Genomic DNA, 72,089 nt, shown 5'->3' with positions numbered 1-72,089 from the left:
GATGAAATTTCAACATTTAATCTTTTGACTCTAAATGACTGTTGGATGTGAACTATGAATTTGTCAACTAAAATAAGTGTGTTTAAAGTCATTTCTGTGCCTGAAACGGGTCAAAATTGAAGCTTTTGAATAAGCAAAACTCTCTAAAAATGGCAATTTTGGTCACTGTGAGGGTTTAAAAAGTGGTTATTCAACATGAGGCACGATCCAATTGACATTTTGAATCATTTTTGGTACAGTCCAAAAAATCAATTTTCGGATGAAAAACGATGACTCCGGACCTGTCGAACGATCCCAAAATGGTCTATAATGATGACATGTTAACATTTAATCTTTTGACTCTAAATGACTGTTGGATGTGAATTATGACTTTGTCAACTAGAATAAGTGTGTTTAAAGTCATTTCTGTGCCTGAAACGGGTCAAAATGGAAGCTTTTGAGTAAGCAAAACTCTGTAAAAATGGCAATTTTGGTCACTGTGAGGGTTTAAACAGTGGTTATTCAACATGAGGCATGATCCAATTGACATTTTGAATCATTTTTGGTACAGTCCAAAAAATCAATTTTCGGATGAAAAACGATGACTCCGGACCTGTTGAACGATCTCAAAATGGTCAATATGGATGAAATTTCAACATTTATTCTTTTGACTCTAAATGACTGTTGGATGTGAATTATGACTTTGTCAACTAAAATAAGTGTGTTTAAAGTAATTTCTGTGCCTGAAACGGGTCAAAATTGAAGCTTTTGAGTAAGCAAAACTCTGTAAAAATGGCAATTTTGGTAACTGTGAGGGTTTAGAAAGTGGTTATTCAACATGATGCACGATCCAATTGACATTTTGAATCATTTTTGGTACAGTCCAAAAAATCAATTTTCGGATGAAAAACGATGACTCCGGACCTGTCGAACGATCCCAAAATGGTCAATATGGATGAAATTTCAACATTTAATCTTTTGACTCTAAATGACTGTTGGATGTGAATTATGACTTTGTCAACTAAAATAAGTGTGTTTAAAGTCATTTCTGTGCCTGAAACGGGTCAAAATTGAAGCTTTTGAGTAAGCAAAACTCTGTAAAAATGGCAATTTTGGTCACTGTGAGGGTTTAAAAAGTGGTTATTCAACATGAGGCATGATCCAATTGACATTTTGAATCATTTTTGGTACAGTCCAAAAAATCAATTTTCGGATGAAAAACGATGACTCCGGACCTGTCGAACGATCCCAAAATGGTCTATAATGATGAAATTTTAACATTTAATCTTTTGACTCTAAATTACTGTTGGATGTGAATTATGACTTTGTCAACTAAAATAAGTGTGTTTAAAGTCATTTCTGTGCCCAAAACGTGTCAAAATTGAAGCTTTTGAGTAAGCAAAACTCTGTAAAAATGGCAATTTTGGTCACTGTGAGGGTTTAAAAAGTGGTTATTCAACATGATGCAAGATCCAATTGACATTTTGAATCATTTTTGGTACAGTCCAAAAAATCAATTTTCGGATGAAAAACGATGACTCCGGACCTGTCGAACGATCCCAAAATGGTCAATATGGATGAAATTTCAACATTTAATCTTTTGACTCTAAATGACTGTTGGATGTGAATTATGACTTTGTCAACTAAAATAAGTGTGTTTAAAGTCATTTCTGTGCCTGAAACGGGTCAAAATTGAAGCTTTTGAGTAAGCAAAACTCTGTAAAAATGGCAATTTTGGTCACTGTGAGGGTTTAAAAAGTGGTTATTCAACATGAGGCATGATCCAATTGACATTTTAAATCATTTTTGGTACAGTCCAAAAAATCAATTTTCGGATGAAAAACGATGACTCCGGACCTGTCGAACGATCCCAAAACGGTCTATAATGATGAAATTTTAACATTTAATCTTTTGACTCTAAATTACTGTTGGATGTGAATTATGACTTTGTCAACTAAAATAAGTGTGTTTAAAGTCATTTCTGTGCCCGAAACGTGTCAAAATTGAAGCTTTTGAGTAAGCAAAACTCTGTAAAAATGGCAATTTTGGTCACTGTGAGGGTTTAAAAAGTGGTTATTCAACATGAGGCACGATCCAATTGACATTTTGAATCATTTTTGGTACAGTCCAAAAAATCAATTTTCGGATGAAAAACGATGACTCCGGACCTGTCGAACGATCCCAAAATGGTCTATAATGATGAAATTTTAACATTTAATCTTTTGACTCTAAATGACTGTTGGATGTGAATTATGACTTTGTCAACTAAAATAAGTGTGTTTAAAGTCATTTCTGTGCCTGAAAAGGGTCAAAATTGAAGCTTTTGAGTAAGCAAAACTCTGTAAAAATGGCAATTTTGGTCACTGTGAGGGTTTAAAAAGTGGTTATTCAACATGATGCACGATCCAATTGACATTTTGAATCATTTTTGGTACAGTCCAAAAAATCAATTTTCGGATGAAAAACGATGACTCCGGACCTGTCGAACGACCCCAAAATGGTCTATAATGATGAAATTTTAACATTTAATCTTTTGACTCTAAATGACTGTTGGATGTGAATTATGACTTTGTCAACTAAAATAAGTGTGTTTAAAGTCATTTCTGTGCCTGAAAAGGGTCAAAATTGAAGCTTTTGAGTAAGCAAAACTCTGTAAAAATGGCAATTTTGGTCACTGTGAGGGTTTAAAAAGTGTTTATTCAACATGAGGCATGATCCAATTGACATTTTGAATCATTTTTGGTACAATCCAAAAAATCAATTTTCGGATGAAAAACGATGACTCCGGACCTGTCGAGCGATCCCAAAATGGTCAATATGGATGAAATTTCAACATTTAATCTTTTGACTCTAAATGACTGTTGGATGTGAATTATGACTTTGTCAACTAAAATAAGTGTGTTTAAAGTCATTTCTGTGCCTGAAATTGGTCAAAATAGAAGCTTTTGAGTAAGCAAAACTCTGTAAAAATGGCAATTTTGGTCACTGTGAGGGTTAAAAAAGTGGTTATTCAACATGAGGCATGATCCAATTGACATTTTGAATCATTTTTGGTACAGTCCAAAAAATCAATTTTCGGATTAAAAACGATGACTCCGGACCTGTCGAACGATCCCAAAATGGTCTATAATGATGACATTTTAACATTTAATCTTTTGACTCTAAATGACTGTTGGATGTGAATTATGACTTTGTCAACTAAAATGAGTGTGTTTAAAGTCATTTCTGTGCCTGAAACTGGTCAAAATTGAAGCTTTTGAGTAAGCAAAACTCTGTAAAAATGGCAATTTTGGTCACTGTGAGGGTTTAAAAAGTGGTTATTCAACATGAGGCACGATCCAATTGACATTTTGAATCATTTTTGGTACAGTCCAAAAAATCAATTTTCGGATGAAAAACGATGACTCCGGACCTGTCGAACGATCCCAAAATGGTCTATAATGATGAAATTTTAACATTTAATCTTTTGACTCTAAATGACTGTTGGATGTGAATTATGACTTTGTCAACTAAAATAAGTGTGTTTAAAGTCATTTCTGTGCCTGAAAAGGGTCAAAATTGAAGCTTTTGAGTAAGCAAAACTCTGTAAAAATGGCAATTTTGGTCACTGTGAGGGTTTAAAAAGTGGTTATTCAACATGATGCACGATCCAATTGACATTTTGAATCATTTTTGGTACAGTCCAAAAAATCAATTTTCGGATGAAAAACGATGACTCCGGACCTGTCGAACGACCCCAAAATGGTCTATAATGATGAAATTTTAACATTTAATCTTTTGACTCTAAATGACTGTTGGATGTGAATTATGACTTTGTCAACTAAAATAAGTGTGTTTAAAGTCATTTCTGTGCCTGAAACGGGTCAAAATTGAAGCTTATGAGTAAGCAAAACTCTGTAAAAATGGCAATTTTGGTCACTGTGAGGGTTTAAACAGTGGTTATTCAACATGAGGCATGATCCAATTGACATTTTGAATCATTATTGGTACAGTCCAAAAAATCAATTTTCGGATGAAAAACGATGACTCCGGACCAGTCGAACGATCCCCAAATGGTCTATAATGATGAAATTTTAACATTTAATCTTTTGACTCTAAATGACTGTTGGATGTGAATTATGACTTTGTCAACTAAAATAAGTGTGTTTAAAGTCATTTCTGTGCCTGAAACGGGTCAAAATTGAAGCTTTTGAGTAAGCAAAACTCTGTAAAAATGGCAATTTTGGTCACTGTGAGGGTTTAAAAAGTGGTTATTCAACATGAGGCCCGTTCCAATTGACATTTTGAATCATTTTTGGTACAGTCCAAAAAATCAATTTTCGGATGAAAAACGATGACTCCGGACCTGTCGACTGATCTCAAAATGGTCAATATGGATGAAATTTCAACATTTATTCTTTTGACTCTAAATGACTGTTGGATGTGAATTATGACTTTGTCAACTAAAATAAGTGTGTTTAAAGTCATTTCTGTGCCTGAAACGGGTCAAAATTGAAGCTTTTGAGTAAGCAAAACTCTGTAAAAATGGCGATTTTGGTCACTGTGAGGGTTTAAAAAGTGGTTATTCAACATGATGCCCGATCCAATTGACATTTTGAATCATTTTTGGTACAGTCCACAAAATCAATTTTCGGATGAAAAACGATGACTCATGGACCTGTCGAACGATCCCAAAATGGTCTATAATGATGAAATTTTAACATTTAATCTTTTGACTCTAAATGACTGTTGGATGTGAATTATGACTTTGTCAACTAAAATAAGTGTGTTTAAAGTCATTTCTGTGCCTGAAACGGGTCAAAATTGAAGCTTTTGAGTAAGCAAAACTCTGTAAAAATGGCAATTTTGGTCACTGTGAGGGTTTAAACAGTGGTTATTCAACATGAGGCATGATCCAATTGACATTTTGAATCATTTTTGGTACAGTCCAAATAATCAATTTTCGGATGAAAAACGATGACTCCGGACCTGTCGAACGATCCCAAAATGGTCTATAATGATGAAATTTTAACATTTAATCTTTTGACTCTAAATGACTGTTGGATGTGAATTATGACTTTGTCAACTAAAATAAGTATGTTTAAAGTCATTTCTGTGCCTGAAACAGGTCAAAATTGAAGCTTTTGAGTAAGCAAAACTCTGTAAAAATGGCAATTTTGGTAACTGTGAGGGTTTAAAAAGTGGTTATTCAACATGATGCACGATCCAATTGACATTCTGAATCATTTTTGGTACAGTCCAAAAAATCAATTTTCGGATGAAAAACGATGACTCCGGACCTGTCGAACGATCTCAAAATGGTCAATATGGATGAAATTTCAACATTTATTCTTTTGACTCTAAATGACTGTTGGATGTGAATTATGACTTTGTCAACTAAAATAAGTGTGTTTAAAGTCATTTCTGTGCCTGAAACGGGTCAAAATTGAAGCTTTTGAGTAAGTAAAACTCTGTAAAAATGGCAATTTTGGTCACTGTGAGGGTTTAAAAAAGGGTTATTCAACATGAGGCACGATCCAATTGACATTTTGAATCATTTTTGGTACAGTCCAAAAAATCAGTTTTCGGATGAAAAACGATGACTCCGGACCTGTCGAACGATCCCAAAATGGTCTATAATGATGAAATTTCAACATTTAATCTTTTGACTCTAAATGACTGTTGGATGTGAATTATGACTTTGTAAACTAAAATAAATGTGTTTAAAGTCATTTCTGTGCCTGAAACGGGTCAAAATGGAAGCTTTTGAGTAAGCAAAACTCTGTAAAAATGGCAATTTTGGTCACTGTGAGGGTTTAAAAAGTTGTTATTCAACATGAGGCACAATCCAATTGACATTTTGAATCATTTTTGGTACAGTCCAAAAAATCAATTTTCGGATGAAAAACGATGACTCCGGACCTGTCGAACGATCCCAAATGGTCAATATGGATGAAATTTCAACATTTAATCTTTTGACTCTAAATGACTGTTGGATGTGAACTATGAATTTGTCAACTAAAATAAGTGTGTTTAAAGTCATTTCTGTGCCTGAAACGGGTCAAAATTGAAGCTTTTGAGTAAGCAAAACTCTTTAAAAATGGCAATTTTGGTCACTGTGAGGGTTTAAAAAGTGGTTCTTCAACATGAGGCATGATCCAATTGACATTTTGAATCATTTTTGGTACAGTCCAAAAAATCAATTTTCGGATGAAAAACGATGACTCCGGACCTGTTGAACGATCTCAAAATGGTCAATATGGATGAAATTTCAACATTTATTCTTTTGACTCTAAATGACTGTTGGATGTGAATTATGACATTGTCAACTAAAATAAGTGTGTTTAAAGTCATTTCTGTGCCTGAAACGGGTCAAAATTGAAGCTTTTGAATAAGCAAAACTCTGTAAAAATGGCAATTTTGGTAACTGTGAGTGTTTAAAAAGTGGTTATTCAACATGATGCACGATCCAATTGACATTTTGAATCATTTTTGGTACAGTCCAAAAAATCAATTTTCGGATGAAAAACGATGACTCCGGACCTGTCGAACGATCCCAAAATGGTCAATATGGATGAAATTTCAACATTTAATCTTTTGACTCTAAATGACTGTTGGATGTGAATTATGACTTTGTCAACTAAAATAAGTGTGTTTAAAGTCATTTCTGTGCCTGAAACGGGTCAAAATTGAAGCTTTTGAGTAAGCAAAACTCTGTAAAAATGTCAATTTTGGTCACTGTGAGGGTTTAAAAAGTGGTTATTCAACATGAGGCATGATCCAATTGACATTTTGAATCATTTTTGGTACAGTCCAAAAAATCAATTTTCGGATGAAAAACGATGACTCCGGACCTGTCGAACGATCCCAAAATGGTCTATAATGATGAAATTTTAACATTTAATCTTTTGACTCTAAATTACTGTTGGGTGTGAATTATAACTTTGTCAACTAAAATAAGTGTGTTTAAAGTCATTTCTGTGCCCGAAACGTGTCAAAATTGAAGCTTTTGAGTAAGCAAAACTCTGTAAAAATGGCAATTTTGGTCACTGTGAGGGTTTAAAAAGTGGTTATTCAACATGATGCACGATCCAATTGACATTTTGAATCATTTTTGGTACAGTCCAAAAAATCAATTTTCGGATGAAAAACGATGACTCCGGACCTGTCGAACGACCCCCAAAATGGTCTATAATGATGAAATTTTAACATTTAATCTTTTGACTCTAAATGACTGTTGGATGTGTTATGACTTTGTCAACTAAAATAAGTGTGTTTAAAGTCATTTCTGTGCCTGAAATTGGTCAAAATGGAAGCTTTTGAGTAAGCAAAACTCTGTAAAAATGGCAATTTTGGTCACTGTGAGGGTTAAAAAAGTGGTTATTCAACATGAGGCATGATCCAATTGACATTTTGAATCATTTTTGGTACAGTCCAAAAAATCAATGTTCGGATTAAAAACGATGACTCCGGACCTGTCGAACGATCCCAAAATGGTCTATAATGATGACATTTTAACATTTAATCTTTTGACTCTAAATGACTGTTGGATGTGAATTATGACTTTGTCAACTAAAATGAGTGTGTTTAAAGTCATTTCTGTGCCTGAAACTGGTCAAAATTGAAGCTTTTGAGTAAGCAAAACTCTGTAAAAATGGCAATTTTGGTCACTGTGAGGGTTTAAAAAGTGGTTATTCAACATGAGGCACGATCCAATTGACATTTTGAATCATTTTTGGTACAGTCCAAAAAATCAATTTTCGGATGAAAAACGATGACTCCGGACCTGTCGAACGATCCCAAAATGGTCTATAATGATGAAATTTTAACATTTAATCTTTTGACTCTAAATGACTGTTGGATGTGAATTATGACTTTGTCAACTAAAATAAGTGTGTTTAAAGTCATTTCTGTGCCTGAAAAGTGTCAAAATTGAAGCTTTTGAGTAAGCAAAACTCTGTAAAAATGGCAATTTTGGTCACTGTGAGGGTTTAAAAAGTGGTTATTCAACATGATGCATGATCCAATTGACATTTTGAATCATTTTTGGTACAGTCCAAAAAATCAATTTTCGGATGAAAAACGATGACTCCGGACCTGTCGAACGACCCCAAAATGGTCTATAATGATGAAATTTTAACATTTAATCTTTTGACTCTAAATGACTGTTGGATGTGAATTATGACTTTGTCAACTAAAATAAGTGTGTTTAAAGTCATTTCTGTGCCTGAAACGGGTCAAAATTGAAGCTTTTGAGTAAGCAAAACTCTGTAAAAATGGCAATTTTGGTCACTGTGAGGGTTTAAACAGTGGTTATTCAACATGAGGCATGATCCAATTGACATTTTGAATCATTTTTGGTACAGTCCAAAAAATCAATTTTCGGATGAAAAACGATGACTCCGGACCAGTCGAACGATCCCCAAATGGTCTATAATGATGAAATTTTAACATTTATTCTTTTGACTCTAAATGATTGTTGGATGTGAATTATGACTTTGTCAACTAAAATAAGTGTGTTTAAAGTCATTTCTGTGCCTGAAACGGGTGAAAATTGAAGCTTTTGAGTAAGCAAAACTCTGTAAAAATGGCAATTTTGGTCACTGTGAGGGTTTAAAAAGTGGTTATTCAACATGAGGCCCGTTCCAATTGACATTTTGAATCATTTTTGGTACAGTCCAAAAAATCAATTTTCGGATGAAAAACGATGACTCCGGACCTGTCGACTGATCTCAAAATGGTCAATATGGATGAAATTTCAACATTTATTCTTTTGACTCTAAATGACTGTTGGATGTGAATTATGATTTTGTCAACTAAAATAAGTGTGTTTAAAGTCATTTCTGTGCCTGAAACGGGTCAAAATTGAAGCTTTTGAGTAAGCAAAACTCTGTAAAAATGGCAATTTTGGTAACTGTGAGGGTTTAAAAAGTGGTTATTCAACATGATGCACGGTCCAATTGACATTCTGAATCATTTTTGGTACAGTCCAAAAAATCAATTTTCGGATGAAAAACGATGACTCCGGACCTGTCGAACGATCCCAAAATGGTCTATAATGATGAAATTTTAACATTTAATCTTTTGACTCTAAATGACTGTTGGATGTGAATTATGACTTTGTCAACTAAAATAAGTGTGTTTAAAGTCATTTCTGTGCCTGAAACGGGTCAAAATTGAAGCTTTTGAGTAAGCAAAACTCTGTAAAAATGGCAATTTTGGTCACTGTGAGGGTTTAAACAGTGGTTATTCAACATGAGGCATGATCCAATTGACATTTTGAATCATTTTTGGTACAGTCCAAATAATCAATTTTCGGATGAAAAACGATGACTCCGGACCTGTCGAACGATCCCCAAATGGTCTATAATGATGAAATTTTAACATTTAATCTTTTGACTCTAAATGACTGTTGGATGTGAATTATGACTTTGTCAACTAAAATAAGTGTGTTTAAAGTCATTTCTGTGCCTGAAACGGGTTAAAATTGAAGCTTTTGAGTAAGCAAAACTCTGTAAAAATGGCAATCTTGGTCACTGTGAGGGTTTAAAAAGTGGTTATTCAACATGATGCACGATCCAATTGACATTTTGAATAATTTTTGGTTCAGTCCACAAAATCAATTTTCGGATGAAAAACGATGACTCCGGACCTGTCGAACGATCCCAAAATGGTCTATAATGATGAAATTTTAACATTTAATCTTTCGACTCTAAATGACTGTTGGATGTGAATTATGACTTTGTCAACTAAAATAAGTGTGTTTAAAGTCATTTCTGTGCCTGAAACGGGTCAAAATTGAAGCTTTTGAGTAAGCAAAACTCTGTAAAAATGGCGATTTTGGTCACTGTGAGGGTTTAAAAAGTGGTTATTCAACATGATGCACGATCCAATTGACATTTTGAATCATTTTTGGTACAGTCCACAAAATCAATTTTCGGATGAAAAACGATGACTCCGGACCTGTCGAACGATCCCAAAATGGTCTATAATGATGAAATTTTAACATTTAATCTTTTGACTCTAAATGACTGTTGGATGTGAATTATGACTTTGTCAACTAAAATAAGTGTGTTTAAAGTCATTTCTGTGCCTGAAACAGGTCAAAATTGAAGCTTTTGAGTAAGCAAAACTCTGTAAAAATGGCAATTTTGGTCACTGTGAGGGTTTAAACAGTGGTTATTCAACATGAGGCATGATCCAATTGACATTTTGAATCATTTTTGGTACAGTCCAAATAATCAATTTTCGGATGAAAAACGATGACTCCGGACCTGTCGAACGATCCCCAAATGGTCTATAATGATGAAATTTTAACATTTAATCTTTTGACTCTAAATGACTGTTGGATGTGAATTATGACTTTGTCAACTAAAATAAGTGTGTTTAAAGTCATTTCTGTGCCTGAAACGGGTCAAAATTGAAGCTTTTGAGTAAGCAAAACTCTGTAAAAATGGCAATTTTGGTCACTGTGAGGGTTTAAAAAGTGGTTATTCAACATGAGGCCCGTTCCCATTGACATTTTGAATCATTTTTGGTACAGTCCAAAAAATCAATTTTCGGATGAAAAACGATGACTCCGGACCTGTCGACTGATCTCAAAATGGTCAATATGGATGAAATTTCAACATTTATTCTTTTGACTCTAAATGACTGTTGGATGTGAATTATGACTTTGTCAACTAAAATAAGTGTGTTTAAAGTCATTTCTGTGCCTGTAACGGGTCAAAATTGAAGCTTTTGAGTAAGCAAAACTCTGTAAAAATGGCAATTTTGGTAACTGTGATGGTTTAAAAAGTGGTTATTCAACATGATGCACGATCCAATTGACATTCTGAATCATTTTTGGTACAGTCCAAAAAATCAATTTTCGGATGAAAAACGATGACTCCGGACCTGTTGAACGATCTCAAAATGGTCAATATGGATGAAATTTCAACATTTATTCTTTTGACTCTAAATGACTGTTGGATGTGAATTATGATTTTGTCAACTAAAATAAGTGTGTTTAAAGTCATTTCTGTGCCTGAAACGGGTCAAAATTGAAGCTTTTGAGTAAGCAAAACTCTGTAAAAATGGCGATTTTGGTCACTGTGAGGGTTTAAAAAGTGGTTATTCAACATGATGCACGATCCAATTGAAATTTTGAATCATTTTTGGTACAGTCCAAAAAATCAATTTTCGGATGAAAAACGATGACTCCGGACCTGTCGAACGATCCCAAAATAGTCTATAATGATGAAATTTTAACATTTATTCTTTTGACTCTAAATGACTGTTGGATGTGAATTATGACTTTGTCAACTAAAATAAGTGTGTTTAAAGTCATTTCTGTGCCTGAAACGGGTCAAAATTGAAGCTTTTGAGTAAGCAAAACTCTGAAAAAATGGCAATTTTGGTCACTGTGAGGGTTTAAACAGTGGTTATTCAACATGAGGCATGATCCAATTGACATTTTGAATCATTTTTGGTACAGTCCAAATAATCAATTTTCGGATGAAAAACGATGACTCCGGACCTGTCGAACGATCCCCAAATGGTCTATAATGATGAAATTTTAACATTTAATCTTTTGACTCTAAATGACTGTTGGATGTGAATTATGACTTTGTCAACTAAAATAAGTGTGTTTAAAGTCATTTCTGCCTGAAACGGGTCAAAATTGAAGCTTTTGAGTAAGCAAAACTCTGTAAAAATGGCAATTTTGGTCACTGTGAGGGTTTAAAAAGTGGTTATTCAACATGAGGCCCGTTCCAATTGACATTTTGAATCATTTTTGGTACAGTCCAAAAAATCAATTTTCGGATGAAAAACGATGACTCCGGACCTGTCGACTGATCTCAAAATGGTCAATATGGATGAAATTTCAACATTTATTCTTTTGACTCTAAATGACTGTTGGATGTGAATTATGACTTTGTCAACTAAAATAAGTGTGTTTAAAGTCATTTCTGTGCCTGAAACGGGTCAAAATTGAAGCTTTTGAGTAAGCAAAACTCTGTTAAAATGGCAATTTTGGTAACTGTGAGGGTTTAAAAAGTGGTTATTCAACATGATGCACGATCCAATTGACATTTTGAATCATTTTTGGTACAGTCCAAAAAAATCAATTTTCGGATGAAAAACAATGACTCCGGACCCGTCGAACGACCCCAAAATGGTCTATAATGATGAAATTTTAACATTTAATCTTTTGACTCTAAATGACTGTTGGATGTGAATTATGACTTTGTCAACTAAAACAAGTGTGTTTAAAGTCATTTCTGTGCCTGAAACGGGTCAAAATTGAAGCTTTTGAGTAAGCAAAACTCTGTAAAAATGGCAATTTTGGTCACTGTGAGGGTTTAAAAAGTGGTTATTCAACATGAGGCACGATCCAATTGACATTTTGAATCATTTTTGGTACAGTCCAAAAAATCAATTTTCGGATGAAAAACGATGACTCCGGACCTGTCGAACGATCCCAAAATGGTCTATAATGATGAAATTTTAACATTTAATCTTTTGACTCTAAATTACTGTTGGATGTGAATTATGACTTTGTCAACTAAAATAAGTGTGTTTAAAGTCATTTCTGTGCCCGAAACGGGTCAAAATTGAAGCTTTTGAGTAAGCAAAACTCTGTAAAAATGGCAATTTTGGTCACTGTGAGGGTTTAAAAAGTGGTTATTCAACATGAGGCGCGATCCAATTGACATATTGAATCATTTTTGGTACAGTCCAAAAAATCAATTTTCGGATGAAAAACGATGACTCCGGACCTGTCGAACGACCCCAAAATGGTCTATAATGATGAAATTTTAACATTTAATCTTTTGACTCTAAATGACTGTTGGATGTGAATTATGACTTTGTCAACTAAAACAAGCGTGTTTAAAGTCATTTCTGTGCCTGAAACGGGTCAAAATTGAAGCTTTTGAGTAAGCAAAACTCTGTAAAAATGGCAATTTTGGTCACTGTGAGGGTTTAAACAGTGGTTATTCAACATGAGGCATGATCCAATTGACATTTGGAATCATTTTTGGTACAGTCCAAATAATCAGTTTTTGGATGAAAAACGATGACTCCGGACCTGTCGAACGATCCCCAAATGGTCTATAATGATGAAATTTTAACATTTAATCTTTTGACTCTAAATGACTGTTGGATGTGAATTATGACTTTGTCAACTAAAATAAGTGTGTTTAAAGTCATTTCTGCCTGAAACGGGTCAAAATTGAAGCTTTTGAGTAAGCAAAACTCTGTAAAAATGGCAATTTTGGTCACTGTGAGGGTTTAAAAAGTGGTTATTCAACATGAGGCCCGTTCCAATTGACATTTTGAATCATTTTTGGTACAGTCCAAAAAATCAATTTTCGGATGAAAAACGATGACTCCGGACCTGTCGACTGATCTCAAAATGGTCAATATGGATGAAATTTCAACATTTATTCTTTTGACTCTAAATGACTGTTGGATGTGAATTATGACTTTGTCAACTAAAATAAGTGTGTTTAAAGTCATTTCTGTGCCTGAAACGGGTCAAAATTGAAGCTTTTGAGTAAGCAAAACTCTGTAAAAATGGCAATTTTGGTAACTGTGAGGGTTTAAAAAGTGGTTATTCAACATGATGCACGATCCAATTGACATTCTGAATCATTTTTGGTACAGTCCAAAAAATCAATTTTCGGATGAAAAACGATGACTCCGGACCTGTCGAACGATCTCAAAATGGTCAATATGGATGAAATTTCAACATTTATTCTTTTGACTCTAAATGACTGTTGGATGTGAATTATGACTTTGTCAACTAAAATAAGTGTGTTTAAAGTCATTTCTGTGCCTGAAACGGGTCAAAATTGAAGCTTTTGAGTAAGCAAAACTCTGTAAAAATGGCAATTTTGGTCACTGTGAGGGTTTAAAAAGTGGTTATTCAACATGAGGCATGATCCAATTGACATTTTGAATCATTTTTGGTACAGTCCAAAAAATCAATTTTCGGATGAAAAACGATGACTCCGGACCTGTCGAACGTTCCCAAAATGGTCCATAATGATGAAATTTCAACATTTAATCTTTTGACTCTAAATGACTGTTGGATGTAAATTATGACTTTGTCAACTAAAACAAGTGTGTTTAAAGTCATTTCTGTGCCTGAAACGGGTCAAAATTGAAGCTTTTGAGTAAGCAAAACTCTGTAAAAATGGCGATTTTGGTCACTGTGAGGGTTTAAAAAGTGGTTATTCAACATGATGCACGATCCAATTGAAATTTTGAATCATTTTTGGTACAGTCCAAAAAATCAATTTTCGGATGAAAAACGATGACTCCGGACCTGTCGAACGATCCCAAAATAGTCTATAATGATGAAATTTTAACATTTAATCTTTTGACTCTAAATGACTGTTGGATGTGAATTATGACTTTGTCAACTAAAATAAGTGTGTTTAAAGTCATTTCTGCCTGAAACGGGTCAAAATTGAAGCTTTTGAGTAAGCAAAACTCTGTAAAAGTGGCAATTTTGGTCACTGTGAGGGTTTAAAAAGTGGTTATTCAACATGAGGCCCGTTCCAATTGACATTTTGAATCATTTTTGGTACAGTCCAAAAAATCAATTTTCGGATGAAAAACGATGACTCCGGACCTGTCGACTGATCTCAAAATGGTCAATATGGATGAAATTTCAACATTTATTCTTTTGACTCTAAATGACTGTTGGATGTGAATTATGACTTTGTCAACTAAAATAAGTGTGTTTAAAGTCATTTCTGTGCCTGAAACGGGTCAAAATTGAAGCTTTTGAGTAAGCAAAACTCTGTAAAAATGGCAATTTTGGTCACTGTGAGGGTTTAAACAGTGGTTATTCAACATGAGGCATGATCCAATTGACATTTTGAATCATTTTTGGTACAGTCCAAAAAATCAATTTTCGGATGAAAAACGATGACTCCGGACCTGTCGAACGATCTCAAAATGGTCAATATGGATGAAATTTCAACATTTGTTCTTTTGACTCTAAATGACTGTTGGATGTGAATTATGACTTTGACAACTAAAATAAGTGTGTTTAAAGTCATTTCTGTGCCTGAAACGGGTCAAAATTGAAGCTTTTGAGTAAGCAAAACTCTGTAAAAATGGCAATTTTGGTAACTGTGAGGGTTTAAAAAGTGGTTATTCAACATGATGCATGATCCAATTGACATTTTGAATCATTTTTGGTACAGTCCAAAAAATCAATTTTCGGATGAAAAACGATGACTCCGGACCTGTCGAACGATCCCAAAATGGTCAATATGGATGAAATTTCAACATTTAATCTTTTGACTCTAAATGACTGTTGGATGTGAATTATGACTTTGTCAACTAAAATAAGTGTGTTTAAAGTCATTTCTGTGCCCGAAACGGGTCAAAATTGAAGCTTTTGAGTAAGCAAAACTCTGTAAAAATGGCAATTTTGGTCACTGTGAGGGTTTAAAAAGTGGTAATTCAACATGATGCACGATCCAATTGACATTTTGAATCATTTTTGGTACAGTCCAAAAAAATCAATTTTCGGATGAAAAACGATGACTCCGGACCCGTCGAACGACCCCAAAATGGTCTATAATGATGAAATTTTAACATTTAATCTTTTGACTCTAAATGACTGTTGGATGTGAATTATGACTTTGTCAACTAAAATAAGTGTGTTTAAAGTCATTTCTGTGCCTGAAACGGGTTAAAATTGAAGCTTTTGAGTAAGCAAAACTCTGATAGCAATTTTGGTCACTGTGAGGGTTTAAAAAGTGGTTATTCAACATGAGGCATGATCCAATTGACATATTGAATCATTTTTGGTACAGTCCAAAAAATCAATTTTCGGATGAAAAACGATGACTCCGGACCTGTCGAACGATCCCAAAATGGTCTATAATGATGACATTTTAACATTTAATCTTTTGACTCTAAATGACTGTTGGATGTGAATTATGACTTTGTCAACTAAAATAAGTGTGTTTAAAGTCATTTCTGTGCCTGAAACGGGTCAAAATTGAAGCTTTTGAGTAAGCAAAACTCTGTAAAAATGGCAATTTTGGTCACTGTGAGGGTTTAAAAAGTGGTTATTCAACATGAGGCACAATCCAATTGACATTTTGAATCATTTTTGGTACAGTCCAAAAAATCAATTTTCGGATGAAAAACGATAACTCCGGACCTGTCGAACGATCTCAAAATGGTCAATATGGATGTAATTTCAACATTTAATCTTTTGACTCTAAATGACTGTTGGATGTGAATTATGAATTTGTCAACTAAAATAAGTGTGTTTAAAATCATTTCTGTGCCTGAAACGGGTCAAAATTGAAGCTTTTGAGTAAGCAAAACTCTCTTAAAATGGCAATTTTGGTCATTGTGAGGGTTTAAAAAGTGGTTATTCAACATGAGGCACGATCCATTTGACATTTTGAATCATTTTTGGTACAGTCCAAAAAATCAATTTTTGGATGAAAAACGATGACTCCGGACCTGTCGAACGATCCCAAAATGGTCCATAATGATGAAATTTTAACATTTAATCTTTTGACTCTAAATGACTGTTGGATGTGAATTATGACTTTGTCAACTAAAATAAGTGTGTTTAAAGTCATTTCTGTGCCTGAAACGGGTCAAAATTGAAGCTTTTGAGTAAGCAAAACTCTGTAAAAATGGCAATTTTGGTCACTGTGAGGGTTTAAACAGTGGTTATTCAACATGAGGCATGATCCAATTGACATTTTGAATCATTTTTGGTACAGTCCAAAAAATCAATTTTCGGATGAAAAACGATGACTCCGGACCTGTCGACTGATCTCAAAATGGTCAATATGGATGAAATGTCAACATTTATTCTTTTGACTCTAAATGACTGTTGGATGTGAATTATGACTTTGTCAACTAAAATAAGTGTGTTTAAAGTCATTTCTGTGCCTGAAACGGGTCAAAATTGAAGCTTTTGAGTAAGCAAAACTCTGTAAAAATGGCAATTTTGGTCACTGTGAGGGTTTAAACAGTGGTTATTCAACATGAGGCATGATCCAATTGACATTTTGAATCATTTTTGGTACAGTCCAAAAAATCAATTTTCGGATGAAAAACGATGACTCCGGACCTGTCGAACGATCTCAAAATGGTCGATATGGATGAAATTTCAACATTTATTCTTTTGACTCTAAATGACTGTTGGATGTGAATTATGACTTTGTCAACTAAAATAAGTGTGTTTAAAGTCATTTCTGTGCCTGAAACGGGTCAAAATTGAAGCTTTTGAGTAAGCAAAACTTTGTAAAAATGGCAATTTTGGTAACTGTGAGGGTTTAAAAAGTGGTTATTCAACATGATGCATGATCCAATTGACATTTTGAATCATTTTTGGTACAGTCCAAAAAATCAATTTTCGGATGAAAAACGATGACTCCGGACCTGTCGAACGATCCCAAAATGGTCAATATGGATGAAATTTCAACATTTAATCTTTTGACTCTAAATGACTGTTGGATGTGAATTATGACTTTGTCAACTAAAATAAGTGTGTTTAAAGTCATTTCTGTGCCCGAAACGGGTCAAAATTGAAGCTTTTGAGTAAGCAAAACTCTGTAAAAATGGCAATTTTGGTCACTGTGAGGGTTTAAAAAGTGGTAATTCAACATGATGCACGATCCAATTGACATTTTGAATCATTTTTGGTACAGTCCAAAAAAATCAATTTTCGGATGAAAAACGATGACTCCGGACCCGTCGAACGACCCCAAAATGGTCTATAATGATGAAATTTTAACATTTAATCTTTTGACTCTAAATGACTGTTGGATGTGAATTATGACTTTGTCAACTAAAACAAGCGTGTTTAAAGTCATTTCTGTGCCTGAAACGGGTCAAAATTGAAGCTTTTGAGTAAGCAAAACTCTGTAAAAATGGCAATTTTGGTCACTGTGAGGGTTTAAAAAGTGGTTATTCAACATGATGCACGATCCAATTGACATTTTGAATCATTTTTGGTACAGTCCAAAAAATCAAATTTTGGATGAAAAACGATGACTCTGGACCTGTCGAACGACCCCAAAATGGTCTATAATGATGATATTTTAACATTTAATCTTTTGACTCTAAATGACTGTTGGATGTGAATTATGACTTTGTCAACTAAAACAAGTGTGTTTAAAGTCATTTCTGTGCCTGAAACGGGTCAAAATTGAAGCTTTTGAGTAAGCAAAACTCTGTAAAAATGGCAATTTTGGTCACTGTGAGGGTTTAAAACGTGGTTATTCAACATGAGGCACGATCCAATTGACATTTTGAATCATTTTTAGTACAGTCCAAAAAATCAATTTTCGGATGAAAAACGATGACTCCGGACCTGTCGAACGATCCCAAAATGGTCTATAATGATGAAATTTTAACATTTAATCTTTTGACTCTAAATGACTGTTGGATGTGAATTATGACTTTGTCAACTAAAATAAGTGTGTTTAAGGTCATTTCTGTGCCCCAAACGGGTCAAAATTGAAGCTTTTGAGTAAGCAAAACTCTGTAAAAATGGCTATTTTGGTCACTGTGAGGGTTTAAAAAGTGGTTATTCAACATGAGGCACGATCCAATTGACATTTTGAATCATTTTTGGTACAGTCCAAAAAATCAATTTTCGGATGAAAAACGATAACTCCGGACCTGTCGAACGATCTCAAAATGGTCAATATGGATGAAATTTCAACATTTAATCTTTTGACTCTAAATGACTGTTGGATGTGAATTATGACTTTGTCAACTAAAATAAGTGTGTTTAAAGTCATTTCTGTGCCTGAAACGGGTTAAAATTGAAGCTTTTGAGTAAGCAAAACTCTGATAGCAATTTTGGTCACTGTGAGGGTTTAAAAAGTGGTTATTCAACATGAGGCATGATCCAATTGACATATTGAATCATTTTTGGTACAGTCCAAAAAATCAATTTTCGGATGAAAAACGATGACTCCGGACCTGTCGAACGATCCCAAAATGGTCTATAATGATGACATTTTAACATTTAATCTTTTGACTCTAAATGACTGTTGGATGTGAATTATGACTTTGTCAACTAAAATAAGTGTGTTTAAAGTCATTTCTGTGCCTGAATCGGGTCAAAATTGAAGCTTTTGAGTAAGCAAAACTCTGTAAAAATGGCGATTTTGGTCACTGTGAGGGTTTAAAAAGTGGTTATTCAACATGATGCACGATCCAATTGAAATTTTGAATCATTTTTGGTACAGTCCAAAAAATCAATTTTCGGATGAAAAACGATGACTCCGGACCTGTCGAACGATCCCAACATGGTCAATATGGATGAAATTTCAACATTTAATCTTTTGACTCTAAATGACTGTTGGATGTGAATTATGACTTTGTCAACTAAAATAAGTGTGTTTAAAGTCATTTCTGTGCCCGAAACGGGTCAAAATTGAAGCTTTTGAGTAAGCAAAACTCTGTAAAAATGGCAATTTTGGTCACTGTGAGGGTTTAAAAAGTGGTTATTCAACATGATGCACGATCCAATTGACATTTTGAATCATTTTTGGTACAGTCCAAAAAATCAAATTTCGGATGAAAAACGATGACTCTGGAGCTGTCGAACGACCCCAAAATGGTCTATAATGATGAAATTTTAACATTTAATCTTTTGACTCTAAATGACTGTTGGATGTTAATTATGACTTTGTCAACTAAAACAAGTGTGTTTAAAGTCATTTCTGTGCCTGAAACGGGTCAAAATTGAAGCTTTTGAGTAAGCAAAACTCTGTAAAAATGGCAATTTTGGTCACTGTGAGGGTTTAAAAAGTGGTTATTCAACATGAGGCACGATCCAATTGACATTTTGAATCATTTTTGGTACAGTCCAAAAAATCAATTTTCGGATGAAAAACGATAACTCCGGACCTGTCGAACGATCTCAAAATGGTCAATATGGATGAAATTTCAACATTTAAGCTTTTGACTCTAAATGACTGTTGGATGTGAATTATGACTTTGTCAACTAAAATAAGTGTGTTTAAAGTCATTTCTGTGCCTGAAACGGGTTAAAATTGAAGCTTTTGAGTAAGCAAAACTCTGATAGCAATTTTGGTCACTGTGAGGGTTTAAAAAGTGGTTATTCAACATGAGGCATGATCCAATTGACATATTGAATCATTTTTGGTACAGTCCAAAAAATCAATTTTCGGATGAAAAACGATGACTCCGGACCTGTCGAACGATCCCAAAATGGTCTATAATGATGACATTTCAACATTTAATCTTTTGACTCTAAATGACTGTTGGATGTGAATTATGACTTTGTCAACTAAAATAAGTGTGTTTAAAGTCATTTCTGTGCCTGAATCGGGTCAAAATTGAAGCTTTTGAGTAAGCAAAACTCTGTAAAAATGGCGATTTTGGTCACTGTGAGGGTTTAAAAAGTGGTTATTCAACATGATGCACGATCCAATTGAAATTTTGAATCATTTTTGGTACAGTCCAAAAAATCAATTTTCGGATGAAAAACGATGACTCCGGAACTGTCGAACGATCCCAAAATAGTCTATAATGATGAAATTTTAACATTTAATCTTTTGACTCTAAATGACTGTTGGATGTGAATTATGACTTTGTCAACTAAAATAAGTGTGTTTAAAGTCATTTCTGTGCCTGAAACGGGTCAAAATTGAAGCTTTTGAGTAAGCAAAACTCTGTAAAAATGGCAATTTTGGTCACTGTGAGGGTTTAAAAAGTGGTTATTCAACATGAGGCCCGTTCCAATTGACATTTTGAATCATTTTTGGTACAGTCCAAAAAATCAATTTTCGGATGAAAAACGATGACTCCGGACCTGTCGACTGATCTCAAAATGGTCAATATGGATGAAATTTCAACATTTATTCTTTTGACTCTAAATGACTGTTGGATGTGAATTATGACTTTGTCAACTAAAATAAGTTTGTTTAAAGTCATTTCTGTGCCTGAAACAGGTCAAAATTGAAGCTTTTGAGTAAGCAAAACTCTGTAAAAATGGCAATTTTGGTAACTGTGAGGGTTTAAAAAGTGGTTATTCAACATGATGCACGATCCAATTGACATTCTGAATCATTTTTGGTACAGTCCAAAAAATCAATTTTCGGATGAAAAACAATGACTCCGGACCTGTCGAACGATCTCAAAATGGTCAATATGGATGAAATTTCAACATTTATTCTTTTGACTCTAAATGACTGTTGGATGTGAATTATGACTTTGTCAACTAAAATAAGTGTGTTTAAAGTCATTTCTGTGCCTGAAACGGGTCAAAATTGAAGCTTTTGAGTAAGCAAAACTCTGTAAAAATGGCAATTTTGGTCACTGTGAGGGTTTAAAAAGTGGTTATTCAACATGAGGCATGATCCAATTGACATTTTGAATCATTTTTGGTACGGTCCAAAAAATCAATTTTCGGATGAAAAACGATGACTCCGGACCTGTCGAACGTTCCCAAAATGGTCCATAATGATGAAATTTCAACATTTAATCTTTTGACTGTAAATGACTGTTGGATGTAAATTATGACTTTGTCAACTAAAACAAGTGTGTTTAAAGTCATTTCTGTGCCTGAAACGGGTCAAAATTGAAGCTTTTGAGTAAGCAAAACTCTGTAAAAATGGCGATTTTGGTCACTGTGAGGGTTTAAAAAGTGGTTATTCAACATGATGCACGATCCAATTGAAATTTTGAATCATTTTTGGTACAGTCCAAAAAATCAATTTTCGGATGAAAAACGATGACTCCGGACCTGTCGAACGATCCCAAAATAGTCTATAATGATGACATTTTAACATTTAATCTTTTGACTCTAAATGACTGTTGGATGTGAATTATGACTTTGTCAACTAAAATAAGTGTGTTTAAAGTCATTTCTGTGCCTGAAACGGGTCAAAATTGAAGCTTTTGAGTAAGCAAACTCTGAAAAAATGGCAATTTTGGTCACTGTGAGGGTTTAAACAGTGGTTATTCAACATGAGGCATGATCCAAATGACATTTTGAATCATTTTTGGTACAGTCCAAATAATCAATTTTCGGATGAAAAACGATGACTCCGGACCTGTCGAACGATCCCCAAATGGTCTATAATGATGAAATTTTAACATTTAATCTTTTGACTCTAAATGACTGTTGGATGTGAATTGTGACTTTGTCAACTAAAATAAGTGTGTTTAAAGTCATTTCTGCCTGAAACGGGTCAAAATTGAAGCTTTTGAGTAAGCAAAACTCTGTAAAAATGGCAATTTTGGTCACTGTGAGGGTTTAAAAAGTGGTTATTCAACATGAGGCCCGTTCCAATTGACATTTTGAATCATTTTTGGTACAGTCCAAAAAATCAATTTTCGGATGAAAAACGATGACTCCGGACCTGTCGACTGATCTCAAAATGGTCAATATGGATGAAATTTCAACATTTATTCTTTTGACTCTAAATGACTGTTGGATGTGAATTATGACTTTGTCAACTAAAATAAGTGTGTTTAAAGTCATTTCTGTGCCTGAAACGGGTCAAAATTGAAGCTTTTGAGTAAGCAAAACTCTGTAAAAATGGCAATTTTGGTCACTGTGAGGGTTTAAACAGTGGTTATTCAACATGAGGCATGATCCAATTGACATTTTGAATCATTTTTGGTACAGTCCAAAAAATCAATTTTCGGATGAAAAACGATGACTCCGGACCTGTCGAACGATCTCAAAATGGTCGATATGGATGAAATTTCAACATTTATTCTTTTGACTCTAAATGACTGTTGGATTTGAATTATGACTTTGTCAACTAAAATAAGTGTGTTTAAAGTCATTTCTGTGCCTGAAACGGGTCAAAATTGAAGCTTTTGAGTAAGCAAAACTTTGTAAAAATGGCAATTTTGGTAACTGTGAGGGTTTAAAAAGTGGTTATTCAACATGATGCATGATCCAATTGACATTTTGAATCATTTTTGGTACAGTCCAAAAAATCAATTTTTGGATGAAAAACGATGACTCCGGACCTGTTGAACGATCCCAAAATGGTCAATATGGATGAAATTTCAACATTTAATCTTTTGACTCTAAATGACTGTTGGATGTGAATTATGACTTTGTCAACTAAAATAAGTGTGTTTAAAGTCATTTCTGTGCCCGAAACGGGTCAAAATTGAAGCTTTTGAGTAAGCAAAACTCTGTAAAAATGGCAATTTTGGTCACTGTGAGGGTTTAAAAAGTGGTAATTCAACATGATGCACGATCCAATTGACATTTTGAATCATTTTTGGTACAGTCCAAAAAAATCAATTTTCGGATGAAAAACGATGACTCCGGACCCGTCGAACGACCCCAAAATGGTCTATAATGATGAAATTTTAACATTTAATCTTTTGACTCTAAATGACTGTTGGATGTGAATTATGACTTTGTCAACTAAAACAAGCGTGTTTAAAGTCATTTCTGTGCCTGAAACGGGTCAAAATTGAAGCTTTTGAGTAAGCAAAACTCTGTAAAAATGGCAATTTTGGTCACTGTGAGGGTTTAAAACGTGGTTATTCAACATGAGGCACGATCCAATTGACATTTTGAATCATTTTTAGTACAGTCCAAAAAATCAATTTTCGGATGAAAAACGATGACTCCGGACCTCTCGAACGATCCCAAAATGGTCTATAATGATGAAATTTTAACATTTAATCTTTTGACTCTAAATGACTGTTGGATGTGAATTATGACTTTGTCAACTAAAATAAGTGTGTTTAATGTCATTTCTGTGCCCGAAACGGGTCAAAATTGAAGCTTTTGAGTAAGCAAAACTCTGTAAAAATGGCAATTTTGGTCACTGTGAGGGTTTAAAAAGTGGTTATTCAACATGAGGCACGATCCAATTGACATTTTGAATCATTTTTGGTACAGTCCAAAAAATCAATTTTCGGATGAAAAACGATAACTCCGGACCTGTCGAACGATCCCAAAATGGTCTATAATTATGACATTTTAACATTTAATCTTTTGACTCTAAATGACTGTTGGATGTGAATTATTACTTTGTCAACTAAAATAAGTGTGTTTAAAGTCATTTCTGTGCCTGAAACGGGTCAAAATTGAAGCTTTTGAGTAAGCAAAACTCTGTAAAAATGGCAATTTTGGTCACTGTGAGGGTTTAAAAAGTGGTTATTCAACATGAGGCACAATCCAATTGACATTATGAATCATTTTTGGTACAGTCCAAAAAATCAATTTTCGGATGAAAAACGATGACTCCGGACCTGTCGAACGATCCCAAAATGGTCAATATGGATGAAATTTCAACATTTAATCTTTTGACTCTAAATGACTGTTGGATGTGAATTATGAATTTGTCAACTAAAATAAGTGTGTTTAAAGTCATTTCTGTGCCTGAAACGGGTCAAAATTGAAGCTTTTGAGTAAGCAAAACTCTCTAAAAATGGCAATTTTGGTCATTGTGAGGGTTTAAAAAGTGGTTATTCAACATGAGGCACGATCCATTTGACATTTTGAATCATTTTTGGTACAGTCCAAAAAATCAATTTTTCGATGAAAAACGATGACTCGGGACCTGTCGAACGATCCCAAAATGGTCCATAATGATGAAATTTTAACATTTAATCTTTTGACTCTAAATGACTGTTGGATGTGAATTATGACTTTGTCAACTAGAATAAATGTGTTTAAAGTCATTTCTGTGCCTGAAACGGGTCAAAATTGAAGCTTTTGAGTAAGCAAAACTCTCTAAAAATGGCAATTTTGGTCATTGTGAGGGTTTAAAAAGTGGTTATTCAACATGAGGCACGATCCATTTGACATTTTGAATCATTTTTGGTACAGTCCAAAAAATCAATTTTTCGATGAAAAACGATGACTCGGGACCTGTCGAACGATCCCAAAATGGTCCATAATGATGAAATTTTAACATTTAATCTTTTGACTCTAAATGACTGTTGGATGTGAATTATGAATTTGTCAACTAAAATAAGTGTGTTTAAAGTCATTTCTGTGCCTGAAACGGGTCAAAATTGAAGCTTTTGAGTAAGCAAAACTCTGTAAAAATGGCAATTTTGGTCACTGTGAGGGTTTAAAAAGTGGTAATTCAACATGATGCACGATCCAATTGACATTTTGAATCATTTTTGGTACAGTCCAAAAAAATCAATTTTCGGATGAAAAACGATGACTCCGGACCCGTCGAACGACCCCAAAATGGTCTATAATGATGAAATTTTAACATTTAATCTTTTGACTCTAAATGACTGTTGGATGTGAATTATGACTTTGTCAACTAAAACAAGCGTGTTTAAAGTCATTTCTGTGCCTGAAACGGGTCAAAATTGAAGCTTTTGAGTAAGCAAAACTCTGTAAAAATGGCAATTTTGGTCACTGTGAGGGTTTAAAACGTGGTTATTCAACATGAGGCACGATCCAATTGACATTTTGAATCATTTTTAGTACAGTCCAAAAAATCAATTTTCGGATGAAAAACGATGACTCCGGACCTGTCGAACGATCCCAAAATGGTCTATAATGATGAAATTTTAACATTTAATCTTTTGACTCTAAATGACTGTTGGATGTGAATTATGAATTTGTCAACTAAAATAAGTGTGTTTAAAGTCATTTCTGTGCCTGAAACGGGTCAAAATTGAAGCTTTTGAGTAAGCAAAACTCTCTAAAAATGGCAATTTTGGTCATTGTGAGGGTTTAAAAAGTGGTTATTCAACATGAGGCACGATCCATTTGACATTTTGAATCATTTTTGGTACAGTCCAAAAAATCCATTTTTCGATGAAAAACGATGACTCGGGACCTGTCGAACGATCCCAAAATGGTCCATAATGATGAAATTTTAACATTTAATCTTTTGACTCTAAATGACTGTTGGATGTGAATTATGACTTTGTCAACTAGAATAAGTGTGTTTAAAGTCATTTCTGTGCCTGAAACGGGTCAAAATGGAAGCTTTTGAGTAAGCAAAACTCTGTAAAAATGGCAATTTTGGTCACTGTGAGGGTTTAAACAGTGGTTATTCAACATGAGGCATGATCCAATTGACATTTTGAATCATTTTTGGTACAGTCCAAAAAATCAATTTTCGGATGAAAAACGATGACTCCGGACCTGTCGAACGATCCCCAAATGGTCTATAATGATGAAATTTTAACATTTAATCTTTTGACTCTAAATGATTGTTGGATGTGAATTATGACTTTGTCAACTAAAATAAGTGTGTTTAAAGTCATTTCTGTGCCTGAAACGGGTCAAAATTGAAGCTTTTGAGTAAGCAAAACTCTGTAAAAATGGCAATTTTGGTCACTGTGAGGGTTTAAACAGTGGTTATTCAACATGAGGCATGATCCAATTGACATTTTGAATCATTTTTGGTACAGTCCAAATAATCAATTTTCGGATGAAAAACAATGACTCCGGACCTGTCGAACGATCCCCAAATGGTCTATAATGATGAAATTTTAACATTTAATCTTTTGACTCTAAATGACTGTTGGATGTGAATTATGACTTTGTCAACTAAAATAAGTGTGTTTAAAGTCATTTCTGCCTGAAACGGGTCAAAATTGAAGCTTTTGAGTAAGCAAAACTCTGTAAAAATGGCAATTTTGGTCACTGTGAGGGTTTAAAAAGTGGTTATTCAACATGAGGCCCGTTCCAATTGACATTTTGAATCATTTTTGGTAAAGTCCAAAAAATCAATTTTCGGATGAAAAACGATGACTCCGGACCTGTCGACTGATCTCAAAATGGTCAATATGGATGAAATTTCAACATTTATTCTTTTGACTCTAAATGACTGTTGGATGTGAATTATGACTTTGTCAACTAAAATAAGTGTGTTTAAAGTCATTTCTGTGCCTGAAACGGGTCAAAATTGAAGCTTTTGAGTAAGCAAAACTCTGTAAAAATGGCAATTTTGGTAACTGTGAGGGTTTAAAAAGTGGTTATTCAACATGATGCACGATCCAATTGACATTCTGAATCATTTTTGGTACAGTCCAAAAAATCAATTTTCGGATGAAAAACGATGACTCCGGACCTGTCGAACGATCTCAAAATGGTCAATATGGATGAAATTTCAACATTTAATCTTTTGACTCTAAATGACTGTTGGATGTGAATTATGACTTTGTCAACTAAAATAAGTGTGTTTAATGTCATTTCTGTGCCCGAAACGGGTCAAAATTGAAGCTTTTGAGTAAGCAAAACTCTGTAAAAATGGCAATTTTGGTCACTGTGAGGGTTTAAAAAGTGGTTATTCAACATGAGGCACGATCCAATTGACATTTTGAATCATTTTTGGTACAGTCCAAAAAATCAATTTTCGGATGAAAAACGATAACTCCGGACCTGTCGAACGATCCCAAAATGGTCTATAATTATGACATTTTAACATTTAATCTTTTGACTCTAAATGACTGTTGGATGTGAATTATTACTTTGTCAACTAAAATAAGTGTGTTTAAAGTCATTTCTGTGCCTGAAACGGGTCAAAATTGAAGCTTTTGAGTAAGCAAAACTCTGTAAAAATGGCAATTTTGGTCACTGTGAGGGTTTAAAAAGTGGTTATTCAACATGAGGCACAATCCAATTGACATTATGAATCATTTTTGGTACAGTCCAAAAAATCAATTTTCGGATGAAAAACGATGACTCCGGACCTGTCGAACGATCCCAAAATGGTCAATATGGATGAAATTTCAACATTTAATCTTTTGACTCTAAATGACTGTTGGATGTGAATTATGAATTTGTCAACTAAAATAAGTGTGTTTAAAGTCATTTCTGTGCCTGAAACGGGTCAAAATTGAAGCTTTTGAGTAAGCAAAACTCTCTAAAAATGGCAATTTTGGTCATTGTGAGGGTTTAAAAAGTGGTTATTCAACATGAGGCACGATCCATTTGACATTTTGAATCATTTTTGGTACAGTCCAAAAAATCAATTTTTCGATGAAAAACGATGACTCGGGACCTGTCGAACGATCCCAAAATGGTCCATAATGATGAAATTTTAACATTTAATCTTTTGACTCTAAATGACTGTTGGATGTGAATTATGACTTTGTCAACTAGAATAAATGTGTTTAAAGTCATTTCTGTGCCTGAAACGGGTCAAAATTGAAGCTTTTGAGTAAGCAAAACTCTCTAAAAATGGCAATTTTGGTCATTGTGAGGGTTTAAAAAGTGGTTATTCAACATGAGGCACGATCCATTTGACATTTTGAATCATTTTTGGTACAGTCCAAAAAATCAATTTTTCGATGAAAAACGATGACTCGGGACCTGTCGAACGATCCCAAAATGGTCCATAATGATGAAATTTTAACATTTAATCTTTTGACTCTAAATGACTGTTGGATGTGAATTATGAATTTGTCAACTAAAATAAGTGTGTTTAAAGTCATTTCTGTGCCTGAAACGGGTCAAAATTGAAGCTTTTGAGTAAGCAAAACTCTGTAAAAATGGCAATTTTGGTCACTGTGAGGGTTTAAACAGTGGTTATTCAACATGAGGCATGATCCAATTGACATTTTGAATCATTTTTGGTACAGTCCAAATAATCAATTTTCGGATGAAAAACAATGACTCCGGACCTGTCGAACGATCCCCAAATGGTCTATAATGATGAAATTTTAACATTTAATCTTTTGACTCTAAATGACTGTTGGATGTGAATTATGACTTTGTCAACTAAAATAAGTGTGTTTAAAGTCATTTCTGCCTGAAACGGGTCAAAATTGAAGCTTTTGAGTAAGCAAAACTCTGTAAAAATGGCAATTTTGGTCACTGTGAGGGTTTAAAAAGTGGTTATTCAACATGAGGCCCGTTCCAATTGACATTTTGAATCATTTTTGGTAAAGTCCAAAAAATCAATTTTCGGATGAAAAACGATGACTCCGGACCTGTCGACTGATCTCAAAATGGTCAATATGGATGAAATTTCAACATTTATTCTTTTGACTCTAAATGACTGTTGGATGTGAATTATGACTTTGTCAACTAAAATAAGTGTGTTTAAAGTCATTTCTGTGCCTGAAACGGGTCAAAATTGAAGCTTTTGAGTAAGCAAAACTCTGTAAAAATGGCAATTTTGGTAACTGTGAGGGTTTAAAAAGTGGTTATTCAACATGATGCACGATCCAATTGACATTCTGAATCATTTTTGGTACAGTCCAAAAAATCAATTTTCGGATGAAAAACGATGACTCCGGACCTGTCGAACGATCTCAAAATGGTCAATATGGATGAAATTTCAACATTTATTCTTTTGACTCTAAATGACTGTTGGATGTGAATTATGACTTTGTCAACTAAAATAAGTGTGTTTAAAGTCATTTCTGTGCCTGAAACGGGTCAAAATTGAAGCTTTTGAGTAAGCAAAACTCTGTAAAAATGGCAATTTTGGTCACTGTGAGGGTTTAAAAAGTGGTTATTCAACATGAGGCATGATCCAATTGACATTTTGAATCATTTTTGGTACAGTCCAAAAAATCAATTTTCGGATGAAAAACGATGACTCCGGACCTGTCGAACGTTCCCAAAATGGTCCATAATGATGAAATTTCAACATTTAATCTTTTGACTCTAAATGACTGTTGGATGTGAATTATGACTTTGTCAACTAAAATAAGTGTGTTTAAAGTCATTTCTGTGCCCGAAACGGGTCAAAATTGAAGCTTTTGAGTAAGCAAAACTCTGTAAAAATGGCAATTTTGGTCACTGTGAGGGTTTAAAAAGTGGTAATTCAACATGATGCACGATCCAATTGACATTTTGAATCATTTTTGGTACAGTCCAAAAAAATCAATTTTCGGATGAAAAACGATGACTCCGGACCCGTCGAACGACCCCAAAATGGTCTATAATGATGAAATTTTAACATTTAATCTTTTGACTCTAAATGACTGTTGGATGTGAATTATGACTTTGTCAACTAAAACAAGCGTGTTTAAAGTCATTTCTGTGCCTGAAACGGGTCAAAATTGAAGCTTTTGAGTAAGCAAAACTCTGTAAAAATGGCAATTTTGGTCACTGTGAGGGTTTAAAACGTGGTTATTCAACATGAGGCACGATCCAATTGACATTTTGAATCATTTTTAGTACAGTCCAAAAAATCAATTTTCGGATGAAAAACGATGACTCCGGACCTCTCGAACGATCCCAAAATGGTCTATAATGATGAAATTTTAACATTTAATCTTTTGACTCTAAATGACTGTTGGATGTGAATTATGACTTTGTCAACTAAAATAAGTGTGTTTAATGTCATTTCTGTGCCCGAAACGGGTCAAAATTGAAGCTTTTGAGTAAGCAAAACTCTGTAAAAATGGCAATTTTGGTCACTGTGAGGGTTTAAAAAGTGGTTATTCAACATGAGGCACGATCCAATTGACATTTTGAATCATTTTTGGTACAGTCCAAAAAATCAATTTTCGGATGAAAAACGATAACTCCGGACCTGTCGAACGATCCCAAAATGGTCTATAATTATGACATTTTAACATTTAATCTTTTGACTCTAAATGACTGTTGGATGTGAATTATTACTTTGTCAACTAAAATAAGTGTGTTTAAAGTCATTTCTGTGCCTGAAACGGGTCAAAATTGAAGCTTTTGAGTAAGCAAAACTCTGTAAAAATGGCAATTTTGGTCACTGTGAGGGTTTAAAAAGTGGTTATTCAACATGAGGCACAATCCAATTGACATTATGAATCATTTTTGGTACAGTCCAAAAAATCAATTTTCGGATGAAAAACGATGACTCCGGACCTGTCGAACGATCCCAAAATGGTCCATAATGATGAAATTTTAACATTTAATCTTTTGACTCTAAATGACTGTTGGATGTGAATTATGACTTTGTCAACTAGAATAAATGTGTTTAAAGTCATTTCTGTGCCTGAAACGGGTCAAAATTGAAGCTTTTGAGTAAGCAAAACTCTCTAAAAATGGCAATTTTGGTCATTGTGAGGGTTTAAAAAGTGGTTATTCAACATGAGGCACGATCCATTTGACATTTTGAATCATTTTTGGTACAGTCCAAAAAATCAATTTTTCGATGAAAAACGATGACTCGGGACCTGTCGAACGATCCCAAAATGGTCCATAATGATGAAATTTTAACATTTAATCTTTTGACTCTAAATGACTGTTGGATGTGAATTATGAATTTGTCAACTAAAATAAGTGTGTTTAAAGTCATTTCTGTGCCTGAAACGGGTCAAAATTGAAGCTTTTGAGTAAGCAAAACTCTGTAAAAATGGCAATTTTGGTCACTGTGAGGGTTTAAAAAGTGGTAATTCAACATGATGCACGATCCAATTGACATTTTGAATCATTTTTGGTACAGTCCAAAAAAATCAATTTTCGGATGAAAAACGATGACTCCGGACCCGTCGAACGACCCCAAAATGGTCTATAATGATGAAATTTTAACATTTAATCTTTTGACTCTAAATGACTATTGGATGTGAATTATGACTTTGTCAACTAAAACAAGCGTGTTTAAAGTCATTTCTGTGCCTGAAACGGGTCAAAATTGAAGCTTTTGAGTAAGCAAAACTCTGTAAAAATGGCAATTTTGGTCACTGTGAGGGTTTAAAACGTGGTTATTCAACATGAGGCACAATCCAATTGACATTTTGAATCATTTTTAGTACAGTCCAAAAAATCAATTTTCGGATGAAAAACGATGACTCCGGACCTGTCGAACGATCCCAAAATGGTCTATAATGATGAAATTTTAACATTTAATCTTTTGACTCTAAATGACTGTTGGATGTGAATTATGAATTTGTCAACTAAAATAAGTGTGTTTAAAGTCATTTCTGTGCCTGAAACGGGTCAAAATTGAAGCTTTTGAGTAAGCAAAACTCTCTAAAAATGGCAATTTTGGTCATTGTGATGGTTTAAAAAGTGGTTATTCAACATGAGGCACGATCCATTTGACATTTTGAATCATTTTTGGTACAGTCCAAAAAATCAATTTTTCGATGAAAAACGATGACTCGGGACCTGTCGAACGATCCCAAAATGGTCCATAATGATGAAATTTTAACATTTAATCTTTTGACTCTAAATGACTGTTGGATGTGAATTATGACTTTGTCAACTAGAATAAGTGTGTTTAAAGTCATTTCTGTGCCTGAAACGGGTCAAAATGGAAGCTTTTGAGTAAGCAAAACTCTGTAAAAATGGCAATTTTGGTCACTGTGAGGGTTTAAACAGTGGTTATTCAACATGAGGCATGATCCAATTGACATTTTGAATCATTTTTGGTACAGTCCAAAAAATCAATTTTCGGATGAAAAACGATGACTCCGGACCTGTCGAATGATCCCCAAATGGTCTATAATGATGAAATTTTAACATTTAATCTTTTGACTCTAAATGATTGTTGGATGTGAATTATGACTTTGTCAACTAAAATAAGTGTGTTTAAAGTCATTTCTGTGCCTGAAACGGGTCAAAATTGAAGCTTTTGAGTAAGCAAAACTCTGTAAAAATGGCAATTTTGGTCACTGTGAGGGTTTAAACAGTGGTTATTCAACATGAGGCATGATCCAATTGACATTTTGAATCATTTTTGGTACAGTCCAAATAATCAATTTTCGGATGAAAAACGATGACTCTGGACCTGTCGAACGATCCCCAAATGGTCTATAATGATGAAATTTTAACATTTAATCTTTTGACTCTAAATGACTGTTGGATGTGAATTATGACTTTGTCAACTAAAATAAGTGTGTTTAAAGTCATTTCTGCCTGAAACGGGTCAAAATTGAAGCTTTTGAGTAAGCAAAACTCTGTAAAAATGGCAATTTTGGTCACTGTGAGGGTTTAAAAAGTGGTTATTCAACATGAGGCCCGTTCCAATTGACATTTTGAATCATTTTTGGTACAGTCCAAAAAATCAATTTTCGGATGAAAAACGATGACTCCGGACCTGTCGACTGATCTCAAAATGGTCAATATGGATGAAATTTCAACATTTATTCTTTTGACTCTAAATGACTGTTGGATGTGAATTATGACTTTGTCAACTAAAATAAGTGTGTTTAAAGTCATTTCTGTGCCTGAAACGGGTCAAAATTGAAGCTTTTGAGTAAGCAAAACTCTGTAAAAATGGCAATTTTGGTAACTGTGAGGGTTTAAAAAGTGGTTATTCAACATGATGCACGATCCAATTGACATTCTGAATCATTTTTGGTACAGTCCAAAAAATCAATTTTCGGATGAAAAACGATGACTCCGGACCTGTCGAACGATCTCAAAATGGTCAATATGGATGAAATTTCAACATTTAATCTTTTGACTCTAAATGACTGTTGGATGTAAATTATGACTTTGTCAACTAAAACAAGTGTGTTTAAAGTCATTTCTGTGCCTGAAACGGGTCAAAATTGAAGCTTTTGAGTAAGCAAAACTCTGTAAAAATGGCGATTTTGGTCACTGTGAGGGTTTAAAAAGTGGTTATTCAACATGATGCACGATCCAATTGAAATTTTGAATCATTTTTGGTACAGTCCAAAAAATCAATTTTCGGATGAAAAACGATGACTCCGGACCTGTCGAACGATCCCAAAATAGTCTATAATGATGAAATTTTAACGTTTAATCTTTTGACTCTAAATGACTGTTGGATGTGAATTATGACTTTGTCAACTAAAATAAGTGTGTTTAAAGTCATTTCTGTGCCTGAAACGGGTCAAAATTGAAGCTTTTGAGTAAGCAAAACTCTGTAAAAATGGCAATTTTGGTCACTGTGAGGGTTTAAAAAGTGGTTATTCAACATGAGGCACAATCCAATTGACATTTTGAATCATTTTTGGTACAGTCCAAAAAATCAATTTTCGGATGAAAAACGATGACTCCGGACCTGTCGAACGATCCCAAAATGGTCAATATGGATGAAATTTCAACATTTAATCTTTTGACTCTAAATGACTGTTGGATGTGAATTATGAATTTGTCAACTAAAATAAGTGTGTTTAAAGTCATTTCTGTGCCTGAAACGGGTCAAAATTGAAGCTTTTGAGTAAGCAAAACTCTCTAAAAATGGCAATTTTGGTCATTGTGAGGGTTTAAAAAGTGGTTATTCAACATGAGGCACGATCCATTTGACATTTTGAATCATTTTTGGTACAGTCCAAAAAATCAATTTTTCGATGAAAAACGATGACTCGGGACCTGTCGAACGATCCCAAAATGGTCCATAATGATGAAATTTTAACATTTAATCTTTTGACTCTAAATGACTGTTGGATGTGAATTATGAATTTGTCAACTAAAATAAGTGTGTTTAAAGTCATTTCTGTGCCTGAAACGGGTCAAAATTGAAGCTTTTGAGTAAGCAAAACTCTGTAAAAATGGCAATTTTGGTCACTGTGAGGGTTTAAAAAGTGGTAATTCAACATGATGCACGATCCAATTGACATTTTGAATCATTTTTGGTACAGTCCAAAAAAATCAATTTTCGGATGAAAAACGATGACTCCGGACCCGTCGAACGACCCCAAAATGGTCTATAATGATGAAATTTTAACATTTAATCTTTTGACTCTAAATGACTGTTGGATGTGAATTATGACTTTGTCAACTAAAACAAGCGTGTTTAAAGTCATTTCTGTGCCTGAAACGGGTCAAAATTGAAGCTTTTGAGTAAGCAAAACTCTGTAAAAATGGCAATTTTGGTCACTGTGAGGGTTTAAAACGTGGTTATTCAACATGAGGCACGATCCAATTGACATTTTGAATCATTTTTAGTACAGTCCAAAAAATCAATTTTCGGATGAAAAACGATGACTCCGGACCTGTCAAACGATCCCCAAATGGTCTATAATGATGAAATTTTAACATTTAATCTTTTGACTCTAAATGACTGTTGGATGTGAATTATGACTTTGTCAACTAAAATAAGTGTGTTTAAAGTCATTTCTGTGCCTGAAACGGGTCAAAATTGAAGCTTTTGAGTAAGCAAAACTCTGTAAAAATGGCAATTTTGGTCATTGTGAGGGTTTAAAAAGTGGTTATTCAACATGATGCACGATCCAATTGACATTTTGAATCATTTTTGGTACAGTCCAAAAAATTAATTTTCGGATGAAAAACGATGACTCCGGAACTGTCGAATGATCCCAAAATAGTCTATAATGATGAAATTTTAACATTTAATCTTTTGACTCTAAATGACTGTTGGATGTGAATTATGACTTTGTCAACTAAAATAAGTGTGTTTAAAGTCATTTCTGTGCCTGAAACGGGTCAAAATTGAAGCTTTTGAGTAAGCAAATCTCTGTAAAAATGGCAATTTTGGTCACTGTGAGGGTTTAAACAGTGGTTATTCAACATGAGGCATGATCCAATTGACATTTTGAATCATTTTTGGTACAGTCCAAATAATCAATTTCCGGATGAAAAACGATGACTCCGGACCTGTCGAACGATCCCCAAATGGTCTATAATGATGAAATTTTAACATTTAATCTTTTGACTCTAAATGACTGTTGGATGTGAATTATGACTTTGTCAACTAAAATAAGTGTGTTTAAAGTCATTTCTGCCTGAAACGGGTCAAAATTGAAGCTTTTGAGTGAGCAAAACTCTGTAAAAATGGCAATTTTGGTCACTGTGAGGGTTTAAAAAGTGGTTATTCAACATGAGGCCCGTTCCAATTGACATTTTGAATCATTTTTGGTACAGTCCAAAAAATCAATTTTCGGATGAAAAACGATGACTCCGGACCTGTCGACTGATCTCAAAATGGTCAATATGGATGAAATTTCAACATTTATTCTTTTGACTCTAAATGACTGTTGGATGTGAATTATGACTTTGTCAACTAAAATAAGTGTGTTTAAAGTCATTTCTGTGCCTGAAACGGGTCAAAATTGAAGCTTTTGAGTAAGCAAAACTCTGTAAAAATGGCAATTTTGGTAACTGTGAGGGTTTAAAAAGTGGTTATTCAACATGATGCACGATCCAATTGACATTCTGAATCATTTTTGGTACAGTCCAAAAAATCAATTTTCGGATGAAAAACGATGACTCCGGACCTGTCGAACGATCCCAAAATAGTCTATAATGATGAAATTTTAACATTTAATCTTTTGACTCTAAATGACTGTTGGATGTGAATTATGACTTTGTCAACTAAAATAAGTGTGTTTAAAGTCATTTCTGTGCCTGAAACGGGTCAAAATTGAAGCTTTTGAGTAAGCAAAACTCTGTAAAAATGGCAATTTTGGTCACTGTGAGGGTTTAAAAAGTGGTTATTCAACATGAGGCACAACCCAATTGACATTTTGAATCATTTTTGGTACAGTCCAAAAAATCAATTTTCGGATGAAAAACGATGACTCCGGACCTGTCGAACGATCCCAAAATGGTCAATATGGATGAAATTTCAACATTTAATCTTTTGACTCTAAATGACTGTTGGATGTGAATTATGAATTTGTCAACTAAAATAAGTGTGTTTAAAGTCATTTCTGTGCCTGAAACGGGTCAAAATTGAAGCTTTTGAGTAAGCAAAACTCTCTAAAAATGGCAATTTTGGTCATTGTGAGGGTTTAAAAAGTGGTTATTCAACATGAGGCACGATCCATTTGACATTTTGAATCATTTTTGGTACAGTCCAAAAAATCAATTTTTCGATGAAAAACGATGACTCGGGACCTGTCGAACGATCCCAAAATGGTCCATAATGATGAAATTTTAACATTTAATCTTTTGACTCTAAATGACTGTTGGATGTGAATTATGAATTTGTCAACTAAAATAAGTGTGTTTAAAGTCATTTCTGTGCCTGAAACGGGTCAAAATTGAAGCTTTTGAGTAAGCAAAACTCTGTAAAAATGGCAATTTTGGTCACTGTGAGGGTTTAAAAAGTGGTAATTCAACATGATGCACGATCCAATTGACATTTTGAATCATTTTTGGTACAGTCCAAAAAAATCAATTTTCGGATGAAAAACGATGACTCCGGACCCGTCGAACGACCCCAAAATGGTCTATAATGATGAAATTTTAACATTTAATCTTTTGACTCTAAATGACTGTTGGATGTGAATTATGACTTTGTCAACTAAAACAAGCGTGTTTAAAGTCATTTCTGTGCCTGAAACGGGTCAAAATTGAAGCTTTTGAGTAAGCAAAACTCTGTAAAAATGGCAATTTTGGTCACTGTGAGGGTTTAAAACGTGGTTGTTCAACATGAGGCACGAACCAATTGACATTTTGAATCATTTTTAGTACAGTCCAAAAAATCAATTTTCGGATGAAAAACGATGACTCGGGACCTGTCGAACGATCCCAAAATGGTCCATAATGATGAAATTTTAACATTTAATCTTTTGACTCTAAATGACTGTTGGATGTGAATTATGACTTTGTCAACTAGAATAAGTGTGTTTAAAGTCATTTCTGTGCCTGAAATGGGTCAAAATGGAAGCTTTTGAGTAAGCAAAACTCTGTAAAAATGGCAATTTTGGTCACTGTGAGGGTTTAAACAGTGGTTATTCAACATGAGGCATGATCCAATTGACATTTTGAATTATTTTTGGTACAGTCCAAAAAATCAATTTTCGGATGAAAAACGATGACTCCGGACCTGTCGAACGATCCCCAAATGGTCTATAATGATGAAATTTTAACATTTAATCTTTTGACTCTAAATGATTGTTGGATGTGAAATATGACTTTGTCAACTAAAATAAGTGTGTTTAAAGTCATTTCTGTGCCTGAAACGGGTCAAAATGGAAGCTTTTGAGTAAGCAAAACTCTGTAAAAATGGCAATTTTGGTCACTGTGAGGGTTTAAACAGTGGTTATTCAACATGAGGCATGATCCAATTGACATTTTGAATCATTTTTGGTACAGTCCAAATAATCAATTTTCGGATGAAAAACGATGACTCCGGACCTGTCGAACAATCCCCAAATGGTCTATAATGATGAAATTTTAACATTTAATCTTTTGACTCTAAATGACTGTTGGATGTGAATTATGACTTTGTCAACTAAAATAAGTGTGTTTAAAGTCATTTCTGCCTGAAACGGGTCAAAATTGAAGCTTTTGAGTAAGCAAAACTCTGTAAAAATGGCAATTTTGGTCACTGTGAGGGTTTAAAAAGTGGTTATTCAACATGAGGCCCGTTCCAATTGACATTTTGAATCATTTTTGGTACAGTCCAAAAAATCAATTTTCGGATGAAAAACGATGACTCCGGACCTGTCGACTGATCTCAAAATGGTCAATATGGATGAAATTTCAACATTTATTCTTTTGACTCTAAATGACTGTTGGATGTGAATTATGACTTTGTCAACTAAAATAAGTGTGTTTAAAGTCATTTCTGTGCCTGAAACGGGTCAAAATTGAAGCTTTTGAGTAAGCAAAACTCTGTAAAAATGGCAATTTTGGTAACTGTGAGGGTTTAAAAAGTGGTTATTCAACATGATGCACGATCCAATTGACATTCTGAATCATTTTTGGTACAGTCCAAAAAATCAATTTTCGGATGAAAAACGATGACTCCGGACCTGTCGAACGATCTCAAAATGGTCAATATGGATGAAATTTCAACATTTATTCTTTTGACTCTAAATGACTGTTGGATGTGAATTATGACTTTGTCAACTAAAATAAGTGTGTTTAAAGTCATTTCTGTGCCTGAAACGGGTCAAAATTGAAGCTTTTGAGTAAGCAAAACTCTGTAAAAATGGCAATTTTGGTCACTGTGGAGTTTAAAAAGTGGTTATTCAACATGAGGCATGATCCAATTGACATTTTGAATCATTTTTGGTACAGTCCAAAAAATCAATTTTCGGATGAAAAACGATGACTCCGGACCTGTCGAACGTTCCCAAAATGGTCCATAATGATGAAATTTCAACATTTAATCTTTTGACTCTAAATGACTGTTGGATGTAAATTATGACTTTGTCAACTAAAACAAGTGTGTTTAAAGTCATTTCTGTGCCTGAAACGGGTCAAAATTGAAGCTTTTGAGTAAGCAAAACTCTGTAAAAATGGCGATTTTGGTCACTGTGAGGGTTTAAAAAGTGGTTATTCAACATGATGCACGATCCAATTGAAATTTTGAATCATTTTTGGTACAGTCCAAAAAATCAATTTTCGGATGAAAAACGATGACTCCGGACCTGTCGAACGATCCCAAAATAGTCTATAATGATGAAATTTTAACATTTAATCTTTTGACTCTAAATGACTGTTGGATGTGAATTATGACTTTGTCAACTAAAATAAGTGTGTTTAAAGTCATTTCTGTGCCTGAAACGGGTCAAAATTGAAGCTTTTGAGTAAGCAAAACTCTGTAAAAATGGCAATTTTGGTCACTGTGAGGGTTTAAAAAGTGGTTATTCAACATGAGGCACAATCCAATTGACATTTTGAATCATTTTTGGTACAGTCTAAAAAATCAATTTTCGGATGAAAAACGATGACTCCGGACCTGTCGAACGATCCCAAAATGGTCAATATGGATGAAATTTCAACATTTAATCTTTTGACTCTAAATGACTGTTGGATGTGAATTATGAATTTGTCAACTAAAATAAGTGTGTTTAAAGTCATTTCTGTGCCTGAAACGGGTCAAAATTGAAGCTTTTGAGTAAGCAAAACTCTCTAAAAATGGCAATTTTGGTCACTGTGAGGGTTTAAAAAGTGGTTATTCAACATGAGGCACAACCCAATTGACATTTTGAATCATTTTTGGTACAGTCCAAAAAATCAATTTTCGGATGAAAAACGATGACTCCGGACCTGTCGAACGATCCCAAAATGGTCAATATGGATGAAATTTCAACATTTAATCTTTTGACTCTAAATGACTGTTGGATGTGAATTATGAATTTGTCAACTAAAATAAGTGTGTTTAAAGTCATTTCTGTGCCTGAAACGGGTCAAAATTGAAGCTTTTGAGTAAGCAAAACTCTCTAAAAATGGCAATTTTGGTCATTGTGAGGGTTTAAAAAGTGGTTATTCAACATGAGGCACGATCCATTTGACATTTTGAATCATTTTTGGTACAGTCCAAAAAATCAATTTTTCGATGAAAAACGATGACTCGGGACCTGTCGAACGATCCCAAAATGGTCCATAATGATGAAATTTTAACATTTAATCTTTTGACTCTAAATGACTGTTGGATGTGAATTATGACTTTGTCAACTAGAATAAATGTGTTTAAAGTCATTTCTGTGCCTGAAACGGGTCAAAATTGAAGCTTTTGAGTAAGCAAAACTCTCTAAAAATGGCAATTTTGGTCATTGTGAGGGTTTAAAAAGTGGTTATTCAACATGAGGCACGATCCATTTGACATTTTGAATCATTTTTGGTACAGTCCAAAAAATCAATTTTTCGATGAAAAACGATGACTCGGGACCTGTCGAACGATCCCAAAATGGTCCATAATGATGAAATTTTAACATTTAATCTTTTGACTCTAAATGACTGTTGGATGTGAATTATGAATTTGTCAACTAAAATAAGTGTGTTTAAAGTCATTTCTGTGCCTGAAACGGGTCAAAATTGAAGCTTTTGAGTAAGCAAAACTCTGTAAAAATGGCAATTTTGGTCACTGTGAGGGTTTAAAAAGTGGTAATTCAACATGATGCACGATCCAATTGACATTTTGAATCATTTTTGGTACAGTCCAAAAAAATCAATTTTCGGATGAAAAACGATGACTCCGGACCCGTCGAACGACCCCAAAATGGTCTATAATGATGAAATTTTAACATTTAATCTTTTGACTCTAAATGACTATTGGATGTGAATTATGACTTTGTCAACTAAAACAAGCGTGTTTAAAGTCATTTCTGTGCCTGAAACGGGTCAAAATTGAAGCTTTTGAGTAAGCAAAACTCTGTAAAAATGGCAATTTTGGTCACTGTGAGGGTTTAAAACGTGGTTATTCAACATGAGGCACAATCCAATTGACATTTTGAATCATTTTTAGTACAGTCCAAAAAATCAATTTTCGGATGAAAAACGATGACTCCGGACCTGTCGAACGATCCCAAAATGGTCTATAATGATGAAATTTTAACATTTAATCTTTTGACTCTAAATGACTGTTGGATGTGAATTATGAATTTGTCAACTAAAATAAGTGTGTTTAAAGTCATTTCTGTGCCTGAAACGGGTCAAAATTGAAGCTTTTGAGTAAGCAAAACTCTCTAAAAATGGCAATTTTGGTCATTGTGATGGTTTAAAAAGTGGTTATTCAACATGAGGCACGATCCATTTGACATTTTGAATCATTTTTGGTACAGTCCAAAAAATCAATTTTTCGATGAAAAACGATGACTCGGGACCTGTCGAACGATCCCAAAATGGTCCATAATGATGAAATTTTAACATTTAATCTTTTGACTCTAAATGACTGTTGGATGTGAATTATGACTTTGTCAACTAGAATAAGTGTGTTTAAAGTCATTTCTGTGCCTGAAACGGGTCAAAATGGAAGCTTTTGAGTAAGCAAAACTCTGTAAAAATGGCAATTTTGGTCACTGTGAGGGTTTAAACAGTGGTTATTCAACATGAGGCATGATCCAATTGACATTTTGAATCATTTTTGGTACAGTCCAAAAAATCAATTTTCGGATGAAAAACGATGACTCCGGACCTGTCGAATGATCCCCAAATGGTCTATAATGATGAAATTTTAACATTTAATCTTTTGACTCTAAATGATTGTTGGATGTGAATTATGACTTTGTCAACTAAAATAAGTGTGTTTAAAGTCATTTCTGTGCCTGAAACGGGTCAAAATTGAAGCTTTTGAGTAAGCAAAACTCTGTAAAAATGGCAATTTTGGTCACTGTGAGGGTTTAAACAGTGGTTATTCAACATGAGGCATGATCCAATTGACATTTTGAATCATTTTTGGTACAGTCCAAATAATCAATTTTCGGATGAAAAACGATGACTCTGGACCTGTCGAACGATCCCCAAATGGTCTATAATGATGAAATTTTAACATTTAATCTTTTGACTCTAAATGACTGTTGGATGTGAATTATGACTTTGTCAACTAAAATAAGTGTGTTTAAAGTCATTTCTGCCTGAAACGGGTCAAAATTGAAGCTTTTGAGTAAGCAAAACTCTGTAAAAATGGCAATTTTGGTCACTGTGAGGGTTTAAAAAGTGGTTATTCAACATGATGCACGATCCAATTGACATTCTGAATCATTTTTGGTACAGTCCAAAAAATCAATTTTCGGATGAAAAACGATGACTCCGGACCTGTCGAACGATCTCAAAATGGTCAATATGGATGAAATTTCAACATTTATTCTTTTGACTCTAAATGACTGTTGGATGTGAATTATGACTTTGTCAACTAAAATAAGTGTGTTTAAAGTCATTTCTGTGCCTGAAACGGGTCAAAATTGAAGCTTTTGAGTAAGCAAAACTCTGTAAAAATGGCAATTTTGGTCACTGTGGAGTTTAAAAAGTGGTTATTCAACATGAGGCATGATCCAATTGACATTTTGAATCATTTTTGGTACAGTCCAAAAAATCAATTTTCGGATGAAAAACGATGACTCCGGACCTGTCGAACGTTCCCAAAATGGTCCATAATGATGAAATTTCAACATTTAATCTTTTGACTCTAAATGACTGTTGGATGTAAATTATGACTTTGTCAACTAAAACAAGTGTGTTTAAAGTCATTTCTGTGCCTGAAACGGGTCAAAATTGAAGCTTTTGAGTAAGCAAAACTCTGTAAAAATGGCGATTTTGGTCACTGTGAGGGTTTAAAAAGTGGTTATTCAACATGATGCACGATCCAATTGAAATTTTGAATCATTTTTGGTACAGTCCAAAAAATCAATTTTCGGATGAAAAACGATGACTCCGGACCTGTCGAACGATCCCAAAATAGTCTATAATGATGAAATTTTAACATTTAATCTTTTGACTCTAAATGACTGTTGGATGTGAATTATGACTTTGTCAACTAAAATAAGTGTGTTTAAAGTCATTTCTGTGCCTGAAACGGGTCAAAATTGAAGCTTTTGAGTAAGCAAAACTCTGTAAAAATGGCAATTTTGGTCACTGTGAGGGTTTAAAAAGTGGTTATTCAACATGAGGCACAATCCAATTGACATTTTGAATCATTTTTGGTACAGTCTAAAAAATCAATTTTCGGATGAAAAACGATGACTCCGGACCTGTCGAACGATCCCAAAATGGTCAATATGGATGAAATTTCAACATTTAATCTTTTGACTCTAAATGACTGTTGGATGTGAATTATGAATTTGTCAACTAAAATAAGTGTGTTTAAAGTCATTTCTGTGCCTGAAACGGGTCAAAATTGAAGCTTTTGAGTAAGCAAAACTCTCTAAAAATGGCAATTTTGGTCACTGTGAGGGTTTAAAAAGTGGTTATTCAACATGAGGCACAACCCAATTGACATTTTGAATCATTTTTGGTACAGTCCAAAAAATCAATTTTCGGATGAAAAACGATGACTCCGGACCTGTCGAACGATCCCAAAATGGTCAATATGGATGAAATTTCAACATTTAATCTTTTGACTCTAAATGACTGTTGGATGTGAATTATGAATTTGTCAACTAAAATAAGTGTGTTTAAAGTCATTTCTGTGCCTGAAACGGGTCAAAATTGAAGCTTTTGAGTAAGCAAAACTCTGTAAAAATGGCAATTTTGGTAACTGTGAGGGTTTAAAAAGTGGTTATTCAACATGATGCACGATCCAATTGACATTCTGAATCATTTTTGGTACAGTCCAAAAAATCAATTTTCGGATGAAAAACGATGACTCCGGACCTGTCGAACGATCCCAAAATAGTCTATAATGATGAAATTTTAACATTTAATCTTTTGACTCTAAATGACTGTTGGATGTGAATTATGACTTTGTCAACTAAAATAAGTGTGTTTAAAGTCATTTCTGTGCCTGAAACGGGTCAAAATTGAAGCTTTTGAGTAAGCAAAACTCTGTAAAAATGGCAATTTTGGTCACTGTGAGGGTTTAAAAAGTGGTTATTCAACATGAGGCACAACCCAATTGACATTTTGAATCATTTTTGGTACAGTCCAAAAAATCAATTTTCGGATGAAAAACGATGACTCCGGACCTGTCGAACGATCCCAAAATGGTCAATATGGATGAAATTTCAACATTTAATCTTTTGACTCTAAATGACTGTTGGATGTGAATTATGAATTTGTCAACTAAAATAAGTGTGTTTAAAGTCATTTCTGTGCCTGAAACGGGTCAAAATTGAAGCTTTTGAGTAAGCAAAACTCTCTAAAAATGGCAATTTTGGTCATTGTGAGGGTTTAAAAAGTGGTTATTCAACATGAGGCACGATCCATTTGACATTTTGAATCATTTTTGGTACAGTCCAAAAAATCAATTTTTCGATGAAAAACGATGACTCGGGACCTGTCGAACGATCCCAAAATGGTCCATAATGATGAAATTTTAACATTTAATCTTTTGACTCTAAATGACTGTTGGATGTGAATTATGAATTTGTCAACTAAAATAAGTGTGTTTAAAGTCATTTCTGTGCCTGAAACGGGTCAAAATTGAAGCTTTTGAGTAAGCAAAACTCTGTAAAAATGGCAATTTTGGTCACTGTGAGGGTTTAAAAAGTGGTAATTCAACATGATGCACGATCCAATTGACATTTTGAATCATTTTTGGTACAGTCCAAAAAAATCAATTTTCGGATGAAAAACGATGACTCCGGACCCGTCGAACGACCCCAAAATGGTCTATAATGATGAAATTTTAACATTTAATCTTTTGACTCTAAATGACTGTTGGATGTGAATTATGACTTTGTCAACTAAAACAAGCGTGTTTAAAGTCATTTCTGTGCCTGAAACGGGTCAAAATTGAAGCTTTTGAGTAAGCAAAACTCTGTAAAAATGGCAATTTTGGTCACTGTGAGGGTTTAAAACGTGGTTGTTCAACATGAGGCACGAACCAATTGACATTTTGAATCATTTTTAGTACAGTCCAAAAAATCAATTTTCGGATGAAAAACGATGACTCGGGACCTGTCGAACGATCCCAAAATGGTCCATAATGATGAAATTTTAACATTTAATCTTTTGACTCTAAATGACTGTTGGATGTGAATTATGACTTTGTCAACTAGAATAAGTGTGTTTAAAGTCATTTCTGTGCCTGAAATGGGTCAAAATGGAAGCTTTTGAGTAAGCAAAACTCTGTAAAAATGGCAATTTTGGTCACTGTGAGGGTTTAAACAGTGGTTATTCAACATGAGGCATGATCCAATTGACATTTTGAATTATTTTTGGTACAGTCCAAAAAATCAATTTTCGGATGAAAAACGATGACTCCGGACCTGTCGAACGATCCCCAAATGGTCTATAATGATGAAATTTTAACATTTAATCTTTTGACTCTAAATGATTGTTGGATGTGAAATATGACTTTGTCAACTAAAATAAGTGTGTTTAAAGTCATTTCTGTGCCTGAAACGGGTCAAAATGGAAGCTTTTGAGTAAGCAAAACTCTGTAAAAATGGCAATTTTGGTCACTGTGAGGGTTTAAACAGTGGTTATTCAACATGAGGCATGATCCAATTGACATTTTGAATCATTTTTGGTACAGTCCAAATAATCAATTTTCGGATGAAAAACGATGACTCCGGACCTGTCGAACAATCCCCAAATGGTCTATAATGATGAAATTTTAACATTTAATCTTTTGACTCTAAATGACTGTTGGATGTGAATTATGACTTTGTCAACTAAAATAAGTGTGTTTAAAGTCATTTCTGCCTGAAACGGGTCAAAATTGAAGCTTTTGAGTAAGCAAAACTCTGTAAAAATGGCAATTTTGGTCACTGTGAGGGTTTAAAAAGTGGTTATTCAACATGAGGCCCGTTCCAATTGACATTTTGAATCATTTTTGGTACAGTCCAAAAAATCAATTTTCGGATGAAAAACGATGACTCCGGACCTGTCGACTGATCTCAAAATGGTCAATATGGATGAAATTTCAACATTTATTCTTTTGACTCTAAATGACTGTTGGATGTGAATTATGACTTTGTCAACTAAAATAAGTGTGTTTAAAGTCATTTCTGTGCCTGAAACGGGTCAAAATTGAAGCTTTTGAGTAAGCAAAACTCTGTAAAAATGGCAATTTTGGTAACTGTGAGGGTTTAAAAAGTGGTTATTCAACATGATGCACGATCCAATTGACATTCTGAATCATTTTTGGTACAGTCCAAAAAATCAATTTTCGGATGAAAAACGATGACTCCGGACCTGTCGAACGATCTCAAAATGGTCAATATGGATGAAATTTCAACATTTATTCTTTTGACTCTAAATGACTGTTGGATGTGAATTATGACTTTGTCAACTAAAATAAGTGTGTTTAAAGTCATTTCTGTGCCTGAAACGGGTCAAAATTGAAGCTTTTGAGTAAGCAAAACTCTGTAAAAATGGCAATTTTGGTCACTGTGGAGTTTAAAAAGTGGTTATTCAACATGAGGCATGATCCAATTGACATTTTGAATCATTTTTGGTACAGTCCAAAAAATCAATTTTCGGATGAAAAACGATGACTCCGGACCTGTCGAACGTTCCCAAAATGGTCCATAATGATGAAATTTCAACATTTAATCTTTTGACTCTAAATGACTGTTGGATGTAAATTATGACTTTGTCAACTAAAACAAGTGTGTTTAAAGTCATTTCTGTGCCTGAAACGGGTCAAAATTGAAGCTTTTGAGTAAGCAAAACTCTGTAAAAATGGCGATTTTGGTCACTGTGAGGGTTTAAAAAGTGGTTATTCAACATGATGCACGATCCAATTGAAATTTTGAATCATTTTTGGTACAGTCCAAAAAATCAATTTTCGGATGAAAAACGATGACTCCGGACCTGTCGAACGATCCCAAAATAGTCTATAATGATGAAATTTTAACATTTAATCTTTTGACTCTAAATGACTGTTGGATGTGAATTATGACTTTGTCAACTAAAATAAGTGTGTTTAAAGTCATTTCTGTGCCTGAAACGGGTCAAAATTGAAGCTTTTGAGTAAGCAAAACTCTGTAAAAATGGCAATTTTGGTCACTGTGAGGGTTTAAAAAGTGGTTATTCAACATGAGGCACAATCCAATTGACATTTTGAATCATTTTTGGTACAGTCTAAAAAATCAATTTTCGGATGAAAAACGATGACTCCGGACCTGTCGAACGATCCCAAAATGGTCAATATGGATGAAATTTCAACATTTAATCTTTTGACTCTAAATGACTGTTGGATGTGAATTATGAATTTGTCAACTAAAATAAGTGTGTTTAAAGTCATTTCTGTGCCTGAAACGGGTCAAAATTGAAGCTTTTGAGTAAGCAAAACTCTCTAAAAATGGCAATTTTGGTCACTGTGAGGGTTTAAAAAGTGGTTATTCAACATGAGGCACAACCCAATTGACATTTTGAATCATTTTTGGTACAGTCCAAAAAATCAATTTTCGGATGAAAAACGATGACTCCGGACCTGTCGAACGATCCCAAAATGGTCAATATGGATGAAATTTCAACATTTAATCTTTTGACTCTAAATGACTGTTGGATGTGAATTATGAATTTGTCAACTAAAATAAGTGTGTTTAAAGTCATTTCTGTGCCTGAAACGGGTCAAAATTGAAGCTTTTGAGTAAGCAAAACTCTCTAAAAATGGCAATTTTGGTCATTGTGAGGGTTTAAAAAGTGGTTATTCAACATGAGGCACGATCCATTTGACATTTTGAATCATTTTTGGTACAGTCCAAAAAATCAATTTTTCGATGAAAAACGATGACTCGGGACCTGTCGAACGATCCCAAAATGGTCCATAATGATGAAATTTTAACATTTAATCTTTTGACTCTAAATGACTGTTGGATGTGAATTATGACTTTGTCAACTAGAATAAATGTGTTTAAAGTCATTTCTGTGCCTGAAACGGGTCAAAATTGAAGCTTTTGAGTAAGCAAAACTCTCTAAAAATGGCAATTTTGGTCATTGTGAGGGTTTAAAAAGTGGTTATTCAACATGAGGCACGATCCATTTGACATTTTGAATCATTTTTGGTACAGTCCAAAAAATCAATTTTTCGATGAAAAACGATGACTCGGGACCTGTCGAACGATCCCAAAATGGTCCATAATGATGAAATTTTAACATTTAATCTTTTGACTCTAAATGACTGTTGGATGTGAATTATGAATTTGTCAACTAAAATAAGTGTGTTTAAAGTCATTTCTGTGCCTGAAACGGGTCAAAATTGAAGCTTTTGAGTAAGCAAAACTCTGTAAAAATGGCAATTTTGGTCACTGTGAGGGTTTAAAAAGTGGTAATTCAACATGATGCACGATCCAATTGACATTTTGAATCATTTTTGGTACAGTCCAAAAAAATCAATTTTCGGATGAAAAACGATGACTCCGGACCCGTCGAACGACCCCAAAATGGTCTATAATGATGAAATTTTAACATTTAATCTTTTGACTCTAAATGACTATTGGATGTGAATTATGACTTTGTCAACTAAAACAAGCGTGTTTAAAGTCATTTCTGTGCCTGAAACGGGTCAAAATTGAAGCTTTTGAGTAAGCAAAACTCTGTAAAAATGGCAATTTTGGTCACTGTGAGGGTTTAAAACGTGGTTATTCAACATGAGGCACAATCCAATTGACATTTTGAATCATTTTTAGTACAGTCCAAAAAATCAATTTTCGGATGAAAAACGATGACTCCGGACCTGTCGAACGATCCCAAAATGGTCTATAATGATGAAATTTTAACATTTAATCTTTTGACTCTAAATGACTGTTGGATGTGAATTATGAATTTGTCAACTAAAATAAGTGTGTTTAAAGTCATTTCTGTGCCTGAAACGGGTCAAAATTGAAGCTTTTGAGTAAGCAAAACTCTCTAAAAATGGCAATTTTGGTCATTGTGATGGTTTAAAAAGTGGTTATTCAACATGAGGCACGATCCATTTGACATTTTGAATCATTTTTGGTACAGTCCAAAAAATCAATTTTTCGATGAAAAACGATGACTCGGGACCTGTCGAACGATCCCAAAATGGTCCATAATGATGAAATTTTAACATTTAATCTTTTGACTCTAAATGACTGTTGGATGTGAATTATGACTTTGTCAACTAGAATAAGTGTGTTTAAAGTCATTTCTGTGCCTGAAACGGGTCAAAATGGAAGCTTTTGAGTAAGCAAAACTCTGTAAAAATGGCAATTTTGGTCACTGTGAGGGTTTAAACAGTGGTTATTCAACATGAGGCATGATCCAATTGACATTTTGAATCATTTTTGGTACAGTCCAAAAAATCAATTTTCGGATGAAAAACGATGACTCCGGACCTGTCGAATGATCCCCAAATGGTCTATAATGATGAAATTTTAACATTTAATCTTTTGACTCTAAATGATTGTTGGATGTGAATTATGACTTTGTCAACTAAAATAAGTGTGTTTAAAGTCATTTCTGTGCCTGAAACGGGTCAAAATTGAAGCTTTTGAGTAAGCAAAACTCTGTAAAAATGGCAATTTTGGTCACTGTGAGGGTTTAAACAGTGGTTATTCAACATGAGGCATGATCCAATTGACATTTTGAATCATTTTTGGTACAGTCCAAATAATCAATTTTCGGATGAAAAACGATGACTCTGGACCTGTCGAACGATCCCCAAATGGTCTATAATGATGAAATTTTAACATTTAATCTTTTGACTCTAAATGACTGTTGGATGTGAATTATGACTTTGTCAACTAAAATAAGTGTGTTTAAAGTCATTTCTGCCTGAAACGGGTCAAAATTGAAGCTTTTGAGTAAGCAAAACTCTGTAAAAATGGCAATTTTGGTCACTGTGAGGGTTTAAAAAGTGGTTATTCAACATGATGCACGATCCAATTGACATTCTGAATCATTTTTGGTACAGTCCAAAAAATCAATTTTCGGATGAAAAACGATGACTCCGGACCTGTCGAACGATCTCAAAATGGTCAATATGGATGAAATTTCAACATTTATTCTTTTGACTCTAAATGACTGTTGGATGTGAATTATGACTTTGTCAACTAAAATAAGTGTGTTTAAAGTCATTTCTGTGCCTGAAACGGGTCAAAATTGAAGCTTTTGAGTAAGCAAAACTCTGTAAAAATGGCAATTTTGGTCACTGTGGAGTTTAAAAAGTGGTTATTCAACATGAGGCATGATCCAATTGACATTTTGAATCATTTTTGGTACAGTCCAAAAAATCAATTTTCGGATGAAAAACGATGACTCCGGACCTGTCGAACGTTCCCAAAATGGTCCATAATGATGAAATTTCAACATTTAATCTTTTGACTCTAAATGACTGTTGGATGTAAATTATGACTTTGTCAACTAAAACAAGTGTGTTTAAAGTCATTTCTGTGCCTGAAACGGGTCAAAATTGAAGCTTTTGAGTAAGCAAAACTCTGTAAAAATGGCGATTTTGGTCACTGTGAGGGTTTAAAAAGTGGTTATTCAACATGATGCACGATCCAATTGAAATTTTGAATCATTTTTGGTACAGTCCAAAAAATCAATTTTCGGATGAAAAACGATGACTCCGGACCTGTCGAACGATCCCAAAATAGTCTATAATGATGAAATTTTAACATTTAATCTTTTGACTCTAAATGACTGTTGGATGTGAATTATGACTTTGTCAACTAAAATAAGTGTGTTTAAAGTCATTTCTGTGCCTGAAACGGGTCAAAATTGAAGCTTTTGAGTAAGCAAAACTCTGTAAAAATGGCAATTTTGGTCACTGTGAGGGTTTAAAAAGTGGTTATTCAACATGAGGCACAATCCAATTGACATTTTGAATCATTTTTGGTACAGTCTAAAAAATCAATTTTCGGATGAAAAACGATGACTCCGGACCTGTCGAACGATCCCAAAATGGTCAATATGGATGAAATTTCAACATTTAATCTTTTGACTCTAAATGACTGTTGGATGTGAATTATGAATTTGTCAACTAAAATAAGTGTGTTTAAAGTCATTTCTGTGCCTGAAACGGGTCAAAATTGAAGCTTTTGAGTAAGCAAAACTCTCTAAAAATGGCAATTTTGGTCACTGTGAGGGTTTAAAAAGTGGTTATTCAACATGAGGCACAACCCAATTGACATTTTGAATCATTTTTGGTACAGTCCAAAAAATCAATTTTCGGATGAAAAACGATGACTCCGGACCTGTCGAACGATCCCAAAATGGTCAATATGGATGAAATTTCAACATTTAATCTTTTGACTCTAAATGACTGTTGGATGTGAATTATGAATTTGTCAACTAAAATAAGTGTGTTTAAAGTCATTTCTGTGCCTGAAACGGGTCAAAATTGAAGCTTTTGAGTAAGCAAAACTCTCTAAAAATGGCAATTTTGGTCATTGTGAGGGTTTAAAAAGTGGTTATTCAACATGAGGCACGATCCATTTGACATTTTGAATCATTTTTGGTACAGTCCAAAAAATCAATTTTTCGATGAAAAACGATGACTCGGGACCTGTCGAACGATCCCAAAATGGTCCATAATGATGAAATTTTAACATTTAATCTTTTGACTCTAAATGACTGTTGGATGTGAATTATGACTTTGTCAACTAGAATAAATGTGTTTAAAGTCATTTCTGTGCCTGAAACGGGTCAAAATTGAAGCTTTTGAGTAAGCAAAACTCTCTAAAAATGGCAATTTTGGTCATTGTGAGGGTTTAAAAAGTGGTTATTCAACATGAGGCACGATCCATTTGACATTTTGAATCATTTTTGGTACAGTCCAAAAAATCAATTTTTCGATGAAAAACGATGACTCGGGACCTGTCGAACGATCCCAAAATGGTCCATAATGATGAAATTTTAACATTTAATCTTTTGACTCTAAATGACTGTTGGATGTGAATTATGAATTTGTCAACTAAAATAAGTGTGTTTAAAGTCATTTCTGTGCCTGAAACGGGTCAAAATTGAAGCTTTTGAGTAAGCAAAACTCTGTAAAAATGGCAATTTTGGTCACTGTGAGGGTTTAAAAAGTGGTAATTCAACATGATGCACGATCCAATTGACATTTTGAATCATTTTTGGTACAGTCCAAAAAAATCAATTTTCGGATGAAAAACGATGACTCCGGACCCGTCGAACGACCCCAAAATGGTCTATAATGATGAAATTTTAACATTTAATCTTTTGACTCTAAATGACTATTGGATGTGAATTATGACTTTGTCAACTAAAACAAGCGTGTTTAAAGTCATTTCTGTGCCTGAAACGGGTCAAAATTGAAGCTTTTGAGTAAGCAAAACTCTGTAAAAATGGCAATTTTGGTCACTGTGAGGGTTTAAAACGTGGTTATTCAACATGAGGCACAATCCAATTGACATTTTGAATCATTTTTAGTACAGTCCAAAAAATCAATTTTCGGATGAAAAACGATGACTCCGGACCTGTCGAACGATCCCAAAATGGTCTATAATGATGAAATTTTAACATTTAATCTTTTGACTCTAAATGACTGTTTGATGTGAATTATGAATTTGTCAACTAAAATAAGTGTGTTTAAAGTCATTTCTGTGCCTGAAACGGGTCAAAATTGAAGCTTTTGAGTAAGCAAAACTCTCTAAAAATGGCAATTTTGGTCATTGTGATGGTTTAAAAAGTGGTTATTCAACATGAGGCACGATCCATTTGACATTTTGAATCATTTTTGGTACAGTCCAAAAAATCAATTTTTCGATGAAAAACGATGACTCGGGACCTGTCGAACGATCCCAAAATGGTCCATAATGATGAAATTTTAACATTTAATCTTTTGACTCTAAATGACTGTTGGATGTGAATTATGACTTTGTCAACTAGAATAAGTGTGTTTAAAGTCATTTCTGTGCCTGAAACGGGTCAAAATGGAAGCTTTTGAGTAAGCAAAACTCTGTAAAAATGGCAATTTTGGTCACTGTGAGGGTTTAAACAGTGGTTATTCAACATGAGGCATGATCCAATTGACATTTTGAATCATTTTTGGTACAGTCCAAAAAATCAATTTTCGGATGAAAAACGATGACTCCGGACCTGTCGAACGATCTCAAAATGGTCAATATGGATGAAATTTCAACATTTATTCTTTTGACTCTAAATGACTGTTGGATGTGAATTATGACTTTGTCAACTAAAATAAGTGTGTTTAAAGTCATTTCTGTGCCTGAAACGGGTCAAAATTGAAGCTTTTGAGTAAGCAAAACTCTGTAAAAATGGCAATTTTGGTCACTGTGGAGTTTAAAAAGTGGTTATTCAACATGAGGCATGATCCAATTGACATTTTGAATCATTTTTGGTACAGTCCAAAAAATCAATTTTCGGATGAAAAACGATGACTCCGGACCTGTCGAACGTTCCCAAAATGGTCCATAATGATGAAATTTCAACATTTAATCTTTTGACTCTAAATGACTGTTGGATGTAAATTATGACTTTGTCAACTAAAACAAGTGTGTTTAAAGTCATTTCTGTGCCTGAAACGGGTCAAAATTGAAGCTTTTGAGTAAGCAAAACTCTGTAAAAATGGCGATTTTGGTCACTGTGAGGGTTTAAAAAGTGGTTATTCAACATGATGCACGATCCAATTGAAATTTTGAATCATTTTTGGTACAGTCCAAAAAATCAATTTTCGGATGAAAAACGATGACTCCGGACCTGTCGAACGATCCCAAAATAGTCTATAATGATGAAATTTTAACATTTAATCTTTTGACTCTAAATGACTGTTGGATGTGAATTATGACTTTGTCAACTAAAATAAGTGTGTTTAAAGTCATTTCTGTGCCTGAAACGGGTCAAAATTGAAGCTTTTGAGTAAGCAAAACTCTGTAAAAATGGCAATTTTGGTCACTGTGAGGGTTTAAAAAGTGGTTATTCAACATGAGGCACAATCCAATTGACATTTTGAATCATTTTTGGTACAGTCTAAAAAATCAATTTTCGGATGAAAAACGATGACTCCGGACCTGTCGAACGATCCCAAAATGGTCAATATGGATGAAATTTCAACATTTAATCTTTTGACTCTAAATGACTGTTGGATGTGAATTATGAATTTGTCAACTAAAATAAGTGTGTTTAAAGTCATTTCTGTGCCTGAAACGGGTCAAAATTGAAGCTTTTGAGTAAGCAAAACTCTCTAAAAATGGCAATTTTGGTCACTGTGAGGGTTTAAAAAGTGGTTATTCAACATGAGGCACAACCCAATTGACATTTTGAATCATTTTTGGTACAGTCCAAAAAATCAATTTTCGGATGAAAAACGATGACTCCGGACCTGTCGAACGATCCCAAAATGGTCAATATGGATGAAATTTCAACATTTAATCTTTTGACTCTAAATGACTGTTGGATGTGAATTATGAATTTGTCAACTAAAATAAGTGTGTTTAAAGTCATTTCTGTGCCTGAAACGGGTCAAAATTGAAGCTTTTGAGTAAGCAAAACTCTCTAAAAATGGCAATTTTGGTCATTGTGAGGGTTTAAAAAGTGGTTATTCAACATGAGGCACGATCCATTTGACATTTTGAATCATTTTTGGTACAGTCCAAAAAATCAATTTTTCGATGAAAAACGATGACTCGGGACCTGTCGAACGATCCCAAAATGGTCCATAATGATGAAATTTTAACATTTAATCTTTTGACTCTAAATGACTGTTGGATGTGAATTATGACTTTGTCAACTAGAATAAATGTGTTTAAAGTCATTTCTGTGCCTGAAACGGGTCAAAATTGAAGCTTTTGAGTAAGCAAAACTCTCTAAAAATGGCAATTTTGGTCATTGTGAGGGTTTAAAAAGTGGTTATTCAACATGAGGCACGATCCATTTGACATTTTGAATCATTTTTGGTACAGTCCAAAAAATCAATTTTTCGATGAAAAACGATGACTCGGGACCTGTCGAACGATCCCAAAATGGTCCATAATGATGAAATTTTAACATTTAATCTTTTGACTCTAAATGACTGTTGGATGTGAATTATGAATTTGTCAACTAAAATAAGTGTGTTTAAAGTCATTTCTGTGCCTGAAACGGGTCAAAATTGAAGCTTTTGAGTAAGCAAAACTCTGTAAAAATGGCAATTTTGGTCACTGTGAGGGTTTAAAAAGTGGTAATTCAACATGATGCACGATCCAATTGACATTTTGAATCATTTTTGGTACAGTCCAAAAAAATCAATTTTCGGATGAAAAACGATGACTCCGGACCCGTCGAACGACCCCAAAATGGTCTATAATGATGAAATTTTAACATTTAATCTTTTGACTCTAAATGACTATTGGATGTGAATTATGACTTTGTCAACTAAAACAAGCGTGTTTAAAGTCATTTCTGTGCCTGAAACGGGTCAAAATTGAAGCTTTTGAGTAAGCAAAACTCTGTAAAAATGGCAATTTTGGTCACTGTGAGGGTTTAAAACGTGGTTATTCAACATGAGGCACAATCCAATTGACATTTTGAATCATTTTTAGTACAGTCCAAAAAATCAATTTTCGGATGAAAAACGATGACTCCGGACCTGTCGAACGATCCCAAAATGGTCTATAATGATGAAATTTTAACATTTAATCTTTTGACTCTAAATGACTGTTGGATGTGAATTATGAATTTGTCAACTAAAATAAGTGTGTTTAAAGTCATTTCTGTGCCTGAAACGGGTCAAAATTGAAGCTTTTGAGTAAGCAAAACTCTCTAAAAATGGCAATTTTGGTCATTGTGATGGTTTAAAAAGTGGTTATTCAACATGAGGCACGATCCATTTGACATTTTGAATCATTTTTGGTACAGTCCAAAAAATCAATTTTTCGATGAAAAACGATGACTCGGGACCTGTCGAACGATCCCAAAATGGTCCATAATGATGAAATTTTAACATTTAATCTTTTGACTCTAAATGACTGTTGGATGTGAATTATGACTTTGTCAACTAGAATAAGTGTGTTTAAAGTCATTTCTGTGCCTGAAACGGGTCAAAATGGAAGCTTTTGAGTAAGCAAAACTCTGTAAAAATGGCAATTTTGGTCACTGTGAGGGTTTAAACAGTGGTTATTCAACATGAGGCATGATCCAATTGACATTTTGAATCATTTTTGGTACAGTCCAAAAAATCAATTTTCGGATGAAAAACGATGACTCCGGACCTGTCGAATGATCCCCAAATGGTCTATAATGATGAAATTTTAACATTTAATCTTTTGACTCTAAATGATTGTTGGATGTGAATTATGACTTTGTCAACTAAAATAAGTGTGTTTAAAGTCATTTCTGTGCCTGAAACGGGTCAAAATTGAAGCTTTTGAGTAAGCAAAACTCTGTAAAAATGGCAATTTTGGTCACTGTGAGGGTTTAAACAGTGGTTATTCAACATGAGGCATGATCCAATTGACATTTTGAATCATTTTTGGTACAGTCCAAATAATCAATTTTCGGATGAAAAACGATGACTCTGGACCTGTCGAACGATCCCCAAATGGTCTATAATGATGAAATTTTAACATTTAATCTTTTGACTCTAAATGACTGTTGGATGTGAATTATGACTTTGTCAACTAAAATAAGTGTGTTTAAAGTCATTTCTGCCTGAAACGGGTCAAAATTGAAGCTTTTGAGTAAGCAAAACTCTGTAAAAATGGCAATTTTGGTCACTGTGAGGGTTTAAAAAGTGGTTATTCAACATGAGGCCCGTTCCAATTGACATTTTGAATCATTTTTGGTACAGTCCAAAAAATCAATTTTCGGATGAAAAACGATGACTCCGGACCTGTCGACTGATCTCAAAATGGTCAATATGGATGAAATTTCAACATTTATTCTTTTGACTCTAAATGACTGTTGGATGTGAATTATGACTTTGTCAACTAAAATAAGTGTGTTTAAAGTCATTTCTGTGCCTGAAACGGGTCAAAATTGAAGCTTTTGAGTAAGCAAAACTCTGTAAAAATGGCAATTTTGGTAACTGTGAGGGTTTAAAAAGTGGTTATTCAACATGATGCACGATCCAATTGACATTCTGAATCATTTTTGGTACAGTCCAAAAAATCAATTTTCGGATGAAAAACGATGACTCCGGACCTGTCGAACGATCTCAAAATGGTCAATATGGATGAAATTTCAACATTTAATCTTTTGACTCTAAATGACTGTTGGATGTAAATTATGACTTTGTCAACTAAAACAAGTGTGTTTAAAGTCATTTCTGTGCCTGAAACGGGTCAAAATTGAAGCTTTTGAGTAAGCAAAACTCTGTAAAAATGGCGATTTTGGTCACTGTGAGGGTTTAAAAAGTGGTTATTCAACATGATGCACGATCCAATTGAAATTTTGAATCATTTTTGGTACAGTCCAAAAAATCAATTTTCGGATGAAAAACGATGACTCCGGACCTGTCGAACGATCCCAAAATAGTCTATAATGATGAAATTTTAACGTTTAATCTTTTGACTCTAAATGACTGTTGGATGTGAATTATGACTTTGTCAACTAAAATAAGTGTGTTTAAAGTCATTTCTGTGCCTGAAACGGGTCAAAATTGAAGCTTTTGAGTAAGCAAAACTCTGTAAAAATGGCAATTTTGGTCACTGTGAGGGTTTAAAAAGTGGTTATTCAACATGAGGCACAATCCAATTGACATTTTGAATCATTTTTGGTACAGTCCAAAAAATCAATTTTCGGATGAAAAACGATGACTCCGGACCTGTCGAACGATCCCAAAATGGTCAATATGGATGAAATTTCAACATTTAATCTTTTGACTCTAAATGACTGTTGGATGTGAATTATGAATTTGTCAACTAAAATAAGTGTGTTTAAAGTCATTTCTGTGCCTGAAACGGGTCAAAATTGAAGCTTTTGAGTAAGCAAAACTCTCTAAAAATGGCAATTTTGGTCATTGTGAGGGTTTAAAAAGTGGTTATTCAACATGAGGCACGATCCATTTGACATTTTGAATCATTTTTGGTACAGTCCAAAAAATCAATTTTTCGATGAAAAACGATGACTCGGGACCTGTCGAACGATCCCAAAATGGTCCATAATGATGAAATTTTAACATTTAATCTTTTGACTCTAAATGACTGTTGGATGTGAATTATGAATTTGTCAACTAAAATAAGTGTGTTTAAAGTCATTTCTGTGCCTGAAACGGGTCAAAATTGAAGCTTTTGAGTAAGCAAAACTCTGTAAAAATGGCAATTTTGGTCACTGTGAGGGTTTAAAAAGTGGTAATTCAACATGATGCACGATCCAATTGACATTTTGAATCATTTTTGGTACAGTCCAAAAAAATCAATTTTCGGATGAAAAACGATGACTCCGGACCCGTCGAACGACCCCAAAATGGTCTATAATGATGAAATTTTAACATTTAATCTTTTGACTCTAAATGACTGTTGGATGTGAATTATGACTTTGTCAACTAAAACAAGCGTGTTTAAAGTCATTTCTGTGCCTGAAACGGGTCAAAATTGAAGCTTTTGAGTAAGCAAAACTCTGTAAAAATGGCAATTTTGGTCACTGTGAGGGTTTAAAACGTGGTTATTCAACATGAGGCACGATCCAATTGACATTTTGAATCATTTTTAGTACAGTCCAAAAAATCAATTTTCGGATGAAAAACGATGACTCCGGACCTGTCAAACGATCCCCAAATGGTCTATAATGATGAAATTTTAACATTTAATCTTTTGACTCTAAATGACTGTTGGATGTGAATTATGACTTTGTCAACTAAAATAAGTGTGTTTAAAGTCATTTCTGTGCCTGAAACGGGTCAAAATTGAAGCTTTTGAGTAAGCAAAACTCTGTAAAAATGGCAATTTTGGTCATTGTGAGGGTTTAAAAAGTGGTTATTCAACATGATGCACGATCCAATTGACATTTTGAATCATTTTTGGTACAGTCCAAAAAATTAATTTTCGGATGAAAAACGATGACTCCGGAACTGTCGAACGATCCCAAAATAGTCTATAATGATGAAATTTTAACATTTAATCTTTTGACTCTAAATGACTGTTGGATGTGAATTATGACTTTGTCAACTAAAATAAGTGTGTTTAAAGTCATTTCTGTGCCTGAAACGGGTCAAAATTGAAGCTTTTGAGTAAGCAAATCTCTGTAAAAATGGCAATTTTGGTCACTGTGAGGGTTTAAACAGTGGTTATTCAACATGAGGCATGATCCAATTGACATTTTGAATCATTTTTGGTACAGTCCAAATAATCAATTTCCGGATGAAAAACGATGACTCCGGACCTGTCGAACGATCCCCAAATGGTCTATAATGATGAAATTTTAACATTTAATCTTTTGACTCTAAATGACTGTTGGATGTGAATTATGACTTTGTCAACTAAAATAAGTGTGTTTAAAGTCATTTCTGCCTGAAACGGGTCAAAATTGAAGCTTTTGAGTAAGCAAAACTCTGTAAAAATGGCAATTTTGGTCACTGTGAGGGTTTAAAAAGTGGTTATTCAACATGAGGCCCGTTCCAATTGACATTTTGAATCATTTTTGGTACAGTCCAAAAAATCAATTTTCGGATGAAAAACGATGACTCCGGACCTGTCGACTGATCTCAAAATGGTCAATATGGATGAAATTTCAACATTTATTCTTTTGACTCTAAATGACTGTTGGATGTGAATTATGACTTTGTCAACTAAAATAAGTGTGTTTAAAGTCATTTCTGTGCCTGAAACGGGTCAAAATTGAAGCTTTTGAGTAAGCAAAACTCTGTAAAAATGGCAATTTTGGTAACTGTGAGGGTTTAAAAAGTGGTTATTCAACATGATGCACGATCCAATTGACATTCTGAATCATTTTTGGTACAGTCCAAAAAATCAATTTTCGGATGAAAAACGATGACTCCGGACCTGTCGAACGATCCCAAAATAGTCTATAATGATGAAATTTTAACATTTAATCTTTTGACTCTAAATGACTGTTGGATGTGAATTATGACTTTGTCAACTAAAATAAGTGTGTTTAAAGTCATTTCTGTGCCTGAAACGGGTCAAAATTGAAGCTTTTGAGTAAGCAAAACTCTGTAAAAATGGCAATTTTGGTCACTGTGAGGGTTTAAAAAGTGGTTATTCAACATGAGGCACAACCCAATTGACATTTTGAATCATTTTTGGTACAGTCCAAAAAATCAATTTTCGGATGAAAAACGATGACTCCGGACCTGTCGAACGATCCCAAAATGGTCAATATGGATGAAATTTCAACATTTAATCTTTTGACTCTAAATGACTGTTGGATGTGAATTATGAATTTGTCAACTAAAATAAGTGTGTTTAAAGTCATTTCTGTGCCTGAAACGGGTCAAAATTGAAGCTTTTGAGTAAGCAAAACTCTCTAAAAATGGCAATTTTGGTCATTGTGAGGGTTTAAAAAGTGGTTATTCAACATGAGGCACGATCCATTTGACATTTTGAATCATTTTTGGTACAGTCCAAAAAATCAATTTTTCGATGAAAAACGATGACTCGGGACCTGTCGAACGATCCCAAAATGGTCCATAATGATGAAATTTTAACATTTAATCTTTTGACTCTAAATGACTGTTGGATGTGAATTATGAATTTGTCAACTAAAATAAGTGTGTTTAAAGTCATTTCTGTGCCTGAAACGGGTCAAAATTGAAGCTTTTGAGTAAGCAAAACTCTGTAAAAATGGCAATTTTGGTCACTGTGAGGGTTTAAAAAGTGGTAATTCAACATGATGCACGATCCAATTGACATTTTGAATCATTTTTGGTACAGTCCAAAAAAATCAATTTTCGGATGAAAAACGATGACTCCGGACCCGTCGAACGACCCCAAAATGGTCTATAATGATGAAATTTTAACATTTAATCTTTTGACTCTAAATGACTGTTGGATGTGAATTATGACTTTGTCAACTAAAACAAGCGTGTTTAAAGTCATTTCTGTGCCTGAAACGGGTCAAAATTGAAGCTTTTGAGTAAGCAAAACTCTGTAAAAATGGCAATTTTGGTCACTGTGAGGGTTTAAAACGTGGTTGTTCAACATGAGGCACGAACCAATTGACATTTTGAATCATTTTTAGTACAGTCCAAAAAATCAATTTTCGGATGAAAAACGATGACTCGGGACCTGTCGAACGATCCCAAAATGGTCCATAATGATGAAATTTTAACATTTAATCTTTTGACTCTAAATGACTGTTGGATGTGAATTATGACTTTGTCAACTAGAATAAGTGTGTTTAAAGTCATTTCTGTGCCTGAAACGGGTCAAAATGGAAGCTTTTGAGTAAGCAAAACTCTGTAAAAATGGCAATTTTGGTCACTGTGAGGGTTTAAACAGTGGTTATTCAACATGAGGCATGATCCAATTGACATTTTGAATTATTTTTGGTACAGTCCAAAAAATCAATTTTCGGATGAAAAACGATGACTCCGGACCTGTCGAACGATCCCCAAATGGTCTATAATGATGAAATTTTAACATTTAATCTTTTGACTCTAAATGATTGTTGGATGTGAAATATGACTTTGTCAACTAAAATAAGTGTGTTTAAAGTCATTTCTGTGCCTGAAACGGGTCAAAATGGAAGCTTTTGAGTAAGCAAAACTCTGTAAAAATGGCAATTTTGGTCACTGTGAGGGTTTAAACAGTGGTTATTCAACATGAGGCATGATCCAATTGACATTTTGAATCATTTTTGGTACAGTCCAAATAATCAATTTTCGGATGAAAAACGATGACTCCGGACCTGTCGAACAATCCCCAAATGGTCTATAATGATGAAATTTTAACATTTAATCTTTTGACTCTAAATGACTGTTGGATGTGAATTATGACTTTGTCAACTAAAATAAGTGTGTTTAAAGTCATTTCTGCCTGAAACGGGTCAAAATTGAAGCTTTTGAGTAAGCAAAACTCTGTAAAAATGGCAATTTTGGTCACTGTGAGGGTTTAAAAAGTGGTTATTCAACATGAGGCCCGTTCCAATTGACATTTTGAATCATTTTTGGTACAGTCCAAAAAATCAATTTTCGGATGAAAAACGATGACTCCGGACCTGTCGACTGATCTCAAAATGGTCAATATGGATGAAATTTCAACATTTATTCTTTTGACTCTAAATGACTGTTGGATGTGAATTATGACTTTGTCAACTAAAATAAGTGTGTTTAAAGTCATTTCTGTGCCTGAAACGGGTCAAAATTGAAGCTTTTGAGTAAGCAAAACTCTGTAAAAATGGCAATTTTGGTAACTGTGAGGGTTTAAAAAGTGGTTATTCAACATGATGCACGATCCAATTGACATTCTGAATCATTTTTGGTACAGTCCAAAAAATCAATTTTCGGATGAAAAACGATGACTCCGGACCTGTCGAACGATCTCAAAATGGTCAATATGGATGAAATTTCAACATTTATTCTTTTGACTCTAAATGACTGTTGGATGTGAATTATGACTTTGTCAACTAAAATAAGTGTGTTTAAAGTCATTTCTGTGCCTGAAACGGGTCAAAATTGAAGCTTTTGAGTAAGCAAAACTCTGTAAAAATGGCAATTTTGGTCACTGTGGAGTTTAAAAAGTGGTTATTCAACATGAGGCATGATCCAATTGACATTTTGAATCATTTTTGGTACAGTCCAAAAAATCAATTTTCGGATGAAAAACGATGACTCCGGACCTGTCGAACGTTCCCAAAATGGTCCATAATGATGAAATTTCAACATTTAATCTTTTGACTCTAAATGACTGTTGGATGTAAATTATGACTTTGTCAACTAAAACAAGTGTGTTTAAAGTCATTTCTGTGCCTGAAACGGGTCAAAATTGAAGCTTTTGAGTAAGCAAAACTCTGTAAAAATGGCGATTTTGGTCACTGTGAGGGTTTAAAAAGTGGTTATTCAACATGATGCACGATCCAATTGAAATTTTGAATCATTTTTGGTACAGTCCAAAAAATCAATTTTCGGATGAAAAACGATGACTCCGGACCTGTCGAACGATCCCAAAATAGTCTATAATGATGAAATTTTAACATTTAATCTTTTGACTCTAAATGACTGTTGGATGTGAATTATGACTTTGTCAACTAAAATAAGTGTGTTTAAAGTCATTTCTGTGCCTGAAACGGGTCAAAATTGAAGCTTTTGAGTAAGCAAAACTCTGTAAAAATGGCAATTTTGGTCACTGTGAGGGTTTAAAAAGTGGTTATTCAACATGAGGCACAATCCAATTGACATTTTGAATCATTTTTGGTACAGTCTAAAAAATCAATTTTCGGATGAAAAACGATGACTCCGGACCTGTCGAACGATCCCAAAATGGTCAATATGGATGAAATTTCAACATTTAATCTTTTGACTCTAAATGACTGTTGGATGTGAATTATGAATTTGTCAACTAAAATAAGTGTGTTTAAAGTCATTTCTGTGCCTGAAACGGGTCAAAATTGAAGCTTTTGAGTAAGCAAAACTCTCTAAAAATGGCAATTTTGGTCACTGTGAGGGTTTAAAAAGTGGTTATTCAACATGAGGCACAACCCAATTGACATTTTGAATCATTTTTGGTACAGTCCAAAAAATCAATTTTCGGATGAAAAACGATGACTCCGGACCTGTCGAACGATCCCAAAATGGTCAATATGGATGAAATTTCAACATTTAATCTTTTGACTCTAAATGACTGTTGGATGTGAATTATGAATTTGTCAACTAAAATAAGTGTGTTTAAAGTCATTTCTGTGCCTGAAACGGGTCAAAATTGAAGCTTTTGAGTAAGCAAAACTCTCTAAAAATGGCAATTTTGGTCATTGTGAGGGTTTAAAAAGTGGTTATTCAACATGAGGCACGATCCATTTGACATTTTGAATCATTTTTGGTACAGTCCAAAAAATCAATTTTTCGATGAAAAACGATGACTCGGGACCTGTCGAACGATCCCAAAATGGTCCATAATGATGACATTTTAACATTTAATCTTTTGACTCTAAATGACTGTTGGATGTGAATTATGAATTTGTCAACTAAAATAAGTGTGTTTAAAGTCATTTCTGTGCCTGAAACGGGTCAAAATTGAAGCTTTTGAGTAAGCAAAACTCTGTAAAAATGGCAATTTTGGTCACTGTGAGGGTTTAAAAAGTGGTAATTCAACATGATGCACGATCCAATTGACATTTTGAATCATTTTTGGTACAGTCCAAAAAAATCAATTTTCGGATGAAAAACGATGACTCCGGACCCGTCGAACGACCCCAAAATGGTCTATAATGATGAAATTTTAACATTTAATCTTTTGACTCTAAATGACTGTTGGATGTGAATTATGACTTTGTCAACTAAAACAAGCGTGTTTAAAGTCATTTCTGTGCCTGAAACGGGTCAAAATTGAAGCTTTTGAGTAAGCAAAACTCTGTAAAAATGGCAATTTTGGTCACTGTGAGGGTTTAAAACGTGGTTGTTCAACATGAGGCACGATCCAATTGACATTTTGAATCATTTTTAGTACAGTCCAAAAAATCAATTTTCGGATGAAAAACGATGACTCCGGACCTGTCGAACGATCCCAAAATGGTCTATAATGATGAAATTTTAACATTTAATCTTTTGACTCTAAATGACTGTTGGATGTGAATTATGAATTTGTCAACTAAAATAAGTGTGTTTAAAGTAATTTCTGTGCCTGAAACGGGTCAAAATTGAAGCTTTTGAGTAAGCAAAACTCTCTAAAAATGGCAATTTTGGTCATTGTGAGGGTTTAAAAAGTGGTTATTCAACATGAGGCACGATCCATTTGACATTTTGAATCATTTTTGGTACAGTCCAAAAAATCAATTTTTCGATGAAAAACGATGACTCGGGACCTGTCGAACGATCCCAAAATGGTCCATAATGATGAAATTTTAACATTTAATCTTTTGACTCTAAATGACTGTTGGATGTGAATTATGACTTTGTCAACTAGAATAAGTGTGTTTAAAGTCATTTCTGTGCCTGAAACGGGTCAAAATTGAAGCTTTTGAGTAAGCAAATCTCTGTAAAAATGGCAATTTTGGTCACTGTGAGGGTTTAAAACGTGGTTATTCAACATGAGGCACGATCCAATTGACATTTTGAATCATTTTTAGTACAGTCCAAAAAATCAATTTTCGGATGAAAAACGATGACTCCGGACCTGTCAAACGATCCCCAAATGGTCTATAATGATGAAATTTTAACATTTAATCTTTTGACTCTAAATGACTGTTGGATGTGAATTATGACTTTGTCAACTAAAATAAGTGTGTTTAAAGTCATTTCTGTGCCTGAAACGGGTCAAAATTGAAGCTTTTGAGTAAGCAAAACTCTCTAAAAATGGCAATTTTGGTCATTGTGAGGGTTTAAAAAGTGGTTATTCAACATGATGCACGATCCAATTGACATTTTGAATCATTTTTGGTACAGTCCAAAAAATTAATTTTCGGATGAAAAACGATGACTCCGGAACTGTCGAACGATCCCAAAATAGTCTATAATGATGAAATTTTAACATTTAATCTTTTGACTCTAAATGACTGTTGGATGTGAATTATGACTTTGTCAACTAAAATAAGTGTGTTTAAAGTCATTTCTGTGCCTGAAACGGGTCAAAATTGAAGCTTTTGAGTAAGCAAATCTCTGTAAAAATGGCAATTTTGGTCACTGTGAGGGTTTAAACAGTGGTTATTCAACATGAGGCATGATCCAATTGACATTTTGAATCATTTTTGGTACAGTCCAAATAATCAATTTCCGGATGAAAAACGATGACTCCGGACCTGTCGAACGATCCCCAAATGGTCTATAATGATGAAATTTTAACATTTAATCTTTTGACTCTAAATGACTGTTGGATGTGAATTATGACTTTGTCAACTAAAATAAGTGTGTTTAAAGTCATTTCTGCCTGAAACGGGTCAAAATTGAAGCTTTTGAGTAAGCAAAACTCTGTAAAAATGGCAATTTTGGTCACTGTGAGGGTTTAAAAAGTGGTTATTCAACATGAGGCCCGTTCCAATTGACATTTTGAATCATTTTTGGTACAGTCCAAAAAATCAATTTTCGGATGAAAAACGATGACTCCGGACCTGTCGACTGATCTCAAAATGGTCAATATGGATGAAATTTCAACATTTATTCTTTTGACTCTAAATGACTGTTGGATGTGAATTATGACTTTGTCAACTAAAATAAGTGTGTTTAAAGTCATTTCTGTGCCTGAAACGGGTCAAAATTGAAGCTTTTGAGTAAGCAAAACTCTGTAAAAATGGCAATTTTGGTAACTGTGAGGGTTTAAAAAGTGGTTATTCAACATGATGCACGATCCAATTGACATTCTGAATCATTTTTGGTACAGTCCAAAAAATCAATTTTCGGATGAAAAACGATGACTCCGGACCTGTCGAACGATCTCAAAATGGTCAATATGGATGAAATTTCAACATTTATTCTTTTGACTCTAAATGACTGTTGGATGTGAATTATGACTTTGTCAACTAAAATAAGTGTGTTTAAAGTCATTTCTGTGCCTGAAACGGGTCAAAATTGAAGCTTTTGAGTAAGCAAAACTCTGTAAAAATGGCAATTTTGGTCACTGTGAGGGTTTAAAAAGTGGTTATTCAACATGAGGCATGATCCAATTGACATTTTGAATCATTTTTGGTACAGTCCAAAAAATCAATTTTCGGATGAAAAACGATGACTCCGGACCTGTCGAACGTTCCCAAAATGGTCCATAATGATGAAATTTCAACATTTAATCTTTTGACTCTAAATGACTGTTGGATGTAAATTATGACTTTGTCAACTAAAACAAGTGTGTTTAAAGTCATTTCTGTGCCTGAAACGGGTCAAAATTGAAGCTTTTGAGTAAGCAAAACTCTGTAAAAATGGCGATTTTGGTCACTGTGAGGGTTTAAAAAGTGGTTATTCAACATGATGCACGATCCAATTGAAATTTTGAATAATTTTTGGTACAGTCCAAAAAATCAATTTTCGGATGAAAAACGATGACTCCGGACCTGTCGAACGATCCCAAAATAGTCTATAATGATGAAATTTTAACATTTAATCTTTTGACTCTAAATGACTGTTGGATGTGAATTATGACTTTGTCAACTAAAATAAGTGTGTTTAAAGTCATTTCTGTGCCTGAAACGGGTCAAAATTGAAGCTTTTGAGTAAGCAAAACTCTGTAAAAATGGCAATTTTGGTCACTGTGAGGGTTTAAAAAGTGGTTATTCAACATGAGGCACAACCCAATTGACATTTTGAATCATTTTTGGTACAGTCCAAAAAATCAATTTTCGGATGAAAAACGATGACTCCGGACCTGTCGAACGATCCCAAAATGGTCAATATGGATGAAATTTCAACATTTAATCTTTTGACTCTAAATGACTGTTGGATGTGAATTATGAATTTGTCAACTAAAATAAGTGTGTTTAAAGTCATTTCTGTGCCTGAAACGGGTCAAAATTGAAGCTTTTGAGTAAGCAAAACTCTCTAAAAATGGCAATTTTGGTCATTGTGAGGGTTTAAAAAGTGGTTATTCAACATGAGGCACGATCCATTTGACATTTTGAATCATTTTTGGTACAGTCCAAAAAATCAATTTTTCGATGAAAAACGATGACTCTGGACCTGTCGAACGATCCCAAAATGGTCCATAATGATGAAATTTTAACATTTAATCTTTTGACTCTAAATGACTGTTGGATGTGAATTATGAATTTGTCAACTAAAATAAGTGTGTTTAAAGTCATTTCTGTGCCTGAAACGGGTCAAAATTGAAGCTTTTGAGTAAGCAAAACTCTGTAAAAATGGCAATTTTGGTCACTGTGAGGGTTTAAAAAGTGGTAATTCAACATGATGCACGATCCAATTGACATTTTGAATCATTTTTGGTACAGTCCAAAAAAATCAATTTTCGGATGAAAAACGATGACTCCGGACCCGTCGAACGACCCCAAAATGGTCTATAATGATGAAATTTTAACATTTAATCTTTTGACTCTAAATGACTGTTGGATGTGAATTATGACTTTGTCAACTAAAACAAGCGTGTTTAAAGTCATTTCTGTGCCTGAAACGGGTCAAAATTGAAGCTTTTGAGTAAGCAAAACTCTGTAAAAATGGCAATTTTGGTCACTGTGAGGGTTTAAAACGTGGTTGTTCAACATGAGGCACGAACCAATTGACATTTTGAATCATTTTTAGTACAGTCCAAAAAATCAATTTTCGGATGAAAAACGATGACTCGGGACCTGTCGAACGATCCCAAAATGGTCCATAATGATGAAATTTTAACATTTAATCTTTTGACTCTAAATGACTGTTGGATGTGAATTATGACTTTGTCAACTAGAATAAGTGTGTTTAAAGTCATTTCTGTGCCTGAAACGGGTCAAAATGGAAGCTTTTGAGTAAGCAAAACTCTGTAAAAATGGCAATTTTGGTCACTGTGAGGGTTTAAACAGTGGTTATTCAACATGAGGCATGATCCAATTGACATTTTGAATTATTTTTGGTACAGTCCAAAAAATCAATTTTCGGATGAAAAACGATGACTCCGGACCTGTCGAACGATCCCCAAATGGTCTATAATGATGAAATTTTAACATTTAATCTTTTGACTCTAAATGATTGTTGGATGTGAAATATGACTTTGTCAACTAAAATAAGTGTGTTTAAAGTCATTTCTGTGCCTGAAACGGGTCAAAATGGAAGCTTTTGAGTAAGCAAAACTCTGTAAAAATGGCAATTTTGGTCACTGTGAGGGTTTAAACAGTGGTTATTCAACATGAGGCATGATCCAATTGACATTTTGAATCATTTTTGGTACAGTCCAAATAATCAATTTTCGGATGAAAAACGATGACTCCGGACCTGTCGAACAATCCCCAAATGGTCTATAATGATGAAATTTTAACATTTAATCTTTTGACTCTAAATGACTGTTGGATGTGAATTATGACTTTGTCAACTAAAATAAGTGTGTTTAAAGTCATTTCTGCCTGAAACGGGTCAAAATTGAAGCTTTTGAGTAAGCAAAACTCTGTAAAAATGGCAATTTTGGTCACTGTGAGGGTTTAAAAAGTGGTTATTCAACATGAGGCCCGTTCCAATTGACATTTTGAATCATTTTTGGTACAGTCCAAAAAATCAATTTTCGGATGAAAAACGATGACTCCGGACCTGTCGACTGATCTCAAAATGGTCAATATGGATGAAATTTCAACATTTATTCTTTTGACTCTAAATGACTGTTGGATGTGAATTATGACTTTGTCAACTAAAATAAGTGTGTTTAAAGTCATTTCTGTGCCTGAAACGGGTCAAAATTGAAGCTTTTGAGTAAGCAAAACTCTGTAAAAATGGCAATTTTGGTAACTGTGAGGGTTTAAAAAGTGGTTATTCAACATGATGCACGATCCAATTGACATTCTGAATCATTTTTGGTACAGTCCAAAAAATCAATTTTCGGATGAAAAACGATGACTCCGGACCTGTCGAACGATCTCAAAATGGTCAATATGGATGAAATTTCAACATTTATTCTTTTGACTCTAAATGACTGTTGGATGTGAATTATGACTTTGTCAACTAAAATAAGTGTGTTTAAAGTCATTTCTGTGCCTGAAACGGGTCAAAATTGAAGCTTTTGAGTAAGCAAAACTCTGTAAAAATGGCAATTTTGGTCACTGTGGAGTTTAAAAAGTGGTTATTCAACATGAGGCATGATCCAATTGACATTTTGAATCATTTTTGGTACAGTCCAAAAAATCAATTTTCGGATGAAAAACGATGACTCCGGACCTGTCGAACGTTCCCAAAATGGTCCATAATGATGAAATTTCAACATTTAATCTTTTGACTCTAAATGACTGTTGGATGTGAATTATGACTTTGTCAACTAGAATAAGTGTGTTTAAAGTCATTTCTGTGCCTGAAACGGGTCAAAATTGAAGCTTTTGAGTAAGCAAATCTCTGTAAAAATGGCAATTTTGGTCACTGTGAGGGTTTAAAACGTGGTTATTCAACATGAGGCACGATCCAATTGACATTTTGAATCATTTTTAGTACAGTCCAAAAAATCAATTTTCGGATGAAAAACGATGACTCCGGACCTGTCAAACGATCCCCAAATGGTCTATAATGATGAAATTTTAACATTTAATCTTTTGACTCTAAATGACTGTTGGATGTGAATTATGACTTTGTCAACTAAAATAAGTGTGTTTAAAGTCATTTCTGTGCCTGAAACGGGTCAAAATTGAAGCTTTTGAGTAAGCAAAACTCTCTAAAAATGGCAATTTTGGTCATTGTGAGGGTTTAAAAAGTGGTTATTCAACATGATGCACGATCCAATTGACATTTTGAATCATTTTTGGTACAGTCCAAAAAATTAATTTTCGGATGAAAAACGATGACTCCGGAACTGTCGAACGATCCCAAAATAGTCTATAATGATGAAATTTTAACATTTAATCTTTTGACTCTAAATGACTGTTGGATGTGAATTATGACTTTGTCAACTAAAATAAGTGTGTTTAAAGTCATTTCTGCCTGAAACGGGTCAAAATTGAAGCTTTTGAGTAAGCAAAACTCTGTAAAAATGGCAATTTTGGTCACTGTGAGGGTTTAAAAAGTGGTTATTCAACATGAGGCCCGTTCCAATTGACATTTTGAATCATTTTTGGTACAGTCCAAAAAATCAATTTTCGGATGAAAAACGATGACTCCGGACCTGTCGACTGATCTCAAAATGGTCAATATGGATGAAATTTCAACATTTATTCTTTTGACTCTAAATGACTGTTGGATGTGAATTATGACTTTGTCAACTAAAATAAGTGTGTTTAAAGTCATTTCTGTGCCTGAAACGGGTCAAAATTGAAGCTTTTGAGTAAGCAAAACTCTGTAAAAATGGCAATTTTGGTAACTGTGAGGGTTTAAAAAGTGGTTATTCAACATGATGCACGATCCAATTGACATTCTGAATCATTTTTGGTACAGTCCAAAAAATCAATTTTCGGATGAAAAACGATGACTCCGGACCTGTCGAACGATCTCAAAATGGTCAATATGGATGAAATTTCAACATTTATTCTTTTGACTCTAAATGACTGTTGGATGTGAATTATGACTTTGTCAACTAAAATAAGTGTGTTTAAAGTCATTTCTGTGCCTGAAACGGGTCAAAATTGAAGCTTTTGAGTAAGCAAAACTCTGTAAAAATGGCAATTTTGGTCACTGTGAGGGTTTAAAAAGTGGTTATTCAACATGAGGCATGATCCAATTGACATTTTGAATCATTTTTGGTACAGTCCAAAAAATCAATTTTCGGATGAAAAACGATGACTCCGGACCTGTCGAACGTTCCCAAAATGGTCCATAATGATGAAATTTCAACATTTAATCTTTTGACTCTAAATGACTGTTGGATGTAAATTATGACTTTGTCAACTAAAACAAGTGTGTTTAAAGTCATTTCTGTGCCTGAAACGGGTCAAAATTGAAGCTTTTGAGTAAGCAAAACTCTGTAAAAATGGCGATTTTGGTCACTGTGAGGGTTTAAAAAGTGGTTATTCAACATGATGCACGATCCAATTGAAATTTTGAATAATTTTTGGTACAGTCCAAAAAATCAATTTTCGGATGAAAAACGATGACTCCGGACCTGTCGAACGATCCCAAAATAGTCTATAATGATGAAATTTTAACATTTAATCTTTTGACTCTAAATGACTGTTGGATGTGAATTATGACTTTGTCAACTAAAATAAGTGTGTTTAAAGTCATTTCTGTGCCTGAAACGGGTCAAAATTGAAGCTTTTGAGTAAGCAAAACTCTGTAAAAATGGCAATTTTGGTCACTGTGAGGGTTTAAAAAGTGGTTATTCAACATGAGGCACAACCCAATTGACATTTTGAATCATTTTTGGTACAGTCCAAAAAATCAATTTTCGGATGAAAAACGATGACTCCGGACCTGTCGAAC

The sequence above is a fragment of the Lissotriton vulgaris genome, chromosome 3_1 (genome assembly GCF_964263255.1).
Source record: "Lissotriton vulgaris chromosome 3_1, aLisVul1.2, whole genome shotgun sequence".
Taxonomy (NCBI): Eukaryota; Metazoa; Chordata; class Amphibia; order Caudata; family Salamandridae; genus Lissotriton; species Lissotriton vulgaris.
The sequence above is the reverse complement of the archived record's forward strand: the minus strand, read 5'-3'. Positions refer to the sequence as shown.